Genomic DNA, 71,915 nt, shown 5'->3' with positions numbered 1-71,915 from the left:
ATGTGTAGAATTGTGTTGAAGTGAGCCACCCTCATTAACATAACATTGATCGCATTTAATAATGTTGATCCATTGTGCAGGCACTACAACTACTACCCCTGCGCATCTATCTATATTATTATTGTTATTATTGTTAGTATTATTAATATTATTATCATTAAAGTTATAAAATTATAGTTATATAATTTTAAACTAATCGATTTCGACGTGGCCTGATGCAATGCAGTCGGAATGAGTTTGAAGGCAAACATTTAGCCTGCGTTATGGGAATGGGGATCGGTATTTCAATATCTCCAACAATCCCTTCACTCAAATGCCCATTGGCAATCACTGATTATTTCAGTAAAATGTATGTATGATTCAAAAGCAAACAACACAAGGGCCAAAAATCAACTGCTCAATAAACTCAAAACCTTACAATCAGTCATCAATGATCTAGACACGAAAGTTCGATGGAGTTGCAAGTCCCAAGAAAGTACGTGCTATCTCGGTTAAATTTCGACCTTTTGTATACATATAAAATATAGCGCTGACTTTGATTGGTAATAATAGTAATATTAACTGCTAAACTGATTATATTAACTAATAAACCTCACCAATTGCAATTGCTCATCAAAAATCTCATTGTCCTCTTATGAATTAGGCGGTTTAACCATCAGGTCTCTCAAAATGTACGCTGAATCTCACACTCTCGAAACTATTTGAAATCAAACGACAACGGCAAACTCTAAACGCTTATGAAACAATTTGTTCAGAAGTTTCATCAAAATTGAAAACCTGCCTCCAGGATCCAAAAATATAAATTCATCAATCATGGCGCATCAGTCAACTAATTCATTGATTCATTGGTTGGTTGATCGGCTGTCGAGATGAATGAATGATTGATTGCCTGAATGTTTTAATGAGTTAATAATGGCTTGAATCAATTTAATCAACCAATTTAATGACTGGATGAAAAATATATCAGATGGTCAGCTGAGCAGTTGAATGAGTGAATGATGACTGACCATTTATTAGACGACTTGTCTCAAAAAATATTGTTGAAAATTGCAACAACAAACGAATTTCCCTTAGATGAAAATGATTTTAAATATTAATTTTAAGAAGTATATTTCAATTTCAAAGAGAATCTTTCTTCTTTTTATTTCCCCCTCATGAATACTTGTCATGCCTTCTCAATAGTTTTGTGTTTAGTTTATGGATCATTTATTTTATAGTCTGAGTTAGGCGTTCAATAATGTTAATATTTTGTTTAAAATATTTTATCAAATTTGTTTTCGGTGTTTTCTGCATTTTTTGATCAAAAAATAAAAATAATCATATGTATGAATGTGTGTAAAATTTAAATTCATAGCAAAAACTTGTTACTTGCTGTCAAATAACGCCTAGACACGAATATATACCATTTATTTGATTTTTACAGCAAATTTGTAGCTAGGTGCAAATCAAAATTATTCATTTATAAAAAAAGGAGAAAATTCAATGAGGTTCACTGAATAAATGAGACTAACTTATTCCCAATCATCATCTGGCCTATATGATGTTAATTTTGCACACCACATAACCATACGCACATCTAGTGAAAATACAAACGTAGATTCTACACATCCAACACACACACACACACACACACAGACACACACACATACACAACACACTCACCCAGACCCCACACAGAGAGAGAGACACCACACATACATACACACACATACATACTCACACAAAAAATAGTTCTTCATATACAGGCACAAATTCAAACAAATATACCATACAAATCTTTCAAAAGCCTAACCAATCACGTGACTTAATCTATTATAAATAAACTTCTACAAAAAAAACAAACCGCCCTAGCTAATTTCGTGACTAACTTTCGTGCCAGAGGAACCAGAATTTATCCAGTATGTAGTAGTAGAGCCAGAGAAAGAGTGGCGTGGAGACGAGAAGTAGAAGGAACACGACGAGAATGATCAGGGCGTATTTGATCATGTTTCAGTAAGTTTAGTTTATTTGAATTGGATTTTATTTTTAATTATTTATTTTATTATATATTAGATTCTATTTATTTCACACCATTTAAATTATTCGATAATAAGATTGTATATATTTTGTAATATTTTGTTGACTCCGGGATAAAATTAATGGTTCTGTAGATAATTATGTTATTAATCATTATTTTAAATTATTTAACGTGTTTTATGTTAAAACATTGGTTAATAATTAAGGTTTAACATTCTACAAACTCCAAAATAAAATACATAAATAAAAGATTACGACGTTAAACGTTAAAAAATTACTTGCAGTCATACTTTCGTCTCTGAACGCTATTTTATGCGTTAAATTACTTATTATATAATCAGTTTAAAACGTTTTAACTAAAATAAGCAAACTAATTAAACAATAAATAAATTAATTTAACCTAAAAATGGTATATACAAACGTTACATAGAGTTTATTTGATAGCATCAACTCATCAATTCACACACATGAACAATTTCAACAACAAAAATCTCTTTATTATCAGCAAAGTTCAACGTCTCAACTGCCTTCGATTCAAATCCATTTACAAATTTCAAACAAGTATCCGTAAATAAGCAATCAAGAGATACAAATGAACGATATCATATCATGAATGTACATCACATGTTCTAATATGATTGGTATATCATATACTATGTATACATTGTAAGTAACAATATACTCTATACATATTCACACACATATTCCTTTATATATATATGTGTGTGTGTGTACATGTATATATGTATCTGTATGTATGTATATATATATATAAATATATATATATATATATATATATCACAGACAAACTTCAAGCAAAATTAGAATATTGATTGTATTCACTCATCATAACCAGTATTAAATGAAAGATTTCATGCTTGCTGTACGAAAAATGAGTGAGTGTATAATAGAATGATGATGGTGATTGTGATCTGTTCATTGTTGGTTTGTGGCAGTTTCGAAAGATGGCCGTGGTGTTGTCTGATGTATGGTGATGATGACGTCATGCTGGTGATAATGGTTATATAAAGTGACATAAGAAAAAATAATGATGATGATGAGGATGATGTGGATGATGATAATAATAATAATAACAATAGTAGTGATAATTTAAGAAACTACGATTTTTTGTTTTTTTTTATTAATTTGTCGATGATAACGAAAATAAAAGAGTCTCAAATGATAAAAATCTTCAAAATTAAAATTATTTGAAGTTTACTTCTTCAAAAACAACAAACAAACACACATAAAAACATACACATATAAACAAACATACAAACACTACTCTCGGATATACACACCAACAAACACAAAAACCTCCACATACACACATACCACAAACGTAAACAAACGAAACCCACAACCGCAACAACGTTTTAAACATCGAAACTTAACAAAAACTGAATTTTTCAGAGGTTGTTGTTTTTTTTTTACTTTTCGGAAGGAAATTTGAATCTAGCGTGGTTTAAACTTAAGCAATTAAAAACCGTGATTTCTATATTTCAATTCCTGTCATTAATAAAAAATAAAACTCAAAATTTTTGACATCCTTTGAAATGAAAAGCACGACAAATCAACATACGAGCTAAATTGCTAAACCTAAATATTTGTACTTTTATTAGTAGTAGTAGCAGTAGTAGTAGTAGTAGTAGTAGTAGTAGTAATTTTATTAGTAATATTATTAAATATATTGCTAACGTAATAAAAAATTTTTTAATACAAATGAGCAATGTAACGAAAGAAGAAAAGATTGCAAACTTGCGGAAATGGCTGATTTGTCGGCTGCTGATGTTATTGAAAGTTTCTTTGACGTCATCCTGTCAGATGGTGTTTTTCGTTGTTATTATTTATCATTATTATTATTGTTGTTATCGTTGTTGTTGTTGAGTTTTTTGTTATTGTTGAGTTCGTTGTTGTTTTTTGTTGCTATCGGGATGGCTGTTGTTGAACGTGCTGTTGTTTTCGGTGTTGTTGATGTTAGCTTTAGTGTTGTTGATGACATTTTGTAACCGTTTTGATTTCTCTGATGAGTTTGTATTTATTTATCTCCATGACAGTCTGTCTCGGCGACTTACTAAAATACTTTAACAAACATTTATAAAATAGAATAAAACATAAATAAAATAGAGTTTGGAAAAAAAATTTGACAAGAGGTATAATTAGGCATCACAAGTGGTTAGCATTGCAAGGCCTTACATTTGAAGTTAAAAGGCTTCAGGCGCATAAATATGAAACATATCTATAGACATCAGCAGAAGCGCCCACACTACACTCAGACATTCACACACAAAAACCAACCACACACACACACACAAAAACCGCACACACAAACAAACCACACCACACACATACACAAACCACACACACACACACAAACAAACAAAAACCACACACACAGACAAACCACACACACGCCACTCAGACATACACACAAACAAACAAAAACCACACAAACAAACATACACAAACCACACAAACACACCGTTCAAATATACACATCAACAAACACAAAAACGCATTCACACACTACAAACGTAAACAAACAAAAGTCTGAGATGTAACCATGGGTCGAACAAGCAACCGACAGAACGAATTTTACGGGAAATGCAAAATATGTACGACACAATGTGAACATGTACTCACTCACACACCACACACACACCACACACACACACACAACACACACACACACACACACGTGTATATATATATACCTACCTACATGCACACATATAAACACGTACGTATATAAGTACGTGCATGCACACATACAAACAGCCATACACGCACACATGCACGCAAAAATTGTTTTGTTCAGAATTTTTCAATCGATGACAAACAATCACGGAATAGGGTTGAATGAAATTTAAAAAATCTGTTTTTATATTTGCCAGTTGCAAATTTTAATCTAATTTATGTAGCGCCCAGGATATCATTTTTAAAGCGCTATAAAAATGATAATTGATACAAATTTAAAATGTAGTAGTAGAAGTAGTAATAGTAGCAGTAGCAGTAATAGTAGCAGTAGTAGTAGTAGTAGCAATAGCAACAGTAGTAGTGGTAGTAGTTGTGGAAACTATATTAAAGTTTCATTTTCAAATTGCATTTTTTTTATCAAATAAGTACTTTTTCAAACAAACTAACACTCGATAACAAATAAAAACCATTTAAAATTTTTTGCGTCGGTCCTTACTGTCTGTTGATTACGATAACTCGATTAAACATGTGTTAACCTATGGGTAGGCAAACTTTCTATGTGCGGCCCGTATTTCGCCCAAAAAAGGTCGTCCACATTATGACCGAAAAATGAACCACAAATCCTAAAAAAATTCTCACCCCCGGGTCGTAAAAATTTGCTATTTGAGTAAATATGCGGTCCTTTAAAGGTAAATTAGTTCTTAATGCGGCCCTCCCAGCAAAAAGTTTACCCACCCCTTTCTTAACCAATTAATCGTTTGTAGTCAGTATCCAGATGGGGAATGATTTCAAAATTCGAGAGTTAATGAAAGTCGAGAGTTCTTATTCCACTATATTTTTTACGCCAAATTTCAGAAGTTTTCTTTTTCCATGGTCCGTAATTTGAAAAAAATTGATGTAGTGTAATTTTATTTCTCAAATAATATAAATTAATGGATCATAGTTCTATTGGGCTTAAGAGTTATTTACCACGTATATACATTTAAATGAATTTGCACGCAATGCCATGTGAGATTTTTTTAAATAAAATTATGGTAGGCTATTTTTCACGCATTTTCTATCTGCACAAATTTCTTTTTAAAGATATTTAAAATTCATTAAAATATATTTCAGAAATAAGAGTAACAAATGATAGATAAATTTGTCTGAATTATATGGTGAAAAGTGATTTTATATAAAAATTTTTCGTTCAACATTATTTTATCGATATAATAATGTATTATCGACTGAAATATATGTATTAAAATTAACATACCAATTTTTTTTAAATTTTTCACGACATCCAATAAAAAAATTACAATGATGTTAAAACTATTTTTCTTTCAAATCAACACAATCAAAAAAAATGTTTTATTCAATCTTTAACAAAAAAAAAATCATTGTAATAAAAATACTAACTAGATGTAGTATTGCCAATACTAGTCTCAATACTACTGTACATACCTTTATGAAATTACTTCAAGTGTACTACCTATTCAGTTATTTTTTTCTTCAACATATCATGTAAAATATTTTTTTTAAATAAAATAAATACTAAAATCCAAATTGATCCTTTTTTACAATTTCCATTTGAATTAATCCAATCATCAATAAAACATTTTGCAAAATATCATTCAAAAAATTATTCTTACGTATCTTTGAAAAGCTTTTTAACCTATCTTGTTACATTAATCACATTAATCTTGTTACATTACATTACATTAAACGCGTTGATACTAACAACATCAACTGGGGGCTTTATACAGACACTTATGTATATATACACATTTGTATACTTACATATATATGTATTATGTGTATACATATATATGTATATGTATACATATAGTTATTTTATATTTATATAATGTATAATATAAATGATATATATATATATATATATATGTGTGTGTGTGTGTGTGTGCGTGTGCGTGTGTATGTGTGTGTGTGTGTTTATTTAAAAAAAAGACACAACGGCACTCATTCATTATTATCAAACTTCGTCATCACCATCGTCATCATTTTTTGTGTCATCATCATCGTCATCATCGTCATCATCATCATCATCGTCATCATCGTCGTCATCATCATCGTCATCATCGTCGTCATCATCATCGTCATCATCATCGTCGTCATCATCATCGTCGTCATCATCATCTCAGATATCATCGACAATGGGGTAATAATACATCTGTCATACACTGATTTGTTTATTGAACACACATAAATGTTATAGGTATCTGAATGAGAATGTTTCTTTTGTTTCATGTTTCGTTAACTCATCCTAATCTAAGAAATGTGAAGTGTATATACAAAGAAATATAACCACGTAAGCATAAGCAGATGATAAGCATAAAACTTTAAAAATATTTTTTGGCAAATACAAACATACCGATATATATAATTAATCACACTAAAAAAAACAACCATTTAAATGACATACAATACAAAACTATTGTTATAAACATTAGATTATGAGCCAAGACTCTCAACACCTTACAATGGATCTTGTTAGAATTTAATCAACGATTTGTTGGCGTCAACAGGCTCTTAAATAGCGGATTATATAATATACACACACATCCAACTTTATCCACATTGTAACATTGCTATTGATAACTCTTTCTATCTCAAAATATCAATAACCATGATTTTTATTTATTTATTTTTTATAATATGTGAGTTTTATTTTTTAATAAAATTACTACAAATATGAAAGAAACCGAAGAGTATGATGACTTTATTGAATGAGAAGCTTATAGAGCTCAATCTATAGGTATGTGTCTTTGTTAAAGTTGTTAAACAGCGCCAATCTTTTATACTATATGTACGTACACACACCTGTGTTAACACATGTGTAGAAGTGAGCGTACATCGAATTTTGTATACAAATATGGCGTATTTGATTTCAATTTATGCGCGTGTAGACAAACATCTACAATTATTATACATGGGCATGTCACTAGGAACGCTGATATGATTGTTGTGACCTGTTTTATTACCAGCTACAACATAACGATTAGATTTTATGGATAGTAATTATGATGGAAAAATGATGGATCAACACAATTTCATAATAATTGTAATTATAAAAAATAATAAAAGATAATGATAACATCATTATTGATATCTCTTTCTTATTTTTTCCCCAAAAGCTTCAATAACAAAATTACATCGGCTTTCTTTCTCAGTAATATTTTCACGATTGATTCAGCCTGAAACATGCAAAGGATGGTATTTTTGTTACTTATTTGCATGTAAGAATTTTGTTTGTGTCTGTGTGTCTGTGTGTGATACTGTGTGTGATGTTTTTATGTGACAAATTTATATATGTGTGTTTTTATGTGTGCGCGCGATACTTTTTGCATGTTTGTATGCACAAGTATTTGTATTTCATCTTCTGTATGTTAGTTGTACTTGTGTATGTTTGTATGTGTGCCTTACGTGTTTGTATGTTTGGATTAGTTTGTATGTATGATTGTGTGTAGGAATGTTTCATATTGTACGTATGATTTGAGGTGATATCTTTGTCTTCGAATCCAGTCGCTTCGACATCAGGGCCAAGAGCTTTAGTAGTAGTAGTAGTAGTAGTAGTAGTAGTAGTAGTAGTAGTAGTAGTAGTAGTAGTGGTGGTGGTGGTTGTGGTGGTGGTGGTGGTGGTGGTAACAGTAGCAGTAGTGGTATTTCATTGATTTTACTAAAATTTTTCGGTTTAATATTGTTATATAATCAATAAAAGACAGCAATAACTGTATTAAAATATGTTGTTATTATTTATTGTTGTTGTGTTATTTATTATCTTAAATCGTTACTGTTGTTGTTTGTTGTTGTTGTTTTGTTTGGTTTGCTGTTGTTGTTATTTTTAATGCTTTTAATGCTATTTGGTTGTTGTTGTTGTTATTATTATTATTGTCATTCACGTCAGTTTAGATTTATTCTTCAAAATAATTGCGGAACTGTATTGATTGGCGTTAAATCGTTACAAACATTAATAAACACACACACTCACACATATTCACCATACATCACACATATATACGCTTTCACTCATAGTATACAAACACACATACCACTTCCTCGTATACACATTCTCTTACTCGCCTTAATGCACACACACACACACACACACACACACACACACACATACAAATTCACCCTCTCATATACACTCACAGATACACATACACACACGCACACGCTATTTGACATCAGCCCTGACTGACAAATACAATTTTATTTTTGCGTTGGTGCAAACAATTGTTGTTTTGCATAATGTAATGTGTATGTATTTGTGTGTGTGTGCGTGTGTGTGCGTGCGTGTGTGTGCGTGCGTGTGTGTGTGTGTGCGTGTGTGTGTATCGAGGAGTTTAAGTAGGTTATATATAGAATGGAAACATTGAAACGTAATTAACCGCCGTCAGTTCATTAGTTTTTTTTCCATATAGTTCCATTTGTTTTCAGATATGTTTTCTTAGTATCGTTGGATATATTCATAGTTTTGTATGTATTTTTTCCATTTTGTTTACCTTTGTAAAAAAAATACACAAATATACACACATTTACACATACACACACATACAAACATATATGATTTTAATTTTTTTTTATTTTGCCCCGTTTTTTAAAATTTGTTTTTATCAAACCATTGAGTACATTTTTAAATATTTATCGGCTATTCAATTTTTAAACCAACATAAATTAAAAAATACAAACAATAAACAATTGGTTAGAATAAATTTTTGACCAGAGCATTTTAAAATCTTCCAATCTACAAATTATATCCATGCCAAGTTCATAAACATCGTCAAATTATTTTTCCTATCTAGGAACTATTTTAAAAATAATAAACTGAATGAAATACTCAAAAATTAAAAAAAAAATTATTTTATTTATTTTAAATATGTTGCCTTTAATGCGCCAAAAATATTTTCAATTTTTTTTAAATTTTTTCAACTCAGATTTATTTTTTCAGGTTTTTTGAAATTATATTTCTAAGAGTTACATATTATTATACAAAATATTATATTTGAAACACATTATGTAAGCATGGAAGGTTATGTTTGCAGGTATTTTAAGAGAAAATAAAAGTTCGTTTCGTTTCGTCTCGTCTCGTTTCGTTACGTAGTAGAGCATCCCATGTTGAAAATCGTGCAAGTATGACGACAAATCATCATTTCAACATGATTTTCAACATGATGATCAAAATCATCATGTTGAAATTTATAGCAGCTTTTAGTAGGAGTCATTTGAAACAATAAGACGAGACGACAGGCATTGTTCGCGTTTCACTTTGAAATTTGAAATGCCTACCAGGTTGTCAAGGGGAATTAACTTAATGATTTTTTCATAAATTTTATTCTGGAAGGTAACTTTTGTTTAAAATTTATAGACAAATCATTTCATTAAACACAACAACTAATGATATTAATTTTTACGAAACAAAATATTTTATTCAATAGAAAAAGTATTAACCTAAGTATTTACGACGTTAACAAACAGTCAATAAAGAAACATCCTTAATGATGACTAACAATCGATCGAATAAATCAACAAGCGAATAAGTGACAACGACGACAACATCAACTACAACATCAACAACAGCAGCAACAACAACAACAACATGAAAATCAATATTCGTTATATAACACTCACATTCTTATGCTAAAAGTGATTACGTTAAAGTTTCATAAAGTTTCAAACCAATTCTGATGACTGCAACAACTGCAGTAGTTGTCGAAGTAGTAGTACTAGTAGTACAATACTAGTATTAGTAGCAACTACAACAGTAGTAGTAGCGGCAGTAGTAGTATTTTTAGTAGTAGTACAGTACTAGTATTAGTATCAGCAGTTGTAGTATTAGTAGTAGCAGCAACAAGAAACAGCTTTAACAGCAGCAGTTGTAGTAGTATTAATAGCGGCAGAAACAGTAGTTGTAGCAGTAGTAGTAACAGCAGCAGTAGTAGTAGTAGCAGTAGTGATAAAATCATAGTGAACAGATGTTCATTACTGGTAAGTAAGCAGCGTATGATCGACTCACATTTTCATGCTTACAACAGTAACAACATCAACAGTAACAACATCAACAGCAACAACAACAGCAGTCAAATTGATTAATTTTGTACTCGACGACTCGGCGTTCGATCATTTTATAGTTCAGCAACACATTCATCAATTCATTTCTCTTCGGTTTTTTCCATCATATTCGTCTTCTTCTGCAGTAAGTTTTCTGACACTTTCATTGCCTACTAAGACAAAGTTTTTAAAAAACACAAATATTTGATCGCAAACGATGGATTAGTGCTTTAAAAGCGTCTTTTGGAGATGGTTTTTTTTTAATTAAAATTTCGTTTGAGATTGCGAAACATTTAACGATTTTTTTCTGCAGGTGCCATGCAGTCTTGAAAGCGTTCAGGCGCAGAACCTATTCAATGCATTAATCTAATGTTACATGCCACGCCGAATTTATGAACGAGGCGTCCATGGTTCAAACGCACTCACCTGCTATTGGCATAAATTGTAGGCATGTCGTTAATCATCAATAATGAAACGTTTCAAATAAAAAAAATTTAGACGCATTTATGTTATGGATTTTTGGGATTTATAATTTTCGGCGCATTATATACTATCGTACTACCACGTTTTCGCTACTACTATATCTATTCGTACAACAAATTTTAAATCTTCTATATGTAAGAAGCACTGTATGAGAATGCAATCAATGAAAGAATTCATTCTTGGAGTTGGTGGTTATAAGTTATATAGTTGGTGGTTATAGTGTCTTCTTAATAGAAAAATTCATAAAAGCATGAAAACTACTCAACCAGTTTAAAAAAAATTATTTTATTTATTGACTGCCTTATTGAGATTTTTATTTTCTCTTCCATCTTGTCAGATGCTTTTAATGTAGAAGTACACGTGGCTATTTTGAAATTTATTCATTTTCTATGTTTCTTCTTTTTCATTTTCAACTAACTTCTCTGATTGTACCAGATGCATATATCAAAACCTTATCCTTAATTGAAAAATTTTTATTTCACAAGCATAATTCTAAATGAAAATTCACATTTTAGTCACTGGAGTGCGCCCACAATTAAAATTTCCACTGCAGTTTGCTAGGATTGCATGCAATTAATTAATCACTGGGCAGTGGCGTAGCAAGGATCTTTTGTACTGGCGTAAATTTTTTCTCATCACTCAATTTAAAATTTTTTGTCATTAAAAACTAACGGTTTCACGCTTAGTTTTACTGTTGTGGGGATCGAATAAGTTTTCCGTTCAAATGTTTATAAATTTGTAACAAAATTTTGTTCACTTTAGCCTAAACCGTAGCATAAATTTTCATTGAAGGAGAACTTCCTTACCTCAATTATTTTAACTTTCAATTTAATAATTATTTCATCTCTTACAAATATTTTAATCTTTAAAATTTATTAAACGATTTAAATTTAAAATAAGCTGAATAATGAATTTTTCATTTTCAAAAAATGTAAAAATGTGTTCAGTACTCATTCGTGCTGCTTTTTAGTAGTCAGTCGCGATGTTTGTAGTTACTTGGATTAGTTTAGTGTTTCTGTTACCGTTGGCATTCGAATAAACGTTCAACAAAGTCTGAGTTTGAAGCAGTTGTGTTCATCTATTGGAAATCTTGAACCTACGGAATAACAATAACTTGATGATCGTTGGAAGCTACAACACTGGTGTTGAAAATATAGGATCTTTGAAGTTATAACATCGGTGTTGGTAGTAACAAAAATTTAATTTAAAGATTGCTACAACAAGGTACAGCAATAAAACACTTGAACTTTGGTGAAAGGTCAACCACACTGACGCATGCACGCACACACGCACGCACACGCACACACACTTTTGCAAATAAACACACACACAAAAAGAACTAAATATAGTACTTGATAAACATACTACATGCTTATATGACGTATTGACCTCATCCAACCAAAAATATTCACATCTTAAGAAACAACATTGCTCTCGGTAGGAACTTCGTTTAGCTTTAACTTATTTTATACAGTATGCGTGGCTTGCATGATTTTACACTGGATATATTTATTTTTCTCTCATGTATATACATATTTTATTTATAATATATGTTTAAACCAGTGGCGTCACTAGGGGGGTGCGGGGGGTGCGGACCGCACCGGGTGACACCCTCACAGGGGGTGACACCAAAATATCACTGTATATGTTTTTATGTCCCTCCATGAAATTATTCTTATCATTAATTCAGCCTAACCCGCCCAGCGCCCAGAAATGTATTATGAATAAAATTTTTTTTCCGACATTTATACCATTCAAATTCGACGTCCGAATTATTAAGCGCCGCGGCCGAGCACATTTAACTTGTTCGTATTTATAAATTTTGCTAAGAATGCTGTATGTCTATGGGGTGTCATGAGAGGGGTGACACCATGAGTTACCGCACCGGGTGACACCAACCCTAGTGACGCCACTGGTTTAAACATTTGCTTATTTGTTTATTCATATGTTTTATCGTTTACAAACATATATATAAATATGAACACGTGTGTTCACATTCATAAAAACGTTTGTACGCACAGTCGCACACTGACATCAGTGGCTGGTCAAGGAAGAACCGTAGCACTTGTATTAAAAGTAGCCAAGGCACTTGATTTTTTCATATTCTAAACCAACTATTTTGGCTATTAAAGTTAATATGAAAGTAGGGCCAACGCGTTTAGCCAACAAATTAATTTCTATTTTTCATACAATTGTTTCTTGAACATAACTTTATCGCAACTTCAAAAAACCGTTTGCCGTGTAAAATATTTATTTCCATCAATATCAAAAATATCTTTCAAAAATATAATAAAATAGTAGAAATAAAGAAGGCAGGCTATAGATATTTATAAATTTGGCGTATCAAGGCGCATATTTTATCTCAACCCTTCATAATAATAAATGAAAAAATACATCAGTATTACAAATAATTTCTATAAGACCCTCATCAACCAAAAAACTCACATGATGAAACTAATAACTCTACATTGCGTTAGATTCAACAATCCTGGCGGTTGCTGTTTGGACGAGCCAGTCAATTTGCTAACTTAATATTAATGTGATGAGTTATCGAGACAGTTTCACAGTTGAAAGTTTATAAAAAGTATTGAAAAAATTTCAAAATGAAAAATTATGTGGAATGAAAATATAATAGGTAAGTTAAAATATAATCTAATTTTATTCGACTAAAAAAATTGAGCACTTCAACTTTTTTCATCTTCGAATGATGGCAGTGATCCATTTGTCATCAGGCTGTTGGCCATTATGTAGTTACGCTTGCTGATGCGTGGATCAGTTTTTGGCATGTTATCGTCTGGTATGGTTTCGTGGAATTTCGAATAATCAACTTTGTACTGGCCGTTCAACTTGGTCCTCGTAAACAACGGAGCCAACTTGAAACCATAGTCAATCTCGCTCGGAAGGTAAGATGTTTTCACCTTGTTTCAAATTCAGCCAAGTAAGTGTTAATTGCAAGAAACGAAGGTGAATTTTTTTACACGACTATATGTTAATTTAATAAACGCTTTTTTAAAATATTTAAAAAACTTGTTGGTTTAAATAAAAGAAAACTGGAATTTTTGTCTCACTTGAACAGTGCTCCCAGTGGCTTCACAACTAGCTTCTAACACGATCAGTATTTCAAACTCCGCGTGACTTATCTGGTCTTGAGTCGCTCCCCAGAACGGACTGCAATCGTCAATCTTGTGGATCACCTAAACAAAGTAGCGGTTTAGTTTCATAAAATTATATTTAAAAAAAAATTGAAAATGCAAATAATTAACTACCACAAAAAATTTAAATTATTTTATTTTTCAGATCATTTTATGATATATATATATATATATATATAGTTTTTTTTAATTTTGATGAATACAAAAGATTTAGATAAAAGGTCCTTATGTGTAAAATTAAAGCATGTTTCCAAAAATATTGAGCACGTGATGATTAATTAGAAAGGAAAAAATTTGTTAAAATGTATAAACGAGAACAATTTTTCATAAATGGTTGAAGAAATTTTGAAAGGTGGTTTTTTGGAGATTATTTAGAAATTATTTCCTGATTCACGTAATTGTTAATTGTCTTATATGCTAGACGCAATTAAATTGACTTTGAAAATGATCCAATAAAAATTTATTTCAAGAACTTTTAAAAGCAATTGAACTGTAAACTTTATCAAATAAAGTCAAAAAAGGAACATCAAGTATTTTTGAAATAGAGTTATCCTCGAAATAGCATTAAATGATGTGACAGTTAATTAAAACAATTCGAAAAAAAAACTTTTGTTCTTACTCTTATTGGCCAAGCCAAATAGTAAAAATCGTCATCAGATTCTGTGCAAAGTTGCATCCTCTTTTGACAAAGTGTTACCTTTCAGAATTAAATTACTTCTATTCACATTGTTTTGGGATATAGATTTTCAACATAAAGATTAAGCGTTAAATAGATTTACTTACGTATTTTCCATTTTCCAGGAAAGTTTTGCGAACAACGACAGCTTTCATTGCGATTCCAATCAGTTGGGAATTTCTCATATCTCCTAACCTAACCAAAGTGATGTATTTTATGGATTCATTGGTAGGCTTTCAAAATTTTAAAAATTAGTTTAAATTATCAGAGATAACACAAAAATATTAATAAAAGTGAAAAAACCATACCTAAATTCTAAATTTAAGGTAGAATCGCCATTTCCTCCCGAGCATATAACTGCCTTCTTACTAAATATAACTGTTTCAGCTCGACGATTAGGTCTGGCTAATTTTGAGAAGATAATTCCCGTGACCAAGCACTGAGTGACTGCTCCAAAGACACTTTGAAGCATCAGCAGCAAAAAACCAAACTCGCACCTGTCGTTGATTGCTCGTGTTCCATATCCGATGGTTTGTTGAGTTTCGATTGAAAATAATAAAGCAGTTTTGAAGGAGTCGACTCCGGCCACGCAACTTACGTTGTTTGCGTCTAGATCACTTATTTCGTGTAATGTCCACCAGCACATAGCAAATACGATCCAACTTGTGACAAATATGAACAAGAAAATGAAAATGTTGTACCTCCATGGCAGTTCCAGAAATGTTGTGAAAATATCATTCAAATATCTTAATGAACGTTTGTGCACATTACTGAACTGAACGTTGCATTCTCCGGATTGCTGGATGAGGCGGAGTTTTTTACTTCTTCCAACACTTCTTCCATATTTAGCCAGGCTTGCATCCCAATTGGAAAGGTAGGTGCTTGTCCGTCGTTTTCGTTGAGCCACATCATACTCGTTCAAGTTCGGACTATTGTTTGATGGTATGGGAAGGCTCTCTCTTCTTGACCATTGTGAAGGGTAACGGACATATTTCGGATTGCAATTTATCTTAATAGGATCCGGATTCTTCCAATAATGCTTTCTTGGTCTTTCTAACGTATTTTCGCTATAACTTGGATATATAGTTATCAGTTCACTGTCGCTTCTGAATCTCTGGTATCTGAATTTATTCACGGCGTCTTCTCTTGCTTCACATGCTACCTGTTTTGGTAAACTTTTGTTTGCTTTGGCTGGCAGTTTGCGCAGAAAGGTAGCTTTTATGTTGTCTCGACACTCCTCGGCTTCGTCAGTATCGTGCGTGCTGCCGACTTCTGCCGTTTCCTCGATATCCGTTATTAATTTGTTGTTGTTCCCGTCGATCTGACTTTCGTTAATTTCTATATGGCAATCGCTACCGCGACTAGCTTTCCTATGAATGACTTTCTCTGTCAGTCTTTCTTCCATTTCTCCGTCAATACCGTTGGGTACAGAGTTCTTTCCGTAATTGATGATCGTGAATTTCTTCTGGGACGACGCTGTTGATCTGCTGCTGAAACGACAATCAGCGTTCCAATCTTTCGTGGCGTGGTTCGTGCGAGGTCCATAGTGGCTGACTCCTGAATGTTTCGAGGAGGATTTAAAAAAAATCAATTCATTGCAATATACGTATAAAATCATATTTTTAATTGGAATTGGTATTTGAAACTTTTAAAAAACAACTTACCGTTCTGTTTTGGTCTTAAGAGATGACTAAATGTTTCCATTAACTTTGCAATAAAATAATTTCAACTATTCGAAAATAAATATTAATTCGTTAATTTGGAAATCATAATTTTAAAGGGAAACACCCTTTCATTTTTATGTTCATTTATTGACATCTATAAAGATTTAAATATATTTTTTCAGGAGAGATCTATTAGAAGCGTGCACATACTTTCAAAGAGCTGTTTGCCTATTGAACAAATTAATACACAAAATGAAAAAGTTATACTGTCAGTATGTGCTGTTCAGTGCTTAATCTCTTCTTTTATAGGCAGAGATTGATTGAACACCATTGTTGCATTGCATATCTCAGATACAACATAACAAATGTAATTAGCATTAGAATTTGACAGATTGTACGGACAATTTCAAAACAAAGTACTCTAGTGATTCATCATTTTACAATGTAATACATAAATAAATACAAACATTGCTGATGTTTCTCTTCCATTATTTGCTGTGAGGTGCTGGCTAAACTTTGAACTTTCATACGAGTACTAGTTAGAATGTGTATATGGCCTGCATGCACTTATGTGGTGTATATATACACATATTATACGTGTATGTGTTTGTGTGTGCGTGTGTGTGTGTGAGTGTGAAAGAATTATGTGAATATATATATTTATATTATATATACATATGGAATATGAGTAAATATATATACATATAACATGTGCGTGTGTATATGAATGTGGTTGAGTACGTGCAAAAATATGTATATGGTGAAATATAAATGTATATGGTGTGTTTATTTCCTGTTGTATAATTCTGAAATGTATGATGCTATGTCAAAAAGAAAGAAATAAAACAATGGGGTAATATAATATTATATGATTGATTAAAATTCTGAATGTTGGATTGTCTGAAACTTGAACAAGAAATGGTGGTATTTCTTGTAACCGGCTGTTACTGGTCATAAATCAACTTTAACTGACTTCAATAGTTTCATAAAATCAGTACTTGAGTCGTTGCAGACATATTTTATTATGTAACTCTTTTAATAAATTCATAAAAAATTTATCTTTCTCGTGAAATAAGAGTAAAAATCGTTGTTGAAAAGAGCAAAATGGGTGCCTATAATATCAGAGAAATTAGTTAACGACGACTGACTACCATAATTTATCATTTAAAATGATTACTTAATTACTACATCATCGTTATCATCATTGAGTTATAATAGTAATAATTGTTATTTGAATTGTAATTATTATTGTTGCTGTTATTGTTGTTGTTTTTACCAAATATTAAAATTTTGAAAGATATTAAAAAAGATATTATAAAAATATTAAAAGATATTAAGGTTATTTTTTAAACGAATTTCGTAGGATCTTTTTTCGTCCAAAATGCCTGTTTGTATCTGCGATGAATTTTTGTTTTTCATGAACCGATGTTAATGTTGATAAATTTGCATGTCGGTCTGTTAATTCGTTGCTAAAACTCATATGCATAAGCATTGCTGATGAACACGAATCAATGAAATTAATGATTTGCATTACAATCACTGAAGTTATACATAAAATTATAATGCATTAATACTAACTTTTATGTTATGCAGCTGTGAAACATGATGAAAACTATATAACATTTCTACGAACACTAGTATCGCTACTACTACAACTACTACACTAATTCTACTACTACTACTACTACTACTACTACTACTACTACTACTACTACTACTACTACTACTACTACTACTACTAACACTACTACTAACACTACTACTACTACTAACACTACTACTACTACTATTACTACTACTACCGATATTACATTACTACTACTACCACTGCTGTTGCTGCTACTGCTGCTACTACTAATACTACAAATACAACTAATATTAATAAATAATACAGCATTACTACTACTACTTATCCTACTGCAACTCGGGTTAATGCGTGCATGTCCACAGATGAGCATTATGACTCGAAGTTATTAGCGCTTAGTTATTTTTTTGCTCTGGTCTGTTTCAATGATTTGCTTATTTTCATGGGCCTTCCTTCGTACCTGAAGTGTGTGTGTCCGTGTGTCTACTTGTGTGCGTGTGCGTGTGTCTACTTTTGTGCGTGTGTGTACATATACGTGCATGTATATTTCTGTGTGTGCGTGTGTGTCTTAGTGCATTTGCTTGCGTACTAGAGAATATTCGTGTGTCTGTGTATTTCAATTCAATTCAATTCAATACTAGAGAATATTCGTGTTTCTGTGTATTTATCAGTGCATATGTTTGTGTGTGTGTGTGCTTTTTATATGTTTGTGTGTGTGTATGTGTGTGTGTGTATGTGTGTGTAAATGCATTTACCTATAAGTAGAAAAACCGAAATAACCAAAAAAACTTCATATATCACCAAAGATATAACAAATTTGATGCGTGTAAATATGTAAAGGATGAGCAAATACGAGGTGGTGTATGTTTACTGGTTTATGTGCGTGCGTGTGTGTGTGTATGTGTATGTGTGTGTGTGTGTGTGTGTGTGTGTGTGTGTGTGTGTGTGTGTGTGTGTGTGTGTGTGTGTGTGTGTGTGTGTGTGTGTGTGTGTGTGTGTGTTTAGGCATTTAACTATAGAAGCATTCAATTAAAATTTTCAAAGAATTGCAAATAAGAAAATAAATAAAAAAATTAAAAATTAAATAGGAGAGAGAGAGAAAGAGAGAAAGAGAGAAAGAGAGAGAAAGAGAATTAAAAAGAGTAAAAGAAAAAGAGAGAGAGGAGAAAGAGAGAGAGAAAACAGCCACCAGTAAATATTACCCTTTTTTGTGACCATTTGGTCTTCGGTCTTGTTATTTAATCGGCAGTGATCCGAAAAAATTTTATAATTAATTTATCATTGACATCATTGAAACGTCATATATTTTGATCTACAAAATCAACGCTCTGTTCGCAATAGATGATAACTTTTTAACATCAGGTTCAAACCACACATATGTGAAAAAGAATTTTTTTTTTATTTATCTCTTTCAACATTATCAGTGCAGAATTCATTGTTGTATTGCAATTTTCCAAATAGTGTTGCACTTTTGAAACTTGACTATTTGATTTGACTAGTGACACCTTACAGCTTTTTTATACAAACAGTCTGCGATACCGTCTTAACACAAAACTAGGACCTACAAATGTGAATGAACTCCTGGTGAATGTCAAAATCCACGTAGCAGAGCCAGATGGTTTTGCGTCCACAATTAATGAAAATGTTGATAGGGTTAAAGTTAAATTCATGCCACAAAATATTTACCTAAATTTCGACTTTCAAATGTTACTAATAGTAACATTTGTAAAATTTCAGTACGTAAGTTGTAAGAAATAGGTGGCTAATATTTTCTGAAACTTCTTCAGAAAAATATTTGGCTATGCTACTACCGCACATATGAAACGACAAACATCGGTGATTTTGTAACGTAACGTTAGCAACACTAACTGGATGAAAATAAATCAGAAAGATTGGAGATGTAAGAAGGGTTTTGTTGTTGCATTGTTGTTGTAATTGTTACTTTTAGTTCTTCCAATTGTAACATCCGTTGTTGCTGTTGTTTTGTTGTTGTTTGTTCGTCGTCGTTTTGTTCCAATGGTGTAGTAGTAGGCGTGAAATGCGAGTTTGGTGAAAGCTAATGATTTAATGAAAGTGTGTGTGCCTTGTTTGTTTTTAATTTAAATAGATTACGTTACAAATATTGTTTGCACATGTGTTATGCAGATGTTTACAAGAGTTCATTTGTTTCTCCGTTCATTCATTTACATGTTATCTTGCATTATGTAGTATTGGGCTTCGTGTTTTCACTTGTGACTAGTTTTGATACATGATTTCATGTTTATTTTTCAAAGGTACGTGTTGTTACATCAAAATTTGTGTGTGAGTCAGAATGAAGATTCTATCTATAACGCTTAAGTGCGTTAAATACGATATGAGTGTCTTTTTCTTGTTAATAAAATTTTGAAATGAAATTTTATGATCTAGTTGACGTCATCATCCTGAGTGTATGATCGCTAACGCATTTATGTAATGTAGAATGAATATCGATAGGATCTTATCATTTGATAGTAAACAAACATTATCTGACATTTTCTGCGGAACTTCTTGTCATTTTGTTTTGTTTAATTTTCATTGGTTAGTAATTTTTGATAGCATTTTATGATTCTTCTTCATTTTTTTTTACAAAATGATTCAAATCGAATTAAATACAATTTTAAATTCATACACAAAAAGGTCGTCAGCCAGACATTAGAACCAAAAAAAAGGAGCCACAAATCATAAAAAAATTCTCCCCCGGGTCGAAAAAATTTGCTCTTTAAGTACATATGCGGCCCTTCAAAGGTCAAATAGTTCTCAATGAGGCCCTCACAGCAAAAAGTTTGCCCACCCCTGATCTAACATCTAAAATATTCATCAAAATCGTTAACACCGAAAATTATTTAATTAATTTTTTTATAGATTAATATTTGCAATTAGTTGTTATAATTAATATTCACAATTAATTGTTATAATTAATGTGTTTCAATTAATATTTAAATGTTAGGACGACATATTGCATATTTGCCGCCAGTCTTAATTGGTTTCAATACGCGCGCGCGTGTGCGTGTGCGTTCAGATAAGAGTCCCGTGTTAATTTTATCTGCAACTCAACTTCAATTAGCAAGTTAAGTTTGTTGATAAATATTGGAAAATTAAAACCTGTTTGTTAGTTTTTATTTCGTTTATTTTTTCTTTAATTTTATCAGTATTTTTATCAGTAGAAGTAGTTGTGGTAATAGTAGTAGTAGAAATAGTTGTAGTAGTAGTAGCTGTTGTAGTAGTAGTAGTAGTTGTAGTTGTTGTAGTGTATTAGTAGTAGTTGTAGTAGTAGTAGAATAAGAAGTTGTAGTAGTAGTAGTAGCAGTAGTAGTAGTAGCCGTGCCAATAAAAGTTATAATAAAAGCAGCAACATTGGTTATAGTTACTCGCTAGTAATACTATCAATCAATCAATTAATATCAATCAATCAATCAATTAATCAATCAACCAATCAATCTATCAATCACTCAATCAGTTAATGAAGCGCCATTTCCGCGATGTTCAACAGCGCTCCTCAGTGAATTTAACAAACTGATAGGTCTTGAAATCTTCGTAAGAGATGGGGAAGTAGTCAGAGAAGGAGGTTGAGAGTTCCAAAGAAAAGGGCCAGAAAAAGCAAATGCAGATTTAACTTAAGAGGGGTTACTACTGATAGTATTTTTTCTGCCGCTACTGCTACCACCACTACTACTACCACCACTACTACTGCTTTTACTTCTACTGCGTGAAGCGTCCGTTGTTTAGCACGTAATCTTTTACGCTGTTTGTGTATAGTTGCTTCTTCTGAATCTAGAATGGGTGTAATAGACCATTAGCCTTATAATCTCTTTCAACATCTAAATGAAGATGAAGAAGTGAGAACGAGTAGACAACCGTAAACCGGGGCGTTTAGATTTAGTTAGCTAATTTATTATTTAATTAACTATCAATAAATGTGTTAACAAAAGCATCGACAGTTACGAAAACAGCGGAGCGTAAAGAGAACTCCGTGTAAATATGGCTCTATATGAATGTTTAGAGTTTCATAAATAGTAGTTAGTTGGTATTGGATCAGTAGCAATATTTGCAGTATTAGTCGCGTCAGTAATAAAAGTAACTGCATTATCTGATCTTCCATGTAATTAGTAGCGACTTTATTATTATAATTAGTAGTAGCAGTAAATGTGGCGGTAACATTTTAGTTGTAATAGTAGCCACAGTGTCATCGGAATAGTTGTAACAGCAGCAGCAGCAGTTAAGTTTCAGCGTTCTAATTCATGTTATTAATAATTGTAATATAGGTTAACAAGGATTATAAGGTTAATGGTCTATTACATTTTTTCTAGATTCGAAAGAATCAACTATAGACAAACAGCTTAAATGAATAACTGCTGGACAACGAACGGTAGTAGTGAAAGCAGTAGTAGGCCGAAAAATACTATGAGTAGTAATAAATATTGCCATTTGCCAACCTGAACGGGCAGGCAGTTCGTGATGAGAAGATTGCATATCAACGACATGAATGTTAGGACTTGATCTGTTCCTGATGTAACGCTGTGCCGTACTGTTGACTGTAATTTCTGAAGATGCGTTTACCAGCGTTGTTGCTGTCGTTGTTGTTTGTGTTGCTGTCGTTGTTGTTGGTTCTGTAGTTTGTCGCGTTGAGGTTACTAGCGTTGTTGCAGATGCCGTTGATGTTAATGTTGTTGCTGGAAGTGGTCCCGTTTTTGTTGACGGAGATGTCTGGGCTCTTGTTAATATCGGTTTCGCCGAAATTTTTTGTTGCGATGTTGTTGTTGTGGCTGACGACGATGAAGTTGGTGTTTGTGGTTGCGCGATTAATGGCAAAGGTTTAGTTGGACGTTGTGGCTCTTTTGAAGATTGTGTTGTTGATGTAGACTCTGTTGTCCGTTGAATGCTTGGATGCGATTTTGTAGTAATAGATGTTAATGGAGTTGTTTTAGGTTGTGCATTTTGCTGAGTTGTTGGCTGAAGATTGGTTGCAAGCTGTGTCGTTGTTTGTTGTTGCGTTGTTGGTTGATGTTCTGGCGTGTGTTGCAAAGTATGTTGATTTGTCGTTGCTGCTGTTATCGTTGGTAGTATTATTGTTTGTCGTTTGACTGGTTGCTCGGTAGATTTTGAATCAGTTTCAACTGTTTTTGATGATTCGTAACGTTGCTTGACTGATGTTTGATAACTGCTGACTATTTCAGATGTTGACGTTTGTGTTGTTGATGGCTGATGTTGTATTAATTCTGAATAGTCAGGTGTGCATGTTGTTGTTGCTGGTGATTTTGCTGTCTTGTCTGTTGTCACTCCTACCATTAATGAAGGATTTGTTGCCTTGGCTACCGTTGTTCGATTGGCTGGTTGTAACGTTCTTTCACCCTCAGATGATGACATCAGAGACATCTAACATGCTTCTTCTCTTTAAGTTAAGTTAAATTAAATTAAATTTAGTTAATGATTTTATTTACCAATCATCTAATCTATAATATCAAAATACACAAGAGTATTTTCTATGATCTTATTGAATCTTTAAAAATGTAATGAGAGAATTATAAATTATTGAGAGTGTTCTAGAATGTAGCTTTTTAAAAATATATTGGAAATAAAAATTTGAAATATTTCTAAAAAAATTTAACAGCCACAAACAAACAAACGTTTTGATGTGTGTAGCCAAACTTATATACGATATTGATAATGTTGATCAAGTGAGTGAACTCGAGTACTTCATAGTTGTTGATTCAAAATTTTAAAGTGTTGTTGTCTTTATAGTGATCTAATAATGTTTATTTCTATTATTTATTATATGAGCCTATGAATATTAGAGATAAAACAAAATCTTGTCATTATTATATGAAATATCAAGTTTAAAGAGCAAAAAATACCTCTTTTATAACGATTTGAAAATCCTGTAAATGTATCTTTTACTCTCCAATTTCTTACATTTCAATTTCTCATTTAAACATTCATAAACTAAAAATTATTTAGATACTTTTTGCAATTCATTTTATAATAAATGCATGATTTCAATTGTTTTGCATACTTATTAAATATTCTTCATTTTTATAACCACATATGTAGAATAAAACCATAATCATTTTTTCAAACCTCAACCCGCACATCACTAAATTCCTGAATTTCGTTTCTCCATTTTTTCCTTTTCCTGTTACTCATTATCTTATCGGCATACCTTTGTTCCTCTTGTTTTCCGTGTTCCGATTCTTCTCCGCAGCTTTTTGAATTTTTTCCTTCATGTAAGTTTCCAGATAATTTTTACGATCTCAACCTCAATGTTATTATTTATATTTTATATGCTTTAAAATTAAATTTACTTTTATTTAAATTTTTTTAAAGTAAGTTCATTTTATATTCATTAAGTTTAAGATTAAAGTTATCTTTTCATCTTCCTTTAGAAAAACCCTTACTTTTCTTATTATTTGCATTTATCAGTTTATCTTATCTTATTTATCCTTATTTGGTCACTCATTCATTAGTGATTTGGTTAGGTTGGGCCATTCCTGTTGGAGATACTTTTGCATTTCTCTAGAACTAGAATTTAATTAATTTTTATTTTATTTGTAATTTGAATGTACTTGGATTCCAGTTTTAATATTTGTAATTATTACAGCTTGTCAGCACGATAAAAAAAATATGGGTGGGAAAGGATCCAAGCCTGATTTTAAGGAGTTGTCAAAAGGATCCAAGTTCACAACGAAGGAACTGAAGGACTGGTTCACTAAGTTCAAGAAGGATTTCCCATCTGGAAAAATCACCAGACAGGAGTTCACTGCTCTCTACAAGAAAATGCTCCAAACTGAGGCTGGCGCCAGTGTTTCAGGTTGAATTACCAAGAAATAAGTGATAACATTTTTTAAAAAACGTTGCCAAATTTATGTTTTATAAAAACTAAACTAATAGTTTAATTTAGTGACTATTATTATAACAGTATTATATACAACAGTATTATAGATAGTGGCATATAGTGTATTAATCAGTTTTGAGTTCAGTTTTATAATTATAAGTGAAAATGAATTTTTTTTCTGTGCAGTTGAAAAATTTTTTCCATTTTTTTTTTCATAAATCCTTTGTATGATTATCATGTAATGTTCTTATGTTTAAAATGTTTTTTTTAATTTATCAGGAGATGCAACAGATTTTTGTGATCATGTTTTCAGACAGTACGACACTGACAATAGTGGAACCATCGACTTCCGTGAGTTTGTGACCACCATCTCAGTGGCGGCCAGAGGAACTGCGAATGAAAAACTGCTGTGGGCATTCAACCTGTATGACATTGATGGCAACCACTATTTGTCTCCTAACGAAATCACTGAGATATTAACTGTAAGTGGTCATTCTTATTTTTAATTTCAATTGTAATGGAAAATTGACCACAATATATTAATTAATTTATTTGAGCCTTGTATGAAAATTAATATGCCATTTCATTGCATGGAAAGTAATTCATTGTTTTACTACAGGGTAAACTTTTTTTATTTTTCTAATGATTTAAATCAGTGGTGAGCAAACTGTGGCCCTCCAAGCCACTTTAAGCAGCCCATGGAACCTTGTACTTAATTTGACGAAAAAATGAAATTTGACCATTATGAGCAAATAATGGTCGCAGGCCACAAATGTTACTTCCTTGCTATCCTGGTCAACATTTCAGCATATTATAAAATTTAAAATTCTCCACCTCTGGTCAAGGTCTAAAAATGTGACCTTCCAAAGCTAAAAAGCAAAGTTTTCTCACCCCTGATTTAAATTAAAAAAGTTTCTTGTTCTCTTAGCATTTTTTGCTTACCTTATCACCTCGACTAGGCAATCTACAAAGCCAAGAGTGTATCCAACCCCGTTCCAAGCATCAAGGAGACAGTTGACATGATTTATGCACAAGCAGATGACAACAAAGATGGCCGCTTGTCTGAGGCTGAATTTGTTACACATGCCATGTCATGCGCCAGTCTGCGTGAAATTCTCAACACTCTTTAAACATCTGGTTAAGATATCCTGGGTGTTTATATGATTCTATATACAAACATTCTTATACTACATGAATATAAAGCTTTTGTTGTTTATCAGTATGTTTTCGACAGCTATTGGGTTTTTTTTCATTAGCTGTCAATCATTATTTTTCAGTATCAAATTGCAATTTTTGCAGCTTATTTGTTATATTTTTATTTATTGTTCTCTTTTTTGTTTTAATTAGTTTTTCAGTAGTTTATTTGATTTATTTAAAGTTAAAAACTTTTGTTTACTAATGTTGGTGTAGATTTTTTTTAGTTTAAAATTGTTTGCTAGTTTATGGTGTTTTTTGTTTGAAATTGTAGTCATCCAGTCTCAAATGTTTTATAAATTGTATTGTGACTTTTTGAGAAAATGTGCTTCAGCATTGATCAAGACTTTCTTACTGTTCTCATATATACTTTTACATCATATATCATTAATTTTTTAAAATACATCATAAAGTATTAATGCCAATTTATCATTGACGTTTTATTAATTTCATTGAGGTGTTATTAGTCTTACGTTTATTGAGTTGAAAATTTTCTAAATGGTTGTATGTATCATAAAATTGTTAGCAGGTTTTTTGATTTGTTCATTGGCTTCATGTAACTTGAAAACGTTCAATGTTTTCATATTTTAATAGCGATGTATGTAGATGATTTGTTTTAAAGTCAACAGCATGTCTAGACAGCATATTTATGATATATTTTCTCTTAGCTCTGAGCTTGAAAATCCATTATCTTATATTTGGCGTACAATTTTTGTACTCGATGCTTAGCTTCCCATTATCATTATATAAATTTTCACAGTATTAAAAACTTTCTTCATAAAATAAATTTAAGAAACATCTGTTGTGTTTCTGTGTGTCACTAAAAATTTCAAATCTGAAATGGAAAGCAGAATTTAAAAGGTTTAGATAGATTTTAAAGGTAGGTTTACATAATAGTTCATTTTGTGATGTTGGACCAAGCGTAGCTTAACACATCGTACATAAAAGTAGTTTTATGTTCTATGAAACGTAAAAAATTGTCAATGAATACAATTTAAAAACCGTTCTCATACAATGGTTTCGTAAAATGCAGTCGGTAACATTAACAATTATACATTAGAGTATTATTTCATTTGATTTATAGCAACGGGATTGTTAGAGCTATAATTGCGTTCAAACGTGCACAGTGAAATATTACGACGTGTCAATTTTTAGGCTATATTATAACTTCCTATTATATTATTTCATGTGTTTGACTTTTGAAGTCTTTCTATAGAATAAATATGTTTTGATCGGATTCAGGCGATCAATGATCAATCAATCTTCGTTTTGCGTCCAGAGTCCAGGTTCCCCGAGGTAGGACGTTGTTTTCTTTGCCATCAACTTTTTGCGCCAAATTAGGCGATTAGTTGTATCCATTTCATTAAAATTTAGAGCTTTCATGTCTTGCTCGATTGTTTGCGACCAGGACTTCTTTGGACGGCCTTTGGGACGTGTGCCAGGTACTTCAACATCTGTAAGAGAAGTTATGGCACTGTTTCTACTTCGTTTGACATGACCAAACCACCGCAGACGGTGTTGCCGGCATTCGTCTTTTATATCATCTAAACCAGCACGACGCAGGATTTCGGTGGATTTGATTAGGTCCTTCAAACTAATTTGTTGCATCCATCGGAGCATTTTCATGTCGGTTCGTTGAAGTTATTGTTCCAGTTTGGTTGTTATTGGCCATGTTTCTGCACCATATTACAATACCGGACGTATCAGAGATTTATAAAGTCTTGATCGTAGTGGTAGTGGGATGTCACGCCGCATCAATATAGAGGCAAGGAGATGCCATTTATTCCAGGCTGCACGTATGCTTCAGCTGTTCCAGTACAATCCAGAACATCCCCTAGATATTGAAACGATGTGACTTTCTCTACCTTAATGGATTCAAAAACATTGCTATTTCGAATTTGTTGTTGTGGATTGATGCAAGCAGGACAAACAAAATTGGACATTTTAGATAAAGTACCAATCATTTTTGAACAACGTTTGTGACACCACTGGTTACACTGCTGACACTTGATTGAATTGATACCTACACCAGCTTTACAAACTGAACAGGGCCATCGTCCAGTAGTTGTGGATTGGATGGGTTCACCAGTGTTCATTGCTTTGGTTTTGCTGATGTTGACTTTGAATCCATGATCGGCGAGTCTGGTGTTCCAATCTTCAAACATCTGTGCTGCATTGCATTCTGCTCAGACGTGGCTGTTAAAACGATATCATCAGCACATATTAGATTCCAAACGTCACCAGTGCGTATCGGTTTTGTGATTTCTTCCATCACAGTTATAAATAACAGTGGACTGAGAATCGAGCCTTGGTGAACTCCAACGCCGATGTCAAATGCATAAGTGTTTCCAACTGTTGTGCTGACAAGAGTCTATGAATGTGCGATCAATGAAATGACACATTAAACTTTTAAATGACCGTTGATGCCTTTTTTGTCACTTTCCAAAACCAATCATATATCTTGATTCAAATTATGGTCAAATGAAATAATAATACTAAAAGTATTCTAAGCATGTGGGATATTCTAAATACACTATTATAAGTATACCAGATACTCAGTTAACAGCCAAATGAATGATACTCAGATAGTAATTATGTTTGGTTGTCCACATTTTCTTGTTTTGTTGCAAGGGGAGGCCTATTTATCAGCATACAAAACCTTCTTATGGGTTGAAGCAGGGATATGCAAAGAACCTCAATTTTTTCAACTTTTAATTATTTTCAGTAATGTCTCCCCTTGCTCCAAACCACATAACTAGAATAATAGGACTAATCGATCAATTCGATCTATCGGTCGGGCTATTTGTCGTGCTTGGATTGTTGGCTTACGAAATTGCATGGATTTTAACGAGCAAGCTAAATGAAATATTTACTTGATTTAATATGCTTAAAACATTGTAGTAATTCTATTTAATTTTAATAATGATAAATAGAATTATGTATTATTAAATTATTTTTGTTAATTTGAATATAAAAATTGCTTTTGGTCCGGTGAAATCCGGTGGCTTACTGAAGCCGAAGGTTGGCTTAGTAGGATTGAACTATAGTCACCTTTTTTTTACACTATTCGATCATGTTAAAAATTGGTTTGATTATGAAATAAACAGCCTAAATAAATCAAAATTGTTATTTGAATAACTATCTTCATTATATTCAATGAATATTTTACACTCTGCTGGTGCTCATAAGAAACTGGCTGCTGAAATCATACGTTGGCTTACAGCGGTGGCTTACAGGGTTTCATAGAACTCTTATGATAGCACTTTTTTGTACATATAATGCATTGAATAAATAAATATATTCATATCACAATTATTTTTGTCAGTATAAATATAGAAAAACAGTGGATTACTGAAGCCTTAGGTTGGCTTAATCGGATTTTTTCTCATGTATACAATACTATGAGATAAATCAATCAAACAATCAGTCAGCCAGCCAGCAAGCCAGTCTGTCAGTCAATCAATCAACCAACCGATCAATCAACCGATCAATCAATCAACTAAATTGAATGAACCAAATAAACAAAAATAAAAACAAAATAAATAAAAAAAATTTGCAAGGCTTGTTCAAACTCGAACAAACAGTTAACCGTACAGATCTACAAATAATTTCGAGATTTTAGTAAAGAAAGAAAAACACAGTAGTTACTTTTATTTGAATTCATTCAAAAATGAAAAGTGACGGTTAATTAAAATTTTAAAATGTCAAATTTTTTTTAAAATTCGTATTTTAAATAAACAAATATAACAAAATATCAACCGATAAAAATAATTATTATCCATTATTATTATTATCATACACACTCCTTAGAAGTTCTCGAAGGAACCACGTAACATGAACACTTAGTAAGAACAGTTCACAACATATCATAATGACTAAATCAACATACTAAACAGAAATAATTTATACATGTATATATACAAAGTAAATCAAGAAATATCCAAAAATTATATAACCAATTTAAAAAAAACTAGAAACCAGTCAACATTTAATGAATAAATAAATAGACATTATTAAAAAGATTGTTCAAAAAGGTACAATTTAAGGCGACGACGAGAATGAAATGTAGTTTGTTTTGTTGGTGTGGTGTTGTGAAGCGAAAACAAACACATCACACAAAACTAGTAAGAAGTCGCAAGAATAATAGTCAGTCATCTACCTATAATAAAATTACTCTCAGGGCCCTAGCTTACTTATAAACATTGACTCAACTCACTTACCTACAAATTTGTATTTCTCGTTTTAGATGTTTCAAGTATTTTATTTAACATATTTTAGCGTTTTTATTTTACTTGAAGCTTTTTAACTAATGTTAAGCCCTAGCCTACCTACAACTGTTTAACTCATCTCAGTCCCTAACTTACCTATGAATTAATTTAAAGCCCGGTTCACGGTAAAGAAAATATAAAGTTGAAGAGAAACATAGCAACAACGACACCGAATGAATGGATGTTGTGTATGTATGTGTTGTATTGATGTGTGTGTATGTAAATGTGCGGGCGCGCACTCTCCAGAAACTTCACTCACTACCGGCGAACCTCCATTGCACCAACCATCATCTGACACGCATCGATGGAATGAATTTGACCGGATACAGAAAAATAAATTTAAAAATAAATTAATTCACTAAAATAAAAAACAAGCAATTGGAAAAAATAGGCAACTTATCTTTTTGAGATAACACTCAATCTTTGTTCAAATTCGAGTACTTTCAAAGGTACAATGAGACAAAAACAAATTTACCTTTAACATTATCTTCGATTTGTCATCGGAACGATCATCATGAGACCACCATCTGAAACGTGCTGACGCCCACCACAGCCCACCTCTCATCATTCTGTAGACAAGTTTTTATTAATTAGCGAAGTAGTAAGTCAAGAAACAAGGGAACGAACGAATAAATGATTAACTGAATGATTGAACGATTGGTTGAATGAATAAATTAACTAATTAATTAGTCAACCAATGATTTAATGAATGAATAGAATGAATCAATGAATAAATTAACTGAAGAATAATTTGAAAGATAGTGATAAAATGAATAAATGAATGAGAAAAATAAAAAAAAGAAACTAAATCATACTTCAAAAACCGTCATTGTTGTTATCTTCGAATTGTAATCGGAACGATCATCATGAGACCTCCATCTGAAACGTGCTGATGCCCACCACAGCCCACCTCTCATCATTCTGTAGACATTTTTTTAATAGCTTATTGGTAAATCAAGGAACAAAGGAACGATCGAATAAATGATTAATTGAATGATTGAATAATTGGTTGAATGAATGAGTGAATGAATGAATTAATTAATAAATCAATGATTCAATTAATGAAAAGAATGAATTAACGAATCAATTAATAGAAGAATAATTTAAAAGGTTGAGTGATAAAATGAATGAATGAGAAAAATAAAAAACGAAACTAAACCTTGCTTCAAAAATCGTCGTTACTATACTTTCCATTGCACCGACCACCACCATCTGGTCGGCACACAAAATACCATCCGAACTTCAGAGTGTCAGTCGAACAGCCAACGAGCTGATTCTTCCTACACCACCATCATCATATGTAAATCATCATGAGACCACCATCTAAAACGTGTTGACTCCCACCACTGCCCACCTCTCATCATTCTGTAAACAAAATTTTTTTATTTGCGTAGTAGTAAATGAATGTTAGAATCTTAGAAACAAAAAAAAATAAATTATAAAATGAAAATAATGTCAAATAAATAAAATTTTAAATTAATAAAGTAAGTAAAATGTAAAAAAAACTTAGTCGTCCATTCAAAAAAGGCAGAATGTTGAATGCTTTCCGGTTCCTACGTTGTCCTCCAAAACTGGTGCCAGTCCTCCTCGAGATTGTTATTGAAACACAGCCCGTGTTGGAGAAAGATAGAGAAAGAGAAGATTCTCATCAGAAAGCTTAGCGGTGCCTGCATCTCAAATTGTTTAATAAAAATAATCCTATCTACCTATTCAATTACCTTAACTAATCTATATTAAATTGTTAATGGTACGATAGTCGAAAGTACCCCTTCATTCTTCCTCCTTGCACAGAGGTTCACCGACAGCCAGGGCATCGGATAGAAAACCATTGCCGTGCGGATAGTAGACTATTGCCGTGCGGATAGTAAACCATTTGCCGTCCGGAAGCCGTGCGGGTAGTAGACTATGGCCGTGCCGCATGGTTAATCATTACCGTGCAGATAGTAAACCATTGCCGTCCGGATAGTAAACCATAGTCGGTACACCACTGGCCACCAAGGCTTACCTCTGACAACAGACTTCGAAATTTAGAGTCTATCGGCTATCGTGCCCTCAACTTACCTATTCATTACAATTAAGCCCTAGCTTACCTAAAATTACAAAAAAACTCAAGAGCCCAATTCATTTGCCAATCGGCACCCACCCCACTACCTACGTAATGCCTTGGGCTCCAACTTAGTAATAATATAAAACTTAAAACCTAAATCTATTAATGAGTGTGTGTTACAACGTAGCCTTAACTTACCTATTTATTACATTATGGCCCTAGCTTACCTAAAATTACAAAAAAACTCAAGAGCCCAATTCATTGGCCTTTCGGCACCCACCCCACCACCTACGTAATGCCTTGGGCTCCAACCTAATAATAATAATGTAAAACTTAATAACTAACTTACCTCTCGATACGCTTACAGCGTTTATTTAATTTAAATTACAAGATTGTTCCTAGAATTAAATTATTGCTTTTAACTACCTATTACTCTCAACCTTAGTAATAATAAATTAGAATGTGTAATGAAAATAAAATAACGCTCAAATACTAATATGTGTTTATGTATGTATTTGTGTGTGTGTGTGTGTGTATAATACGCTGATGCGTGTAATGTGGGTGCGAGAAAAAATAGAAGAGATAAACTTACGCTGCCTACCTATTCAACTACATTAGTGTTGGATGCTTCCTATCTATCCTACCTACAATTAAAATTATGCCTATCTAACCTACCTATATAGCTATTTAATGTAATTGTGTGTATGTGCGTGTGCGTGTAAGCATTCTTACTTAATGTTAAATTACAGAGAAAAACAGAGAAAAAAAATAAAACGTATCCCAGCCAGGCGTATCTTTTGTCACTGAATGAACGAACGTAGCCTGACATCTTCCACGATGAATTCCTTTGGAAGCTTCAACCTGAATAAAATGGATGAAATGGAAAAATCTTATTTATTTGACTAATTTAAGTGAAAATAGAAAAACGAGCCGCGGTGAAACCCGCCGGAAAAGCCAGCCAACTGGCAAAAAAAAGAACCGCAAAGAAACCGTAAAACGTACCCCAGCAGGGCGTGCATTCTTTGCCACCGAATGAACGAACGTAGCGTGACATCACAACCATTCTGATCGTCCACGATGAACTCCTCTGGATGCTTCAACCTGGATAAATGAACCTGAAAAACCTAAATGAATGGAAAAATCTTATTTATTCAATTTAAATGAAAATAACCGCAAAGAAACCAACCGGTCGGCAAAGAAAATAGGATTTATGCTCTATATAACTCTATATAACTCTATATAACCATGCATACTACCACATCCAATCAATAAAAATCTCACTAAAACCAGGAACCACCGCGTACCTGCTGAATGTATGATGTGAAACAAAAAAAAAAACACAAAACAAAAATCACACCACCAAGTAGAGTAAAAGAATTGGAGTCCCTAACCTACCTATGTAACTAAATTACCTTGTGCCCTAGCCTACCTATATAATAAATTAATTTTTACCTCACCTACCTATGCTTCCTTAACTTAACTCAAGACTCATGAAGAAAGAGAAAAAGGAGTAAAACAGAACATAAAATACTACCACACAAACAAACATGATGTATGTATGTATGTATGAGCAACCGTTAAAAAACCCACCTAAAATTAAAAAAATACCACCTACAAACACTCAAACCACCTACAAACATGCAAACTCTATATAACTCTATATAACACTATATAACTCTATATAACTCTATATAACTTTATATAATAAAATAAATAAAAATAAAAAAAATTTAAATATAAAATAAATGAGATCAGACAGACTGCTTCAAGCGAGGCAGAATGCTGATCTGATTTTCATGTTGTCTCAGCTCCTCTATTTATACTCGTTTCAACCATACATTCTCATCATTTCAATCATTCGCATCAGTAAAAAACTTGTTTAATGTATATACTGCACTATTATACAGTCTTAACCACAATGCTAACCGTACTAAATTGAAGTCATCGAACGAACGCCTTCGAAACTTTCTGGTTGGCTGGTTGAATCTGCTATATTGCTTTTCATATAAACATATAATCTAATATAATATAATTTAATTATTTGTATACATGGATTCCAGTCACTTTATATATATATATATATAAAATAAAAATTCATTATAAAAGCAACAGTAATAAGTGCTATATATGTAAGCACGCAGTTCAAATTTTTCGGGGAGAATTCAAAATTGTTTGAGACTACACCTTGTTTAACATCCAATTCCAAGCCGAGCCAAGCCAAGCTGAGCCAATATGCATTGATTTAAAAGCGCTTTTATGTTAATATTTTGCTCGCTATATTTATATATTTTATAAATTCATTATAAAAAACAACAGTAGCCATTACTATATATGTACGCACGCAGTTCAAAATTTTCGGGGAGAATTCAAAATAGTTTGAGACTACACCTTGCTTAACATCCGATTCCAAGCCTAGCCAAGCCAAGCTGAGCCAATATGCATAGATTTATAAGCGCTTTTATATTAAAATTTTGCTCGCTTTTTAAACGAATATCCCAATATAACAAATTCTCCATCCTATTTTAACTTTCTTTGATGCTTTTTAATCAGTCAGGTCACAAAAATCATTATCGATGTCGCAATGAAATCAATTTGAAATTTTTTTTTTAATTATTGATAAAATTTTTAAATTGTTGATAAAAATAACTAGTATATATAGTGTAGTAAAACGTTTAAAATTTTCTGGGAGAATTCAAAATAATTTGAGATTACACCATAACACAATTGTACAATTTGAATGTGTAAATACAACATTATAAATGTATTATAACTACGTGTATATATCTATTTCTTTATTTAGTTTTGCCTGTGTATATTTTGTCAAATTTATTTGATAGGAATTGAATATAACCTTTATACCGGCTGATTAACTACCATGCAGTAATGCAGTAAAATAACTACTGTTGACACCATTTCCTTCAACGATTTCGCAACGAATTGCCCATACCATATAATTAGAATAAACTCTTTCAATCAATGTTTAAATTTTTATATTGTCATTTATTCTTTCGTTTTTGTTTCTGTACTAATTTTCGCGTCAGATACAATAATTTAGTTTTTAAGTAAATTTTCATTTTCGTAGCTATACACAAACATGCCTACCTGTTGCATTAAAAATTGCATTAATAATAAATAGAAATGAGAAAATTTCTGATGCATCTTTTCACAGGTTTATTTTCAAATTAACTTCACACTAAAATAAATGTAACGATATCCCTATACTCGTTGAATAGAACTATTTTGTTTTACAATTACATATATTTTATTTTGTAGACTATTATAATTTATAATGCTATCATGGATTACCATTTTATTATTAAAAGCAATACTTAAGAAATGCACAAGTTTCTGTAACAGTTTATAAAATTTCAGATTTCCTCAAAATGTACAAATGCAAAACGATTGGATTAAGTGCATCAGACAGGAAATAAATGATTTCAAATGGCTTCCATCAAAAAATGCAAGAATATGCAGTGACCATTTCTGTAATAAAGATAATAAGGGTTATGATGGAGAAAGGAAAGTAATGCTGAAGAAAGCATTCCCATGTTTTCAAGTTAGTTATATTTATATGTCATCAGTTACACAAGGAAGCAATTCACATCATCATTGTACATTGCAACATTATCTATACAAAAAATATAAAATGCATTCACCAATATTCCATGTATTTTATTAAAACTTAGAAAGGGCATAATGACATTGTGAATAATAAACCCTGTTTAGGACTGGGATCATCATCATCATACCAATCACCATTACAAGTAGAGTCAATTTTATATTAATGCTTAACAAGTTAACTAAATTGGCATAATCAAGTTTTTATATGAAATACACATCAAGTATTTAATGTAACAAATAAATTAACAGAAAAATTTCTGGAAAAGTTTAAAAAAATTAGAACATTTGACTCTGATCAAAAATCATTCGCGTTGACACTACATTTGTATGGGCATAAGGCATATGATTATCTTTGGACAAATGGCTTACATCTTCCTCACACTAGGACATTAAGAAAGTAATCTTGTCATACCTGTTCAATAATTTTAATAAGATTGTTTTAAATAACTATTCTCAATGTCATTTTATTAACACTACATTAAAAGGTGGCTACAAAACATTGATGGTATGCCTGGGGTGATTTCTACAAACCTTATTGACTAATGGTGATGGGGATCCTCTGGAACTGTAGGGTCATGACATTCAATCTAGTCATGGATTGAGAAATCAATCCTTGATATATTTGATAACAAACATTTATTATAATATAAGAATGAAAAAAAAATGTAGGTGTAAGGCAAAATCTTACTGGAATTTATGATTTAGCAATTTATCATTTATTTTTTTATTTATGACTTTATCCATTTTCAATGATACCGATATTTTTAATTATTATTATTCAAATTATACTCATGCATATATAAATTAATTTGATTGTGGCTATTTCTATGCTTAATTATGTTATTTACTTGCCATAGGTATGCACAGCATTTAATAAATTAATGATAATAATTAATAACACAACATTCTAAGTGCATAAAATATAATAAATTAAAAGTACAATTTTTACAAACCTCATTGGTTATGGTGATGGGGATTCTTTAAAACTGAATGATCATGATCTAACAAGTCATGGGTTATCTTTAATAAATTTATTAACAACATGTATTACAATTTAAGAATGAGGAATATTTTGTAAAACGTTAAATGAAAAAAAATTTAGTTTGAATCACTCATAATTAATAAATTTTAATTAAATTGCAAGTTAGCTTGGGGAGTTTGAAGCTTGAATTGAACAAATAATAAAATTGTTTATTTTATAAAATTGATTGATAAGTTGTTTAATATATTTATTTAATTTAGTATATTTTTTATTCCCAGACCTAAGCATTGTAAATACAAATTTTAAAACCAATCAAGCAATAGAATTTAGGATCTTAGGAACAAGTGCTGTTAGTCGTTAGTGTAGTAGTAGTATGTAGTAGTGTAGTGGTTGGTAGTTTCTAGTAGTCTAATCTGTTAATGTTCGTTAGTGTTATCTGTTATTTATTTCAATTAGTAATTAGAAAAAGTAGAGTTTAGTTTTAGCTTAATTATTAGAGTTTAATAATTTAATTACTAATTAGTGTTGTTACAGTTAATGAGCTAAGTGTTGTTGGTGGTTCACAAAAAATTTTTTTTATTTAAAATGCAAAAAGATACTTAACCGTCATACAGCAATATCTATCCTAAAACAGCATCTAGTATCACCTTTTAAAACAATTTGAAATTTTAAATAAAAGCAATATTCCGAAATTAGTAAATATACGATCGTAACTTTTGACTTGGGCGATAAAAAATCACCCTCCAATTTCCCTCCGGAAGTAAGCTCCTTGTTCGACCGTCAAAAATGAGCGAAGGCCGTTATATTTATTCTAATTATGTTTTGTTGCCGATGTTTGTATCGTATTATCGCTAGTAGTGTTGTTGTTTAAAAGTTGCGAGTTGTTTATCGGGTTCGACTTGTTTTGAACTTGAAACGAACGGTCTCAGACTTATTTGATGTCTGAAAGGACATTTTGAATCCAGCATCAAATTATGTCAGTTGCAGATTTCAAGCCTAGTAACGTATCAAATGGAATAAAGCGAAGAAATTTGACCGACGGAATAATAGAGATCGGGTCTTTCTACAAAGTTAGGAAGGCCGATGGACGATTACGTTAGTTAAGTTGTTCCTTTTGTGTTTAATTTTATTTAATATTTCATTACTGAGCCAACCTAACTAAATTGTAACTAAATGACTTAAAAATGGCTAAGAAGCCTAAGCAAATTACATTGGTTTCTTCTACTCCTACTGGGCCATAAAAATTCACTCTTTTTCTTAGTTTCACTTCTTTTCAGATTCGGAGCAGTGCAATAAGTTTTTTTAAGAATAGTTAATTAAATATTTTTTAGTTGATTTAATATCTTTTAGTTGGCTAAATATCTTTTAATAGTTATTTTAGGAAAGATTTTAAGAATTTGCTAAAAATGATTTTTAAATAAATTACTTATAAATTATAGTTTATAAAATTATAAATCAATTGACAATCAACATAAGTTTCGTTAAGTTTATTTTTAGTAAAGTAGGGGATATAAAAATTGATTCTTTTTCTTTTACTTATTAATAAATAATAATTTCCATGTTTAAAAACACAGATACAGCAGAAGTAATAGAAGTTAGGAATGATGAACAGAAGGATGGCCAGGTGGAATACTATGTACACTTCGTTGGATGTTTGTATCATTGTTTTTCTATCAAAATCTTATCTAATCGGAAATGTCTCCTCTGTGTTTTAAATCGAATAATTGACTTGGTGCATTTTTAAATATTTAAATATTATCTCATATTATTTTTGTCATTGTTTATTTGATTTATTAGTTATGTTTAAATGATTAGTAAACTACAGATGAAACAATGTACCAGGTAATCGTAGATTAGATTCGTGGATAACACTCGACAAGTTTGATTCATTCACCAAAGTCCAAGATGTCTACAAAGACGTGAATGCTTCCATGAATGCCGCAAAGATTTCTGAGATGGAAGAGGAGAAAAATTCAGACAGAAAAATGACACGAAATCAGAAGCGAAAATACGAAGAGATGAATCACATTCCAACAGTATGTATATGGGGACTTTTTACTTTCCTAAATCTTATTTTTTTATTTCACTTTTCATTTTTTATTTTAATTCTGAAAAAATTATGAGATAATAATGATAAAATTATGAAAAAAGGTAGAAATTGAAAAAAAAGAAAGTTAAAATAAGGTATGGCAGCATTGAGTGAATGATGAGAAAAGTTACTTCTTTCGATTTCGTTTTTTTTCAAATCTTATTTAAAAATTTAATTATTTATTTATATGAATGAACTGCTAAATCATTAAAATAAATTGTTAATTTTAGAAGATGTTGAGATAATCTAGAGTATCAGATATGTAATTTTGTAAATTTATTATTTTATTATAAATTCAATTTTAATTATAAATAATTATTTTTTTTTAATAATTTGTGATTAAATTGTAATTAAAATAATTTTTTTTCCCACCAGAGTTATTCAGACATGGACCCAACGACAGCTGCCCTTGAAAAAGAACATGAAGCTGTAATTTAAAAAAAAGAATTTGTTTTTTCAAAAATTTACCTCTTCAATTTTTATTTATTTATATATAACTTTTTAAACATAAGTTATTTTAAAATAATCACATTTTTTCAAAAATTTGTTATTCAATTCTGTTATTGCTTTTTTAGTTTATTCATCTGTATTTTTTGAGGTATGTTTTATTAATTTAAATTAATTTCGAATTTATATAAAACTACATAATCTATTTTGAATATTTACTTTTTAAAGTAATTTAATACCACTAGACTAAAATTCAATGGTTTAATAATACCTGACCTGATGATAGATAAAAATAAATTCATTCAAAACACTTGCCAAAGATCACAAAAGTGAAATACATAGATCGAGTGCAGATGGGAAAGTACGAGATGGATGCCTGGTATTTCTCTCCATACCCTGAGGAGTATGGCAAACAAACGAAGATCTGGGTCTGTGAGTTCTGCCTCAAGTACATGAAGCTGGAGAAGACATTCAGATATCATCTGGTTAGTTGGTTGGTTGGTTGGCTGGTTGGTTGGTTATTTGGTTGGTCGGTCTGTCGATTGGTTGGCTGGTTAGTTGGTTGGTTGGTTTGTTGGTTGGTTGGTTGAATTAGGTCATTTAATCAAAGCCTTTCCTGTGTTTCTTGCCTGTGTCTCATATGTTTGGTGTATGTCTGATATATGTCTGGTCTATGTCTTATAAGTCTTGTGCATGCCGTCATTGTAAACGTCTGGCTTAAGTTTTGTGTCGGATTTGTAAAAAGTTTCTTGGCGTTTTATTCCTCATAAACTGACATACTATATGAATTTCATATCTCATTTAACATTATAATGGAGAAACAACAAAAACAACACAACCACAGCAACTAAATAACATCATCACAATGCAGACGGAATGTGTTGTTAGGTACCCACCCGGGAAGGAGATTTACAGGAAAATGTCTCTGTCACTTTTTGAAGTTGATGGCAAGGAGGCCAAGGTAATTTATGTCCAGTGGTGGTTGGGATGTTTATGCTCACCCATACGCACGCGTACAATTAAAATTTGTGTAATTAGATTACAACTTTGAGTATGTGTTTGTGTATGTGTTTTTGTGTAATTAGATTGCAAATGTGAGTGTTTGTGTGTGTTTGTGTGTGTGTGTGTGTAATTTAAAATTAGTTTTGGAATTGGTATACTATGAGTATGTGAGCTGTGTATATTGTATTTTGTCAAAGATTATTTAAAATTGATTACACTTATTAAAATGCTTAGATTTAAAATTATTTTTTAATCCCAAAATAATTTCTGGTCGAAAACTGCGGGTTGATAATAATAACTGTTCTTTCGTAACGTTTATATCTGATATATGTAAATATATTTACATTTGCTTTATTTCAACTTCAGCTCTACTGCCAGAACCTCTGTCTCCTAGCTAAACTGTTTTTAGATCACAAGACTTTGTACTTCGACGTCGAGCCATTCATGTTCTACATCCTGACAGAAGTCGACAGACACGGTGCACATGTGGTGGGGTACTTTTCTAAGGTGGCTTGTTTGTGTTTGTGTGTGTGTGTGTGTTTGTGTGTGTGTGTGCGATGGTGTTGATGGTGTGTCTCATCAACTTTTTCAAAGATATTCATTAATTTCGAAGACATGGTTGGTATACACATACGATGTATTCGGGTGATTTTATATGATATATTATATATATATATTATTTATATATTATATATATTATTATATATATATATATATATATATATATATATATATATATATATCTTGCTTGGGATCTAACAAGTATGTATGTACAAATTTCATCAAATTGACTTGAATAAATTAAATATAACTTTGTGTTGGCTATTGCTCTTTTCAATTCTCTTCATTGTAATTGTGTTTTATTCATTTTCATTTATAACATTTCGTTTATGTCCTCATTTGCTGAAGCTGATCTAAATTTATTCCATTTTATCAAAAAGGAGAAGGATTCGCCGGATGGCAACAATCTGGCCTGTATCATGATACTACCTCCATTTCAGAGGAAGGGATATGGAAAGTTTCTCATTGCGTTCAGTTAGATGATTATCTATCATTTATTATCATTTATGATAATTTATTGTTATTTATAATATTCTATTTCAATTTTTGCTGTGGTACACACATTTTTGTCCACAAATTCGGGTCGGTTAATTGTTATTTAAATTTTTTATAGGAAAAAAAATTTCTGAAAAATGTTAAAAAATACTTCAAAACATTTCCAGGTTATGAACTCTCAAAACTCGAGGAGGTCATAGGCTCCCCTGAGAAACCCCTGTCCGACCTGGGCAAGTTGAGTTACAGAAGCTACTGGTCTTGGGTACTGCTGGAACATCTCAAAGATAGAAAGGGTGCCGTATCTGTCAAAGAACTTAGGTGGGTGGTGACCGTGACGATGATGATGATGATGATGACGGTGACGACGATGATGATGATGGTGACGACGATGAGGATGGTGGTGGTGATGATGATGAGGATGATGATGGCGACGATGATGATGGCGACGATGATGATGGTGATGATGATTTTATTTGTTGGTTAGGGCAATGATGATGAATTTGATAACTGATAATTATGGTCTTATGATTAGTTTTGGAATAAATTTTGTACAACTTATTGTAAGTGATAAAATGTTTAAAAATTTTGAAAACATTCGAATATTTTGATGTGATATATTTTCTTTAGCAAGCGTGTTCTAATTATAATGGTGATATTTCATTGGTGATGTATAATGAGAAAATGATAACAACAATGATAAAAGTGTAAATGCATGCCACAAATTAATGGAACATTTGTTTCATTCTGTGGAACCCTCAGTGAATCGACCAGCATTTCTCATCCAGACATTGTCTCAACACTCCAATCAATGAACCTCACCAAGTATTGGAAAGGTGAGTAAAGGTACTTTTAAGACTCTTCATATCTATCGTATCTTTTTCACTATTAATTTTTTGTAATTTTTCGTTTATACTTAGCTGTGGTCTGATGTGTCTATTCTTATCTAATTTTGCGTGGCAGTGTAATTAGTTGATGAATTTGTCAAATTATGGTACTTTATTTTTGAATAAGGCAATGTTCTTTAACAAACTTTGATCCCAACTACGGATAAGCATTTGAGGGATTTTCTGTCTGTAGTGTACTGGTTATAATTGTACCGTTGTTATGGTTTGTGGTGCTTTTCAATTGTTCATTCCTACGTAGATTTTCAAAAATTTGTCATCCTATTTCTTTCAGCCAATGATGCTTCTTGGATGTGTTTGCTGAATTTTTATAGCGTTCCTTGAGCTGACTTGTTATTTCTCTCTCTCTCTCTCTCTTCCTTTTTTCTCTTTCTTTCCGTTTCTGTTTCTCTCTCTCTCTCTCTCTCTCTCTCCCTCTGTTTCTCTCTCTCTCTTCTTTTTTTCTCTCTTCCAATCAAACGCCTGTAAACTTTTCGTTTCCACGGCAGGTCAGTATGTTGTATGCGTGAGTCAGAAACTGATAGAAGAGTTGATAAAGAGCAACCACTACAAGCGGCCCTCGCTCATCGTCGATCGCACGTGCATCTGCTGGCAGCCACCGCCCAAGAAAAACTTCAAAGTCAACCGGAAATAATTCCTAGGGGAAAAAATTGTTCATCTTGGATTTTGTTTTATTTTACTATTGTTTGTATATCAGATTGTTTTATTGAACAGTTGCGATGAAATTAGTTATCTCTCTGACTTGTTTGAATAAAATGAAATATTCAAGAAATAAAAAACGCTCATACATGGTTTTAATTCTCAAGTAAAATATTTAAAAATTGTGGATCTGAAATAAAATGAAATAAACGAATTCGACCAGATTGCGTTGTTGGGTTTTTGATTTCTGGGTGCTAACAATTTTCATAAAATTGTCAAGTCAAATGCATCGAAAATAAGTTTTATAAAATTTAGACACAAAAACCAGTTGTCGGTACTTCGGTAGCCGACACTGCTGCTACTAGAGTTTGCCACCATGTCTTCTAACGGTTCATTAATATAATTAATTATCTAGCTACAATGAATTAAAGTTTTAATCCAATAATATTTTGATGTAATTTCATTATATTGATATTCATATATGCAAATTACATTAAGACATTAATATTTTGGAGATGTTGATATAAACGTTTTCATTATATTGATATTCATATATGCAAATTACATTAAGACATTAATATTTTGAAGATGTTGATATAAACGTTTTCATTATATTGATATTCATATATGCAAATTACATTAAGACATTAATATTTTGAAGATGTTGATATAAACGTTGCATTCACAATACGTCCGTAACTAATGTCATGATAAAATTATTTACACAGTTTGATGTTAAAAACTGGGTTATAATTAAAAAGTTCATGAATTCAATAATAATTCATTAAATCCATAAGAAATTGGAAGAAAAACACGCCACGATGACCGACTAGATTGAAACAGGGCTCAAACGGCTTTGTAAACTGTAAATGCGTGGGTGTTTTGTGGGTGTGTGTATATGTCAGAGTGTGTAGGTGTGTGACTGTCCGTGTAGTAATTCTGTCTGTGTGTGTGTGTGTGTGTATGTGTGTGTGTGTTTCGGCACCATGATCATTTTGATCGCTATTTAATGATTCAACATGACCGAGTATCACACAAAAATTGATGGCTCCCGGCAGAAAGCAGATTACAATTCAAATTACGCGCCATTTACTATGAACCTCATTACAGAAGGTTACGGACGGGTTCACAACATTCACTTGCAGCCCTCCGCGTTACAAAGTTACAACTTCACCATTCTCCGTGTATTAAAACTCTGTTACAAATTTTCAAAGAACATATTCGCAAATGCATCGAGAAGGAATTTTTGAATAATTCTTAATCTCTTAACTTTAAAACGACGTATTTGTAAAATATAATATGAAGGACAGAGTGGAGCGACTTATCTTTGACTCATTCATCCTATAAATGGTTATACCATACCAATATACAACAACGCATGTCCTGTGCAATATATATCTGCGTGTGTCCTATTGTTCTGGCTCCAATATCTCAAGTTGGAAAATTGCAACTGCACGTAGCCAGCCACGCATTTGTGAAATAAAAACATTTGTTTGAAGAAAATATGTCTACGTTTATACTAACACGATGTATAAAAACCACCGTGAGCAAGTAAATTTTAAAAATTGCAGTTATAGAGACTTAATCAACTTTGAAAATGTCGCAAAGTATTTGAAGTTGCGACGTGCGTGGTTAAATGGATGTGTGGACTGAGTTGTTGTTGCAATTAAGCAGTTCTTACAAATCTGTGTGTGTGTGTGTGTGTGTGTGGTGTGTGTGTGTGATACTGCCTGTTTGTTCGTGTGCGTTTTTGTTTGTTTGTGCGTGAGTGAGTGAGTGAGTGAGTGAATGTGTGTTCATGGCAATGGGAACTGATGAGTTAAAATTTCGTTTTGCATTAAAACATTTATGCTTCTTTGAACGTATATGGAAATATATATAATATATTAGTGCGTGTGTGTGCGTGCGTGTGTGTGTGAAATAAATATTTATTATTATATTATTTAATCATAACCATATTATATAATATTATAAAAAATAGACATGATATATAATATAAAATAGAATACTCAAGCTTATTTTATATTGTAGACAAAACTCCAAAACACCCACCTACTTACCCTACCTACCCACCTACCCACCCACCTACCTACCAACCTACCTACATATCCACCCACCTACCCACCTACACGCATCTACTCGATATGTATGCTGTTTCACCAAATGAAGCACTTGAATCGAATGAAAATAAAATACATTGAAGTGCACACACATTAAAAAATGAACATAAATTGAAACAAATTTGAAAAATTGTTTTGAAGGTTTTGCAGAATGAATCCCGTTAAAACTGGATTGTAGGTATATATACAATGCAACTTGAAAAATAATAGAAAGATAAAAAAATACGACATATTAGCAATAGCATACGTTCAGATATTAAACCAAGCTATGTATTATTATTATTATTATTTATTATTATTTATTATTATTATTATTTATTATTATTAATTGTTATTATTATTTGTTATTATTATGAAATAAAATCACACAAATTAAAAAAAAACGCGAAAAAAATTCCCTTCAGAAAAATATATTCTGCAGAATTAATTCTCCTTTTTATTATGCCAAAGATGAACTTTTGAATAATTGAGAAGCTTTCAATGGGTTTACGGTGGTTTCTAGGGCTATTTATTTAAAAGATTTAGAAATTTCCCATCTACGAAATTAAATTAAAATATTTATGAATCTTTTTCGCAAGTAATTATAGTTATTATTACTATTATTATCATCCTAAAGTATAAATTTTTTTTTATTCAAATAATAATAATCATAATTTTTTATTATATATGCTGGTTGTGATAATAGTTTGCAAACGACAACAAGAATAATAAAAAAAAATCCTCTCAACTGTCTGTTCTGAATGAATGAATGGAAAGAAAGTTGTTGTAAGGAGAATAATAAATTACCCTAAATGTGATTAATAATAAAAAGAATAATAATAGGAAAAACGCATGATAATAATAATAATTTATATATATATATATATATATATATATATATATATAACAATAATTAAAATTGAATCACACACCCACGCACACCCACCCACACACGTGCACACAAACACAACGGGTTATTTTACATAAGAACTGGAAAATTACGTCATCAATCAGCACCATCATGATCATGATCACTATCTTCGTCTTCTTCATCGTCATCATGTCGTCGTTGTCGTCATTATCTTCATCAATCAGCATTTATCAAGCTCTGATATGAGTAGAAATGAAAAAAATTAAAACAACCATCAACTATTCATCCACATTCATCAAAATTTCTTTCGTCATCATCTTTATCATCATCTTCATAATTCTTGTCGTCATCTATTTTAGCATCATTTTCATCATCAGCCCATAATTTTTGTCACAATTTAAATTGTCAGCATTCAACATCATCACTTTCATCTTCGTTTTTATTTTCGTCATCATCATCACCATAATCATTTTCACAATTCTCATCTCCATCTTCATCATCGACGTCATCATCATCAGCAACAGCCACAGCAGCCACAACATCGCCGCCAAACGCATTTTGAGAAGCGTAGGTGACGTAGAGAAAGCCGTCGTCGTCCTTTTGCTTGTCGTAAAGTTCTTTCAGGGATTTCTCCATACTAACTACCGTTGTTTTGTTGACGATTAGGAAGAATGCATGTTCCGGAGGTATTCCTATCCGTTCTCTGATGGAGATTAAGATGATGATAGTGGCAAGATGATTAAAATAAAGGTGATTAAGATGGTGGTAGGAGTGAAGATGATTAAAATGGGGATAATTAAGATACAGATAGTTGTAAAAAGAAATAAAATGATGGTGATTTAGATGGTGATTGAAGTGATGATAGTGGTGAAGGTGATAAAGATGATGAGTTGAACGTGAAAACGAAGAAAATAATGAAAAAAGAGTTTACTATAACGTTGAAAATTTTGACCATGTTTTTTACCCGATGAGAAGGAAATGACGAAGCGAGAAGAGGAATATTAAGGAAAATATAACTCAATTTTAGTTACAAGTTAACAAGTTTCAGTCCAGAATATTCAATCGAAAGAAAGTAACATGAAAAAATGAAAAAGCTTATGGTGATGTTGTTCATAATGTTAAGGATTGTAACCAATTTGAAACACATTGAGTTGAAAAATTTATAACAATTTCTTGCAATACAGTCATCATTTAACTTATGTGTAATATGCATGTGTTTGTGATACACAGATCTCAGATGTGATGCATAGGAGCATAAAACATAGACAGACACTTACGTAGACAGTCTGACAGACAGAGAAAAACAGGCAGACAAATTATCAGAGAAAGAAAAAAAAACATATAGAACGATAGATAAACAGATAGAGAGACATATAAAGAAACAACCAGTTTGTCAGACAGACAAACAGACAGACATGCAGTCGGACGGGTACACAAACCTGAAAACAGCAGTGAACTGAGCCACAGTCATATCTTGTGGAAGGAGAAATTTGCTCTTATCCAAATTTGGCAGAACCTTTTCTTTGACCGATTTTTCAAATATCACCTTCAAAACAGAGAAATTTAATTATAAAAAGTAAAGATAGACTAATATAATTTTCAATATTCCTCCAAAGTTTTAAAAATTTTACAAACAGGAATTTTGTTGGGGTACTTTTCTTCAATGTCCTTGACCTCTTGCACGCGTTCCTCTGAAAAAATGATGAGGATGATTATGATGACGACGACGATGATGATGATAGTAATGATGGTGGCGATGATGATGATGGTGACGACGACGACAATGATGATAAAGATAATGATGAACATAAAGTTGGTGATGATGGTAGGAATAATATTGGTGGTAATGTTTTATGGTGACAATGACTATGGTGAAAAACAGTAACCAAATCTCCTTCTAAACTAAGGAGGTCTGATTAACCAGCATTCGCGAATAATTATCTTTGGCCTACTGGCTGACGTAGAAGCAATAGTTTAAACAAACAGATCAACTACAACAAAGCAGTCGAAATTCCAAATCAACGATAACAATGAAACAATGTTATAATAATAATAATAACAACAACAATAAAAAAATGCGGATATGATGAAATGCGGCCACAGTTGGCGAGAACTTTCATGAAGGAGTTAATGAAGAGCAGAAGTCACCAGAAATAATAATAATAATAATAATAATAAGGATGATAAAAATAATGATAATAATAATAATAATAATAATATCAATAATGATAATAACAATAATAAAACTATTGAAATTGTTGTTATCATAATAAAAAATTTTTTTTATTATTGTAATTTACTTTTAGCACAAATGATTATCGCCATAATCATTAGTGACGAAGTGTTGCTGTGGTGAATATTCACCGCATTTCAACTTTTAACCATCATAAAAAAATGTAAAATCGATAAACACGTGCAAGCTTATAAACAATGATGACGTTGATGATGATAATGACGAAGATGATGATGATGATGATGAGGACGACGACGACGACGATGATGATGACGATAACACTTTGATTGTGATGATGACGAAGAAGAAGAAAGTGATGACGACGATGAAATCGTCATCTGCTGATGGTGATGGCTATGCTATATGATGCTAAAAAGAGAGAGGAACCTTTAACCTTTAATGATGACGAATGTGAATTGATAATGATGTTTAATGATGATGATGACGACCTCGGCGATGACTATGATGATGATAAAAAGGTCGGCTGCTAGTGCATCTTGCTGCATCTTGCTGCTGATGGCGATGATGATGACACACACACACATACCCCACACAGAAACACACACACACAGACACACACACACAGACACAAACAAACACTCACCCATACACACACTGAACAACAACAACACAGCAACAACAACGCAATTAAACCGATCCTAGCCTGTTATAATTTGACTTTCCTGTTATTTATAACTCTCATCGGAGGGAGATAGCCAATCTGGTAGAGGCCCAATTTTTATTTTTCTGGGCCCGCGGGTGGCAAGATTGTACGAAAAAATAGCCTAACATTTTTTATAAATAATTTTGCTATTTTGCAAACATTCGTGACAATTTTTTTTTACAAAAAGAAATAAAATTTATTTTAAAGTATTATAATAATAATGATGATGATAATAATAATAATAATAATAATAATTATTATTATTATTATTACTATGAATTCTTTTTTAATAAATTCTTTTAGAAATATCAACAACACCACAGGCTTGGTGCATGATCACACACATTGGAAGCGACAGGCTAGGAGGATTCGCTTGCATTCGAAGTCAGTCGGCCACTTCAACTTCTCGACCAAACATCTTGACCGCTACACCACACATCACCGAATTTTAAAAAAAAATTTTCTTCACAATCTGCTTAATAATTTCACTGGTTGGACCTTTACGCAGATCTTAACATTACAATTATATCTGAAGGAATTTAAAATTATTCCATTTTAGCAAAGTAAATGTAATCTAATTCAAAACTGTCAAATTATTTCTTTTAAGGAAACTAACTTGAATGCTTGTTGTAAAAATTCTTCGTGGTTTTGAGAGGAAATAGTTGATTGAGCCAATATTTATAAACAAGAAATTTATTATAACATTCGATGAAATCAACAGATATAAAAATGTTTGCAAACAAAACCTGCTTTCAAAATTTCAGTTCAAAAATCCTTTTTTAGATACTGATTCAGAAAGAGCAAAGGTTGTTTTAAGCTATGTGTAAAACGAATTTATTGATTGTTTTGTGTGGTCGATTTTGTTAGTTATAAAAGAATTATTTAAACATGTGTACAGGTAGGACAAAATGATTTTTGGCCCGCTAGAAACTAAGGGGTCACAACTTTCGTTAATTTATTGCTGTTAGATATCACCAATGTACTCCACATTATCATTACCATCATTGCCATCATCGTCGTCGTCATTATCGTCATCTTCATTATCTCCACTGTAGTCGCAATTTAAATAAAAATAACAGAAGCAGTATTCATAAACACTTCCATCTTTCTAATTAATATCTCCATGAACGTCATTATGTTCATGTTCATGTTCGTTCACGTTCATATACGTGTTAATGTTTGTGTTCATGTTTGTGTTCGTGTTCATGTTCGTTCACGTTTATATACATGTTCACGCTCATATTCATGTTCATACCTCATTAATTAATCTTCGTTATTACTCATCTTATCATCATCAACATATTTGTTCGCTAGTTGAAGATTGGATGATGATGAAGATAAGGATGATGATGATGAGGATGAAAAGGAAAATGAATGTTACAGCAAATAATTTCTATTAAAACCAGCCGACGAACATTCATTAAAACCTGGAAAAAAGCTGAGCATAAAACAACAAACAGTACAGAAAGAAAAACTGAAAACGTTTCAAAACAAAGTGAAGAACTTTTAAAAAATCAAAAAACTTCAAACAAAACACAAAAAGGATCAATTTAAAATCAACATCGGAAGCCAAAAAATTTTCAATCTTCAGCAACTCTAGACGTAAACAAATCCACGCTAAGGGAAAAACCCTCGTGAACGAACAAACGTGCACGAAGAAACATAAGTGAAAAAAAACAAACCAATTTAAACGAACGAACGCACAAATAAACAAACTCCCACAAACGTTACCAAACAAACTGCAAATGAATTCATTAAAAAGCGAATGGAATGCGTCCAAAGACATAAATATACAACTCCCAACGCATCAGAAATTACGCCAAAATATTTTCATACAGTAGTATCCTTTTAAGACGTTTTAGTATCATTTTTATATCCTTGCATCACAAACATTAGTATCATTTTATCATTGAGGATAAGATGTTATCCTTACATCACAAACATGTTCTGCTGGTGTTTATACAAAACAGTCTAAAGTTTCATCGCCACATGAAAACCGGCATGTGAAAAACAGTGAAAACGAAATTATTCCAATTTTGCTATAACAACTAAAGTCCTCAAAAAACATAATTGTATTTAGCGCTAGATAAATGCTATAACTGATGTTGCTTTATTGCTTCAGTTTTTATATTTCTTACTGATGAAGAAGATGCTTGTTCGTACGAATTAATATCATTTAATTGAATTTTGTACTGCTCTGTTCGTCCCAGATAAGTTATTGAAAAAATATTTCTTCAGCAGTAGATAGTACGTACCGAAACACTCGCACTCGTTTAACACACGCTCACACACACACACACACGTACACACACACACACACACGTACACACACACACACACATACACAATACACAATGCAACAGTTTTGAAATCGCCCCAGACACACGTCTACACGTGTCATGTGCACAAAAAAATTTTTAGGCATTCGGGCGTCGTACAAAAACCTACAATTGTGTGTACTAATAGACAAAAAGACTTACACACACACACAAACAGACAGATAAACACACAGACATACATACAGACAGATAAACAGACAGACATACAAACAGACAGACAGAAACGCAGACAGACAGACTAACAAACACACACAGACACTCACTGAAACTTCTTCTCTGTTGGAAGCTTTCCTTCCTGCTAATAGTTGTTTTTTTGCATACCGTTTCCACGTCTATATCACTGACTATGGACATTGTGAGAATTATTAAATTGTCGGTTGGAGTCGTTGCTGTTGTGGCTGCTGTTGTGCTGCTGCTGTTGTTGTTTGCTTGTTTGTTGTTTGTGTTGTTTGTGCTGTTGTTTGTTTGTTGTTTGTTTGTTTTTTGTTTGTTTGATGTTGTTTGTTTGTTAGTACTGATTGTTGTACTCCAATATCAGTGTTATATTTACTGTTCGACTTCGACAATAATGTTCATCAATAAAATTTACTGTTGTTTCATTATTTACTCGAATAAGTTGATTAAGTCACGTTGTTGTTGTTTTTGCTGTGGTTGCTATTTTTGTTGTTGTTGTTGCTGCTGCAGTTGTTGTTGTTATTGTTGTTGTTTTTGTTGTTGTTTGTTGTTGCTGTCAATTCTGTCTTCTATCTGCTAGATGTTATGAGAAGTTGATGTTGAAGGTGATATTATTAATGTTGTTAACCGTGTTTTTATCAGCTGTTTGTAGTTTTTTTTTACTTGCAATGATGGCCCTAACACAGATGTCGTTGTTTTCTTTAGTGAACTAGTTGTGTTATAATTAGTGTGTTTACGTCTTCCTAAATGATTTGATCGATTAGCCTTGTTGTGAAATTGTTCTATTAATAATAATAATGATGATAACTTCATTCAGCATTCATTATCGTCGGGGCTTAATCATCAATACATTTTTCTAACCTGCCAGCAAAGAAAGAATATTGAAAATTTTAACTTTATTGTTTATCTACGTTTTATCCAAGCTATTCAATGACAACAAAAACAACAGCAACAACAAACAAACAACAATAAACAACAATAAACAACACACGAACATGAATTACAAAAAACATCACAATACCATGATGATGACAAGTTGATGATAAATAAATAATAGCTAGTAAATATTTGATAACGTTTTTTTACACAATTCTTCATCCAATTCAATTTAATTTCAAAAACATGAATTAGATTATTTATCAAAAGTCCAATTAAATTTATAAAAATGCATACAAGTCAACATTTTTTTGTATTATTTATCAAATATTAATAACAAATTTTTTAAATTAAAAACAAATATAAATAAAATAATCAAATATGCATTTGAATACGTAAAATAAATTTTAAGAAACAACTGTTGTGTTTACCTAAATGTAAACCAAGCCAAGCAAAAATTATATTTTAAAATTTCGGGTAGTCTAACGAACAACATCAGCCATATGTCCTTCTTTATAAATGCGCGCGTATGACACACACACACACACACACACACACACACCACACACACACACACACACACACACACACCACACACACACACACACACACATACACACACACACACACATACACACACACACACATATACACACACACATAAATGCACACACGCACATGTATGTATGTATGTATGTATTATTATTATTTTTCAATATTGAGAAACAAATAAAATATCGTTTCGTTTCGTATATATGTATGTATGTATGTATGTATGCATGTATGTATGTATGTATGTGTCTGGGTGTGTATTTGTTTGTATCTGTGACAGTTTGCGCGTGTGTTTGTATACAAAGATGCTTTTATATATGTTGACACCTTACTCACAGGTGTTTGGGCGCGTTTGTGAAGACGATGATGACGCTGACGATGATAAAGAAGAAGATGACGACGACGATGAAGATGATGACTAGAAAGATGAAGATGCTGATGTTACTGATAATGATGATAGAGATAAAGATTTTGATTGCGTTCTGGTGATGATGATATTACAAATATCATGATGGTGGTGATTTTGATGATAATGATGACGATGATGATAACGCAGAGAGTAGATGATGATATAAAAAGGAAGATGGTGAGCACACGATGATAACAATAATGAAGACAACAACAACAACAACAATAACAACAACAATAACAGCAACAACAACAACAATAATAATAACAGAAATAAAATAATAATTATGACAATGACAACGTCATGAATGATTAATTAATGTTGTGGGGCTGATAAAAAAAATGTATATCATCACATTATCACTAAGCTTCAGTACTACTGTACTTTTTTATTGCTACTACTGCTACTATTACTACTACTGTTGCTGCTACCGTTACTACTATTACTACTACTACCCTTACTACTACTACTACTGCTACTACTACTACTGCTGCTGCTGCTACTACTACTACTACTACTACTACTACTACTACTACTACTACTACTACCACTGCTACTACTAGTACCACTACTATACTGCTGCTACTTCTACTACTACTACTACTACTACTACTGCTAATACTGCCCCCACAACCACTACTGCTGAATATTGCAATGATGCATTAGTGTGAAAAAAATGGCAAGTGCGTGAATGATGATTAGGATGATGATGATGATGATGATGAAAAAGTTGATGATAATGATGACGACAACAAAAATGATGATGAGGATGATGCGGATAATTTTGAGCCCGTTTGTGGTGATAATGGTGATTGTGACGACGACGATGACGATGACGATGAGGATGAGGATGATGATAATGACGCAATAATTGGTAAAAGTCAAAACGTCACAACACTATAATTGAGTCATGGACGTCTCGATATGTCTAATAGAGGGGCAACTATTTGTCAGGCGTGATGGCCTAGTGGTTAAGGTCGCCCGGTGCTGTTTCGCAGTAACCGGGTTCGAATATGACAAAATGATCCCTACCTACCACGTTACAATAACCCATTTGTGTATTGTATTGTATTGTACTGTATTTTCAATTCGATTATCTATCAGCACACGAGAATGGTACGGGCTTCAACGTATCACGTATTGATTAAACTAGTAAGTGTATTGTCCGTCAAGAATGTGTCATGCATCACATTACATTAACAGTATCATAACATTTCAATTATAAAATTTTCATTGCACAGACGTACGTAAGCACACAGCATACAACACTCTTGATACAAACAAACGTTTGACATTTGCAGGAGTAATTTTCATAAGGTGTGCCAACACGTGTGACCGGCTTATAAACAAGCTTAAATATAACAAGTTCAGCGCGCACGTTCACCTTTCGAATTTAATTCACGTTTCTGTAGTTTTAACATTGTGTTGGTTTGAATTATCAAATTTGCTTATCAATTGGATAGAAAATAATGGCGCGAACAAAACAGACTGCTCGAAAGTCAACTGGCGGAAAGGCACCACGCAAGCAGTTAGCTACGAAAGCAGCCAGGAAGAGCGCTCCTGCCACAGGGGGCGTGAAGAAGCCCCATCGCTACCGGCCTGGAACCGTGGCACTTAGAGAAATAAGGCGTTATCAGAAGAGCACAGAACTGCTCATCAGAAAATTGCCCTTTCAACGGTTGGTTCGCGAAATAGCACAGGACTTCAAAACCGATTTGCGTTTTCAAAGTTCGGCTGTCTCGGCTCTACAGGAAGCCACCGAAGCCTACTTGGTCGGCCTGTTCGAAGACACCAACCTCTGCGCCATCCACGGCAAACGCGTCACCGTCATGACGAAGGACATTCAGCTGGCCCGAAGAATAAGAGGAGAGCGCTGCTAGCCGTCAACTACTTCAACATCAGAAACTTCGTTCGTCGACAGTGAAGGGTTCTTCTCAGAACCATCTTATTATTTTTTCGTGTAAGATTTTTGTTTTTTACTTTATTCTAACAAAAAAAAACACGTTTTTAACTACTGCTCGCTGGGGATAGTTACAATTGAAATGTCTTCATCGTAAATAATATTGACTGTAACGAGGGAACATTTTAGTATCGTTGTCGTCATAATAATTCAATTGAAATAAAATGACCATTATAACTAAATATGTTTGGGCATTGAATGTATTGAACTGATTTTTTGGAACATTTTATTTTGAATAAATAAGTGTAAAAACAATTATTATCATGTCTACATATATTCATATCAACAAATTGAAACGAAACTGCTTAAAGATGTTGAATGTGGTGATAATTTAATACAACTTGTATACGTCAGATTAAATTGCGAGGTTATAAGATTAAACATTAGTTGAACATGATTTTTATTGTCTTTCTTTTAAACAGCACAAAGAGTTAAATGCATAATAATCGTCATATAATTTAAAACCATTTCAAGTCTTCATACATTTCATAATACTGATTGAACGGAGAAATGAGAATAACATACGAGGCACATTTCATACTGAGATTCGTAATAGAAATAGACCTACAAATACACATTAATATACGAATAAATTAAGGATAAATATCAGTGCACATTGGACATCAGTCAGGCTGTTTGTTGGCAGACTGCAAATAAATTTATGGTGTAGACGACATCGCTCGAAGATTTGAAGATGAACTGACTTCTGAACGTTCCACATTCTTTCGCAGTTACTTTTACAGGAACTTTCGCGTATTGCTTGCTTCTGAAATTTCAACACCTCCATTTCAAAATGCTCAACAATTCATTTATAGATATTTTTTTTAAAACATAACTCATTCACCGTGAAAAGAGCAAAAATACTAACTCTATTTTGAATTCTGTGCGGTCGAAACTAAACGGAGCCATTGGAAATTTTATAACGCTGAACTGTTAAATAAAAAAATTATATTTTCAAAACAACCAATGAAAAATATTAAAAATAATGGCATAGAAAATAAAAATAAAAATATAAAAAAAAATTTGAGTGTTAAAACGTTTACAAAACTCGATAAAAAAAATAATAAAAATATCAGGCAGTTAGTTACTCAAGCCAAATTTGAATCAAAATTTAAGTTGGATGGAAATGGAGACTTTAGAAATTGAAACACCTACCTGAACAGTTGTGCGAGTCCAGTTTTGAATATCGAATTTCTTGACGAACGTCTTGTTAATCTCATCAACTTGGTACGTTAGCTCCGTTGGAAACACACGAACTTCCCTTCTGTTGCTTAATTGCTGATTGGAGCTGGTGAACGAAGATCCTTTCTTGGCAGCATCATTTTGAAACGTGGAGTTTCTCAAATTTACATCCGCAAATCTGTGCATAACAAGATATAAATTAAACTAAGCTTCATAATCGAATCATCTTCATTTCAATTTGCAACTATTTCTAGGCATCTTTAGAAAACATGATAATGAACCATCCCTATCACAATCCCACATGGTCTAGTGGTTAGGATTCCAGCCTTTCACGTTGGCGGCCCGGGTTCAATTCCCGGTGTGGGAACACGTTTTTTTATTTTATCAATCACTGCGCATTATAACTATAATAAATGATATCGCACGACTCCCATTTGTTACAACTATTAAAAATATTCATCTACATATTCATATTTTACATATTTAAATATGCTAATGAATTAGCTTGCGTGTGTTTAAAACAGAGCAAGAGCCAGGATGTACCTACCTCTTTCCGTCATTAGCAGAGTTGTGGCCAACGTCAAAAAGAGCTGCATCGTCCTTCGTGTCGACAGCACTTCGGGTTGGTTTCATGTTGCACACGCTCACCTCAGACATCAGCATCGATTTTCCTTTGTTACTCATCCATCCTTTAACCTTCGTTGTATCAAATTTAAATTAATAAAAAATAACACCAGAAATAAAAAGAAAAATTGGGAAAAAATACAAATTAGAATTGTAAAACCTCTAGCGAGAGATCGAGAACAATGACTTGGACATAACCACTGGTTTCGACTTTCATCTCCCATCTCTGCATGAACAGGTGACGTGATGGAGCTTGCATTCTGAACGTTAACTTGAAAAAAAAAAATCATTCCATATTTCAATTTCGGTGAAATCAGTTACTATTTCATATTTTCTGTTATTATTTACAACTGTATTGATTTAGGTCAGTGAACTCATTTCAATCATCTGTCTAAGGTCATCGCAGATACAGTAAATGCCGAAGGTAAGATTTGTATCTGAATTACCGTGTTATGTGAATTGTTTTCAATGAATCCTTTGTTATAACTGCTTTTGAAAACATCATAAACGAATTCTTTCATTTCTTTGTTCTCTCCATCCTTCAAAAAATGGCAAGAGCATAAATTATTAACAAATTTCTGAGCAGAGTTATTAAAAAATTATTAATCATAATAAAAACTAATAAATTTGAAAAGCTAAAAAACATTCAATGAGAGTCTAACGGTGAGAACGATTGGTGATACGTGGTACAAGGTCCACGAGGCGATGAATAGCGTCAGTCCTGTGATCAGAAGCTTCACCTCTGGAAGAGAGATCAATTGAAATATAAATTTTAAAGAAAAATTTATTCACCCTGTAACAAGGCATCTCAATATTTTCTAACGTCATTTTTTATCTTTTGTTTGTTTGAATGAACGAATGCTTGGCATCGAAAGGTACAAAATGAAATAGAGATAAGGCCGAGATCAACCTACCTTCCTTGCCATATCATAGTTCGCACTGAAACTACTTTGAATATTTCAAACTTGAAATTTTGATATATATATATATATATATATATATATATATATATATTGATTGATACGTATATATGAAGCATAATCTATTGTTCACAGCGGCGAGAAAATTCATTAAAATTCTTTTCAAGTTTAACAATTTTTTTCTTGTTTTTTTTTTAACTTAACGAACGTTTTTACAGTAACATAGAACGTCACTCACTGCGATACTAATTCTTAAAAACAAAAACAATATAAAACATTAATTTAAGTTGCGGGTGGAGTTGGATTGCATTGTACAAAAATTAGTCCGTCCGGTAAAACAAACACACACACACACACACACACACACACACACACACACACACACACACACACACACACACACTTAAGACGTGATATTTTATACGGGAAGTCCCTACACTCAACCTCTACCTTTTACTCTTTTGGGTCAAATAAATGTTGTTGTATTGTAATGCATTATCATACAACAGTGTAACTCATTGCGGTGGAATCATTGAGAGTAATGAAAATGTGGTGAAATAAAGGTAAATACAAGTGAGGTATATATGGTAGAAAAAAAACCACCAACCAAGGGGTCGATTGATTTGATCGACAGTCACAGACAACCTGTAAATATTTTCTGATTCAGAATGAAATTCAACTGAGGACCATGAAGACGACGACGATGATGATGAGGATGGAAGTAAGGACACGTTAACTAAATGAATAGGTATCAGCGTATTGTTTCTATCTGTGGCCACGATCTTGTGTTGAGTCGTTGCAGTCGGTAGCGCTACTTCAGCAGCGATGCGATCTAGCACCTCAACGTTTATGACCTGAATTTATGAAGGTTGCTTGTTCAGACAAATCAACTGGCTGGCTGTTATACAAAAATTTAAAGATTTATATGGTTGTCAACACGATTAAAACTCTATTTTAAGAGATAACGATAACAGGCTCGACAGTATTGAATGCAAAATATAATAAACGTTTTTATGACAATGCCATGAAATTGTTAAATAAAATGCTCGATCATACATAAATTAAACAACTAATTAATTAAATTAATAATTTAATTAATTACACATTGATTGACAATCCGACTACCTTCAATTGGCCGAAGCTAAAGACGGTCACGCGACCACGCCAGGGAAGTTTGGCAGTGGAAGATGAACGCTGGGAGAAGAAATCTTGAGATAAACTGACGGTCAGAATGCAGCTGGACCTACCATGTGTCATCATTTCAATGGTGGAGGAGGTGAATCAATATTTTTTAATACCATATATACAATTCAATGCCTTAAAAACAGTAGACCATTTGGCGAAACTTTAAACTGGGTTTGCCATATAGTAATTGTAAACATTATTTTGAATCAAGGCCAACGCCATACATTAATTGTATCATTAAAATGAACGCTAATAATAGTTAAATGACAAATGAGTATTGAATGCTAGTGGTCACACAATCAAGCAAATGCTTGCTAAACGTTCAGTTCGATGGGTATAATTCAATTCCCGTGATAAAATTCTTACGTAGGTAATTTGAAATTACTCAATAGGAGGCGGGAGCGTGCAGATTTTATGACCAAACATTTAAACGCGGTTTCTTGACGTCAGGAAAATGATAAATGTACCAAGGATGGAGTATTGTCCCACATGGTCTAGTGGTTAGGATTCCAGCCTTTCACGTTGGCGGCCCGGGTTCAATTCCCGGTGTGGGAACACATTTTTTTTATTGTTCAACAACACATTTAATTGCTTTTCGTATAAATTAAATAGCTTTTCGTATTTAGTCTGCAAAGAATGAAAGATCAAATCAAAGTTTCTATTAAACCTGGCATTAACCGTTCCATGTTTGTTTGGAGTAACATTTAAAAACGCCTCCGGCCATTCCACATAATATCTGTATTAAAATCAATTGCTCTGTTTCACAGTTGATTAAATTAAACAATTAATTTGATTGGTGGCCACTGAACGTGACACAATCTTTAATAGAGAACAATCCACTCAACAATACATCTGCCGATCCAACGCAACGCCGATGTAATTATTGTAATGTATTGTAATGAAACACGCAATTTCAAATTTTATTAAAATTTAAACATAGCAAATGAGCCCGTGGATAATTTTGCTGAATATTTTTAAAATAAGGAAAATTAATAAGAATTATCAGTTATGTATAGAATAACTAATAACATAATAACAAAATAAGAAATTGAATAACTCAATAAACAAATTATAATACGAAAAGGTTTTCGTAATATAAGGTGTAAATGTAGGTAGATATATCATATTTATGTTGAAGAATATTATTTTTAGGCTAAAAATTCTACAAATATGCCATATTTTAACCGCTAACAAGTTCAACCTTTGTGAACTTACATAAAATAACCATTCAAACATCGTTAAGAGGGTGGTATCCCATGTCCCACATGGTCTAGTGGTTAGGATTCCAGCCTTTCACGTTGGCGGCCCGGGTTCAATTCCCGGTGTGGGAATGGTTTTTTTTGTAATTTTACGTCAAATTATCTATATATCTATCTATATATCTATCTATCTATCTATCTATCTATCTATCTATCTATCTATCTATCTATCTATCTATCTATCTATCTATCTATCTATCTATCTATCTATATATCTATCTATATATCTATCTATATATCTATCTATATATCTATCTATATATCTATCTATATATCTATCTATATATCTATCTATATATCTATCTATCTATATATCTATCTATATATCTATCTATCTATCTATCTATCTATCTATCTATCTATCTATCTATCTATCTATCTATCTATCTATCTATCTATCTATCTATCTATCTATCTATCTATCTATCTATTAATTCGATTGATTGGATAAGAATAATTGAATAAAAAATATTGACAAGCAATTGAAAACACTTTTAGAAGTTGTTACATAAAATCTATCTATATATCTATCTATATATCTATCTATATATCTATCTATATATCTATCTATATATCTATCTATATATCTATCTATATATCTATCTATATATCTATCTATATATCTATCTATATATCTATCTATATATCTATCTATCTATCTATCTATCTATCTATATATCTATCTATATATCTATCTATATATCTATCTATCTATCTATCTATCTATCTATCTATCTATCTATCTATCTATCTATCTATCTATCTATCTATCTATCTATCTATCTATCTATCTATCTATCTATCTATCTATCTATCTATCTATCTATTAATTCGATTGATTGGATAAGAATAATTGAATAAAAAATATTGACAAGCAATTGAAAACACTTTTAGAAGTTGTTACATAAAATAAGCAGAGTAAGCAATACAAATACAAACTTAAGTGTCTCGTCGGAGTAATTTAAGATCTGGAAACGTTTGGAATGTACCATCTCACCTTCGATGACGATTTATGGAATTATTTACAAATAGATTAATTATTCCATACAATATTAATTGATTAATTAATTAATCAATTTATTTATTTATTTGTTCGTTTGCTTGTTGAATATTTAAAATCAATTATTAAAAAAACAATATTCATTCCTTAGGCTTAATAAATAAATAAATACATATATGAATGAATGAGTAAATTAATTAATAAACACAAATAACAATTAATTAGTCAATTAATTAATTAATTAATTAACATTAACCGTTAACTGGATTGGCAACGAGCAGAACGCTGGAGGGCTTAACAGTCCAGACGGCCCCGACACCATCCTCATCATCATCATCGTCATCCTCGTCGCGAATTTTGTTGCTGATGATGTTGTTGATGATGAGTTGTTGCTGTTGTTGGTGGTGGTGGAGTTGCTGAATGGCGGGGGTACTGTGAACCGGAAAGAGGGTTGCGATGGTGGCGCAGCGATCCTCAGATGCGAAACTGTGCGGGGTGTAGTGGTGTTACCAATTTTGAGTCTTGAGTGGTGGTATTTGTGTGGCGTTACCAAATTAACTAAATACAAAAATGATTAAATGAACGAGTGAACGAACGAATGAATGGATGAATAAACAAATAAATAAACAATACATAAACGAATGAATGAATGAAAGAAAGCAAAAACGAACGAAAAAACATCATACCTATTATATCTATTGTTAAGATCATTACCGGTAACAGCGTTACTATTATTATTATTATTATGATTATTCATATTCATATTATTCATATTGTTATTGATGTTGTTGTGATTATTTTTAAGGGCGATGACCTTAATTTGATAGTAAAGACTGTTTGGTTCGACAGCAAGCAGAACCTGGCTGAGATAGATGGAGAGTGATATATATCGTGTAGTAGCGATCCGATGATTATTTGTTCAATTACTTTTTAAATTATTAATTACCTAATTAATTTATTCAGCTAAATATTTAATTATTTTATTGATTAATTATTAAATTATCAATATTAATGTCTAGTAATGTCTGATGATGATGATGATGATAATTGTTCTTACAATTATTAAAGTGAAAATAAAAATGCAAACATATGACGAATTATGAAATTAATAAAAAACCTTTCAATTCTATTATTACTGCTGTTGTTGATATTATTATTATTACTATTAATGTTGTTGTTGATGTCCAGATGGAGAAGACACGTTACTTGCAGCTGCAGCGTGTCGCCTGTGGTTTTTGGTTCGAGCAAAAAAAATAAATAACAAAGTAATAAAACTATGGCAGACTGTTATTTCTGTTTCGATTCTTTGTGTTCAACAATCTAATTGATAAGATCAAAAAATATGAGAATAATATCATATTAAATATAATATTAACAAAAGATTATTTCATTTTGAATGTTGCTCAATAAACCAAAACATGGTAGCAACAGGGCAATATCATTTAACACATAAAAAAAACTCTAAACTTCATTGCAAATAGGCGCTTCATAAATTATATATATAACAAAAACACAATAAACAACAAAACTAACAATAACACTAAAAACAACAACACAAAAACAACAACACAAACAACAACTAAACACCAAATAGAACAACAACAACACTAACACAAACAACAACTAAACCCATGAAATAAAGACACCAAAAACAACAACACATCAACAACAACAACAACGAACCAGGAAGTATGCAGAATTTTTGCGGCGACACAAAAAACAGCATCCCTTCGGTGTTTGCACTGACGTTCAGTGCTATCAAACCGACGTTACGTAGTTGAACTTGGTGCTGGTGCGTGTCCTTGTCAAAGGTCAGAATCTTCAGGATAGGTCAGTGGATTAGTTCAGTGAATTGGGTCGATATAGTTCGGTCAGTAGATTACATCCATAGGTTTAGTTTAGAATTAGGTCAGTGAATTAGGTGAGGTTACAGATCAATTAGGTCAATATGATTAAAATAGTTATCATTAATAATGATAATAAATGTCGTTTTTTCAAAAGATCTTTTTATAATTAATGAGAAACTATAGAAAATTATGATGAAACCACTCTTAGTCTATGTTGAAGCAGCTTGTATTGTTAGATGGATTAACAGTCAATGACATGATGTGATGATGTAGTGATAGCAAAACATGTGACAACGGTGATAAAATGCTGATGACATGAATTTCAAAACATCAAAACATGCAATCTCTCAGCAATAAAATATCAACGAACCAGATGCTTGGATTCAATGTGAAGTTTGGCCAGGGCACTGGCTGCTAGCAGCTGCTTGCTCGCCACGATGGGTGAGTGAGGATTGATCGTGTTCAACTGCGCTTCCAACCGACATTCGTACCTCTCCAGCTGCTCTGGAATTAAATTTTAATGTTACTTTAGTGTAACTTTATTGAAACTTAATGAAACTTTATTGATATTTAATGTAACTTTATGGTGCATTATAACAATTGCTAAAATACATTGTAGCAAACATAAATATTTGAAAATTAAACAGAATAAAGGATAAATTTGAAATTAAAAAATTATAAGTTAAACTTTTGTCATGAAAATCTGAACGAGTGGCTGGGGAGTGATTGTGTTCAAAAACTAGCAGTCTCGGAAAGACACGGTCATTGAGTGGTTACGAAACTCAAACAAAAAAAAATGAAGACGAACTTGTATCAATGGCAGGTGGTGTGAATTCAATATCAACGGGGATCAACTGTTCATCAGGTGCATCCCTGGGACCACAATCATCATCATCGTCGTCGTGATCATTCTCGTGTGAAGATGATGGAGATAAGACGAGTTGAAGCATCTGTTTGTCGTTGACGGCGGTCAGGTTAGTGCTGATGACGCTCGTCTTGAACTTGTTGCTGAGGCACGATGTTGCTGGAGGCGTGCAGAACTTAAAGCAGTTGTAGCTCTTGTTGTCCTGCGATGGTCAGGCATGAAATTTTATCGAGACACAAACATATCAAAATTTGACAATTTTTGAGAATGTCTATCCGATAAAAACTAATTTGAAGGTTGGCATCAGGTCTTAATCATTTATGTCGTCGTCATTTTCCACAAGTGACAATTAGAACTTTGATATGAACCTTGAGCATTCTTCTAAATTACATGTACATCAATGGTCTCTGATTCATTAGGAACATACAATGAAAAAAACGAAACCACTTGGAAATCCCTAAGAAATATATATAACTCACAGCTCTCAACATCAGTCTCAGCGGCACAGCTGCCCGGCACTTGTTGCTGATGTATATCCGCTGCGTCATCGTCGTCTTCAAGGGGACCATGCCGAAATCGATGACGTCATTCGGTGATGATGACGAAGATGATGACGTCGATCGCAGTTGATTAGGAGTTAGAGCTGCGGTTATCTGTCGTAAAATTTTATATCATGATCAACCTTTAAATAATTAAAAATCTGTCAACTTTTTGTAAAAAAAAACAGCCGAAAGACCTCAATTTTCGGTTTTACAGCAACAGCCTGCAGACAGACAGACAATGGAACTCTATCATACTGGGCGGCCATATTTATTTTATTATAACTATAATAATTACCATCATAACAATCGTTATTATTATTATTATTACTGTTATGATTATTATTCTCTTCCACTCTGTTTAGATTATTCATCCTGTTAGCATTGCTAGGATAGGGATGCTTGTGAAGAGAGCACTTGTGCTGCTGCCTAGCTAAAACGGATTCGTCATCGGACAAGAAACTAAGTGACAGTGACAACGTGCCTATATATATGCCGGCCTCTTCTGGAGTGAAAATTATCTGAAATCGTGTGAAAAATATCCAATAATTTAAAAATTATACATAAACATAAATTTATTTATTTAGTTATACATATAAGGAAACCAAAAAACTCCAATTTTGCCAAAAAAAAGTGAAAAAAACCAACTTTAACCAATTCTTCTGATTTTTTTTCTATAATAATTTTTTCCTTCACGGTAAACGGATTATCACAGATTTTAAATTTACTGCCGTTAATAGCACCGTTGTTATTGTCGTTGTTAATGTTGTTGCTATTTTTGTGATTGTTGTTGTTGTCATTAATGTTGTTGTTATTTTTGTGATTGTTGTTGTTGTCGTTAATTTTGTTGTTGTTACCGTTGAAAAGTGCCAACTTGACTGAAATAATTTTAAAGTTAACCCTAATACACCTGTAAGATGGATTGATCAGTGGAAGGTAAGCAATGGAAGATAGAAGTGAGCAGCATGCCTCGCTGAACTGCAACTCGTTTGGCACTTGCAGGAGTCGAGATGAAGGGACTGATAGGGTTGTTAAGAAGGAGGAAAAATGTGAAAATTATGGAAAAATTTTACTTTTCTGACTACCAAACTATCATTAAACTTGTAGGTAGAGTAAATATTATAGAAGGAGATTATTCTTGCGTGAGTATATGATTTGATATAGTAAATTCACGCGTATATAAGTACCTATGCATGTATTGTATATATATAGCCTAACTCTGACTAAATGCTTAATAATAGCTGCCTGATAGCCGACAAAGTCAAATTTTCTCAAATTATTCAAATAACAACCTTAAAGATAGGAAAAATGATGATCATCTTTACTAAATAATCATTGTAGATGAACATAATTTCAAGTGAATTATCAATAATTTAAATAATAATTAAGATGGTTAGATAAATAACAATAGTTTTTAAATGTAATAAATATGGTTTTGGCAGTTTAAAGTTTTTTTTAAAAGAGAACGATATAGAATGCAATAATTTATGAAAACTCATGTCAATAGTAAATAACTTTTACATGAGAAGACGTCAAGGCTAATAAAAAATTCCAGCCATTCAAAAAAGTAAACAAGTTGACTTGAAAACCTACATGAATGTTACATGGAAAAACAATCAGTACAAACATTCTATAACAACACTCCTTATATATGAAAGGCAAAACATAGAATTGACATAGAAAGAATTTAACTACACAAATTTTTAAATGATATTTACTATAAGTTCTTTGTTGCTTGTGCGAACTACAAACGTCAATCTGTGACGTTGACATTGACCTCCTTCTTTTGATGACGTCATCGTCAGGAATATTTACGTCACTACCAGGAGCATTCAACTTTTTATTAACATATTGATGATTTGATCCTTTGTTGCTATTGGGACGTGCCAGCCCGTCACTGTTTGCAAATGTGCTCAACGAGCCAATGGACGACATTCTGCTTGAGAAGTATACAGGATGATATCAAATATGTAAATTTGCGATTTAAAATGAATAAATTTCAATTTAAATAAATCATTAAAAACAAAAAAAAATTAATTCAATTGATAAGTTAGAAATAATAAAATTGATTTTTCAAATGAAAGCTTTAAATAATAAATGACACAAAGAAGCAAGGATCGAACCGATCGAAGACCGCATCGTCAGCAGGGGGGATGGTTGAGACCGACGACAGCCTGGTCAACGTCCCTGATGATTTGATGGGGGTGCTGGAGAAACAGTTGTCAGTACCCTGGCTGCTGTTCACCAACGTTTTGTCTAGTGAGTCAGTTTGCGACTCTCTTTCTTTTTCTTTCTTTTTCTTTTTTTTCTTCTTATTATTATTATTAATATTGTCAGTTTTTATATCCCTTTTGGTATTAGGAGATTTTTGGATGGGCACTGCGTGTACTTGATTCTCACCTCTCTGAGGCTTCGTGGCGTGTGTGGATTCATCTGCCTGTCTACTCGATTCATCAACTTTTCCCATAATTTCCCTTTCTGGCACCACGTTGTTACTACACTGCTTCTGTAGGCTCTCAGATTTTTCGTTGAATTTTTGGTTAACTTTAACTGACAAGTTGGGCATCACAATTTCTTTCTGTTTCAAAGCAGGAACATTAGAGTTAGGAGGCTTCGCGGGCGCGATCTCTCTGTACTTCGTCCTCAGTGATGAGTCGATGCTTTCGATGTTCATGACGTGAATTCTTCGGCAGAGTTTGAAAGATTCTGAAGACAGATCGTCATCCACACTTGCAGGTGCCCGATTTGAGTTGAAACTTTCCGTTAATGAAAAACTTTCAGATGCCATTTTTGCATTTTTCTCTGCAGATGCTTTGAGCCAGTCATGTATGTAGTCAGCATTCATCAGTGGTCTTGCAGTCTGTGTTGGTGTCTTTCCACTAACAATATCAGCTCTAACCTTGTAAGCAGAGTTGTCAATATTTCCGTCGTCGTTCTTGTGTGAGTCATTCAGTTTCAGAAAGTCAAATGATCCTCTTTCACATTCTTTAGGATCCACCCATCTTATACTTTCTTCCATTTTTTGCAGATCAGCATCTTCAGGTGAAATATTTTTTTTATTCTGCAATTTATCAATCTCCAAATTACGGTTTTCTTTACCGCGATTAGAAACACCCTTCACTTTTTTACCAGCTACTAATCTAGAGGATGCATTCAACGCTGAGTTGGATGACGTCTCCCTGGCGTAAACATTGCAAACTTCTGCCTGATCATTAGGTCTATGAACGTACTCACGAGTATTACTGATGGAGCCCTTAAAATCCACTGAATTTATCATTTCTGACATGTTGCTGGCGTGTGAATCAGCCATCAAAGAAAATGAGATGCTTCCATGGTTTGTCGCTTTACGTCTGCTTTTGGAATTAACAGTGTCATCAATCATGAAAGTGTCTTTGTATGTCTTGGGAAAGTTATTAGCGTTAGTAATGTTGTTGCGGTTATTATTGATGTTATTGTTTTTAATGTTGTTACTGTTAAGGTGTTTGTAATTGTTGTTATTGAAATTAATGCTATCATATTTATTGTCATTGTTATCATTGCAGCTACTGTTAGTGACTTTATGATTACAAACATTTAGGTCATAATGGTAGGTGGTGCTAGTGAGAAAATTTTTCTGAAAACTCAAGTTACCCTTGAGAAACGGTAGACACGCGCCGTCTAGAGACACGTGTCGAGACAATTCTGTCTTATCTGTTTCCTTTGATGCCTCAGTGATGGTACTCAGCTGGCGACAATGGTAGTTATAATCTGGTACCATGTAGTTACCCAGGCTTTCCATGTATTCCAAATAATCTTCGGAATTATTAGCAAAACCATTCATATCAACACAACCATCATAGTCGTCGTCGTTGTTGATGCTACCAGTTGAATAAGTACTACTGCCGTTAGTACTAATTTGTTTCCAGCTAGAGAGAGATTTTGCAGCAATTCCAGAAAAAAATTTTTCATCGTCGTTGCTGCTTTTGCAGTTGCTGCTGCTGTTGTTGATAACATTGTTGTTGATGATATTGTTGTTGATGATATTGTTGTTATCTTTTTGGCTGCCGTTGTTGTTGTTTACCTTTCTAATACTCCTATTGCTGATGTTGCTTGTGTTGTTAACGTCAGTTAAGCTGTTAATGGACATATGTGAACGTTTTGAGCTGTTAACTGACAACAGACAGTTGGCATCATCACCGAAAACATCATCTTCATCTGGAAAAGTCTCGATCATGCGCTTCTTCGCCAACCAGTTGTCCATTTTTAAAGCTTCTTTCTGGCATGTAACCGAGGAACTTTTGTTCAGTACTGGGTCAGAGAAAGATTTGGATTTGAATGATGTGGAGAAGTTGTTTGAATGATGATGCTTGCCGTTGTTGTTGCTGCTGTTGTTGGAGGAAGAAGATGTGCTCATGTTCATGTTTGATCTGCTGGCTTCTTCTAAGTGAGGATGTATTGTGGGTTTATGAAATGTTGTTGAATCAATATATCAAAGTGGATGTGTCAGAAGTGTATATCTATACCTACTAATCTATGTATCAATTTATCAGTTTTATCAGTAGGTATCTTCAATGTTTTGAGTACATGCCATAGATATCATAGAAATGAATTTGTACTGATTTCAAATGTATTAACAAAATAAATAACTGAAATAGAAAATGAATGAATAAAATAGAGTACCATTATGATTAAATGTCAACAAAGGGAAAGGCTTTCTCTGTGGTGACTTTTTCATTGGTAAACCAAAAGTTGGCTGTTAAGAAATTTTTCCAAAAAAAAACTTCTTTAAATAATATAAATTTATTCTTTTTTAAATTGATAACGACTCTAAATTTAATTTTGAAATAAATTTATTCTAAAATTAACATTTTACATTATAGAATTAACAACCTAGCAAACAGTTCCCATTAAAACATTATCACCATGACATTTCACGTTATAGCACCAACAACATCACGAACATTTCACAAAATGGCATCAACGACAACAACAATTCATCCAAAAATAAGAGCCAACCCTCTCCATAGCTCGTTCAGCTTCGACGGCATCTAAAAAACCAATAGGCTCTGATCTAAGGGCCATATATTCCCCAATAGAAATTCTCTTTTTCATTTTTTTAAGAGGCATCTTCGCATTTTCATCCCCAGATGTTTTACAATTTTGGGATGTTGCTGTAGTCAGAATCTTAAAATTCGTACTACTACTGTTATTGAGGTTATTGGCCACTATTTTGCTGCAGATTTTATCATTTTTAAGTGAGGTCTGAGATGAGTCATGAGATGAACCATTTGAGAAGGTTGATGGTGCTGTAATTGACATTTGGCTCCTAAGCACCCAACTCTCCGGCAGACTCAGCTGCGAGTTGTTCTTCAGTACAAACGAGTTGATCTTAAAAGATGCAAATGAGTAGATCAATAAGTAAGTAAATGATGAGGTTAGATGAGGTTAAAATTCATCTTACTCATTTGAGTAAGATGAATTTTAAGCTATTATAAGATGCCTGATGCTGTGATAAAATTTTTTAAATAAATCTAAAATGTTTTTAAACTATGTTACTCTGATATTATTACAATTCCCAAATTTATTAGTTGTAAATTAAAAAATAAGTGTACTGGAATAAATAACATTTAAATTAAAAGTAAAATACCTCTTAAATAAATACTATTTAAAATATAAATAAATCATGGTTTGAAAATTATAAGCAAGAATATAAAGATGCAGTAGTATTTGTTAATAATACATCAATAAAAAAAATTTATAAATTAATAATAATAATAATGTCAATTATGAGTGCCCTATTTTGCAATTATAAACCAAAGAAAAAAAATGAAAATATAAAAAAACAAATTGAAGGATTTATACTTCTGGCAGCGTATTGTCACTTTTAAAGTTCTTCTCGTCATATGAAAACATATGGGCAGCCTCCCCTGTTAATATTTTTAAATTCATTTATTTATCCATATTTTATTTATTTATTTCAATTACTTCAAAATTAAACAAAATAACATAGAAAGCTGAAATTGTAGTGAATATATTTTTAAAAAGTTTGTAAATTTTGAAACCTTTTCTATGTCTTTATGATACTACTTGTTTGTTAAACATAAATATTCATTTAATTTGTAATGGTGAAATGAAAATATATTAAAAAAAATTATTTATTATATGGATGTTACTATGATTTTTGAATGTTGTCTTTTTATAGTGATTAGTAATTTAGTTAGTTTTATATTAATTTTTAATATTTAATAAAAGTTAAGAAAATATTAAAGATAAAAATTTTAATTAGATAAATTAAATATTAAATTAAAAAAAGAAACAAAAGAAAAAAATAATTTAAAAATAAAAAAAATCAACCAGCTGATCTGAACTCCTCATCTTGCATTCCCCAGTCATCGGCGGTTTGTTTGGTGCCGAACGATGATTGGTCAGTTAGTGAAAAATTAGTGAAACTTTGCATTTGAAATGAAAAATGTTCTGGAAGCGACAATTAATTCATGCCAAACATTTTAAAGTACGCGCTACAATTTGTTTTCTAGCATTCATTAAGTTAGCTACTATATGTTTGAAAAGTAGATCGAAGTTAAAATTTATGCTTGAAAAGTTAATCGAAGTTTTAAAAAAATAGACTAGGCGAGAATAGAACCACGGACTAGTGATCTAATATTTTAGGATTGCCTCAGGGTAAGAATTACGTTAACGTGTCCACGAAGTGTCACCATTTGGAATGGTTTTATAGATAGACATACCTTCAAGTAGAGTATAGTTGTCAAGTCATTTACTAATTTTTCTTAATTTCGTGTGCTAAATTTTCTATCCGCACGGCAATGGTTTACTATCCGGTGCCCTGGCTGTCGGTGAACCTCTGTGCAAGGAGGGAGAATGAAGGGGGACTTTCGACTATCGTACCATTAATAATTTAA

General features: G+C 32.2%; 7 protein-coding genes across 7 annotated transcripts; 3 read left to right on the top strand and 4 right to left on the bottom strand.

The window, feature by feature from the left end:
* Positions 1 to 13,480: 13,480 nt before the first annotated feature.
* Positions 13,481 to 16,497, bottom strand: HELRODRAFT_107917 (hypothetical protein). Its single transcript, XM_009029464.1, has 5 exons — positions 15,384 to 16,497; positions 15,183 to 15,270; positions 15,019 to 15,096; positions 14,316 to 14,441; positions 13,481 to 14,165 (listed from the first exon to the last, which is right to left on the bottom strand). The coding sequence occupies exons 1-5, from the start codon at positions 16,478 to 16,480 to the stop codon at positions 13,932 to 13,934; spliced, it is 1,623 nt and encodes a 540-aa protein (XP_009027712.1). The 5' UTR covers positions 16,481 to 16,497; the 3' UTR covers positions 13,481 to 13,931.
* Positions 16,498 to 24,493: 7,996 nt separating this feature from the next.
* Positions 24,494 to 27,165, top strand: HELRODRAFT_185129 (hypothetical protein). Its single transcript, XM_009029463.1, has 4 exons — positions 24,494 to 24,563; positions 24,938 to 25,147; positions 25,451 to 25,653; positions 26,131 to 27,165. Exons 2-4 carry the CDS (start codon positions 24,961 to 24,963, stop codon positions 26,299 to 26,301), a joined length of 561 nt encoding a protein of 186 aa, XP_009027711.1. The 5' UTR covers positions 24,494 to 24,563; positions 24,938 to 24,960; the 3' UTR covers positions 26,302 to 27,165.
* Positions 27,166 to 38,149: 10,984 nt separating this feature from the next.
* HELRODRAFT_95818 (hypothetical protein) lies at positions 38,150 to 43,640 on the top strand. Its single transcript, XM_009029462.1, has 11 exons — positions 38,150 to 38,378; positions 38,858 to 38,935; positions 39,126 to 39,319; positions 39,748 to 39,801; positions 40,140 to 40,304; positions 40,691 to 40,780; positions 41,188 to 41,328; positions 41,763 to 41,856; positions 42,045 to 42,195; positions 42,637 to 42,710; positions 43,268 to 43,640. The coding sequence occupies exons 1-11, from the start codon at positions 38,258 to 38,260 to the stop codon at positions 43,411 to 43,413; spliced, it is 1,308 nt and encodes a 435-aa protein (XP_009027710.1). The 5' UTR covers positions 38,150 to 38,257; the 3' UTR covers positions 43,414 to 43,640.
* Positions 43,641 to 46,793: 3,153 nt separating this feature from the next.
* HELRODRAFT_69200 (hypothetical protein) lies at positions 46,794 to 48,197 on the bottom strand (the record flags this gene model as incomplete). The annotated part of the gene is made up of 3 exons (XM_009029020.1): positions 46,794 to 47,091; positions 47,828 to 47,934; positions 48,024 to 48,197. 3 exons carry the CDS (start codon positions 48,195 to 48,197, stop codon positions 46,794 to 46,796), a joined length of 579 nt encoding a protein of 192 aa, XP_009027268.1.
* Positions 48,198 to 55,018: 6,821 nt separating this feature from the next.
* Positions 55,019 to 56,058, top strand: HELRODRAFT_185127 (hypothetical protein). The gene is given in 2 exon segments (XM_009029461.1): positions 55,019 to 55,625; positions 55,639 to 56,058. The coding sequence occupies 1 exon segment, from the start codon at positions 55,105 to 55,107 to the stop codon at positions 55,513 to 55,515; it is 411 nt and encodes a 136-aa protein (XP_009027709.1). The 5' UTR covers positions 55,019 to 55,104; the 3' UTR covers positions 55,516 to 55,625; positions 55,639 to 56,058.
* On the bottom strand, positions 56,054 to 59,578 carry HELRODRAFT_164552 (hypothetical protein; the record flags this gene model as incomplete). Its single annotated transcript, XM_009029460.1, has 9 exons — positions 56,054 to 56,159; positions 56,464 to 56,525; positions 56,751 to 56,955; positions 57,325 to 57,473; positions 57,562 to 57,672; positions 57,848 to 57,979; positions 58,064 to 58,143; positions 58,929 to 59,175; positions 59,447 to 59,578. The coding sequence occupies 9 exons, from the start codon at positions 59,576 to 59,578 to the stop codon at positions 56,054 to 56,056; spliced, it is 1,224 nt and encodes a 407-aa protein (XP_009027708.1).
* Positions 59,579 to 62,016: 2,438 nt separating this feature from the next.
* On the bottom strand, positions 62,017 to 69,415 carry HELRODRAFT_164551 (hypothetical protein; the record flags this gene model as incomplete). The annotated part of the gene is made up of 11 exons (XM_009029459.1): positions 62,017 to 62,251; positions 62,883 to 62,991; positions 63,449 to 63,584; positions 63,983 to 64,116; positions 64,421 to 64,679; positions 64,957 to 65,130; positions 65,214 to 65,537; positions 65,665 to 65,788; positions 65,927 to 66,035; positions 66,762 to 66,952; positions 67,140 to 69,415. 11 exons carry the CDS (start codon positions 69,413 to 69,415, stop codon positions 62,017 to 62,019), a joined length of 4,071 nt encoding a protein of 1,356 aa, XP_009027707.1.
* Between the last annotated feature and the right edge of the window lie 2,500 nt (positions 69,416 to 71,915).

Source organism: Helobdella robusta (genome assembly GCF_000326865.2).
Source record: "Helobdella robusta unplaced genomic scaffold HELROscaffold_6, whole genome shotgun sequence".
Lineage (NCBI taxonomy): Eukaryota > Metazoa > Annelida > Clitellata > Rhynchobdellida > Glossiphoniidae > Helobdella > Helobdella robusta.
The sequence above is the reverse complement of the archived record's forward strand: the minus strand, read 5'-3'. Positions and strand labels throughout refer to the sequence as shown.

Coding starts and splice junctions, on each gene's coding strand:
- HELRODRAFT_95818 (XM_009029462.1), top strand. CDS start 38,258: ATGTCAGTTGCAGATTTCAAGCCTAGTAACGTATCAAATGGAATAAAG. Junction 38,379..38,857: donor GAAGGCCGATGGACGATTAC/GTTAGTTAAGTT, acceptor TTAAAAACACAG/ATACAGCAGAAGTAATAGAA. Junction 38,936..39,125: donor CTATGTACACTTCGTTGGAT/GTTTGTATCATT, acceptor ACAATGTACCAG/GTAATCGTAGATTAGATTCG.
- HELRODRAFT_185127 (XM_009029461.1), top strand. CDS start 55,105: ATGGCGCGAACAAAACAGACTGCTCGAAAGTCAACTGGCGGAAAGGCA.
- HELRODRAFT_185129 (XM_009029463.1), top strand. CDS start 24,961: ATGGGTGGGAAAGGATCCAAGCCTGATTTTAAGGAGTTGTCAAAAGGA. Junction 25,148..25,450: donor GGCTGGCGCCAGTGTTTCAG/GTTGAATTACCA, acceptor TTAATTTATCAG/GAGATGCAACAGATTTTTGT. Junction 25,654..26,130: donor AAATCACTGAGATATTAACT/GTAAGTGGTCAT, acceptor CACCTCGACTAG/GCAATCTACAAAGCCAAGAG.
- HELRODRAFT_107917 (XM_009029464.1), bottom strand. CDS start 16,480: ATGGAAGAAAGACTGACAGAGAAAGTCATTCATAGGAAAGCTAGTCGC. Junction 15,271..15,383: donor ACCTTAAATTTAGAATTTAG/GTATGGTTTTTT, acceptor CACTTTGGTTAG/GTTAGGAGATATGAGAAATT. Junction 14,442..15,018: donor ATTTGGCTTGGCCAATAAGA/GTAAGAACAAAA, acceptor TACTTTGTTTAG/GTGATCCACAAGATTGACGA.